At 42.7% G+C, this 72,089-nt stretch overlaps 1 protein-coding gene across 3 annotated transcripts; it reads left to right on the top strand.

Annotated features, from left to right (window-relative positions):
- Positions 1–25,016: 25,016 nt before the first annotated feature.
- LOC147615855 (phytolongin Phyl1.1-like) lies at positions 25,017–30,004 on the top strand. Of its 3 annotated transcripts, none has more exons than XM_086778456.1 (2): positions 25,017–25,103; positions 25,203–27,025. In XM_086778456.1, exon 2 carries the CDS (start codon positions 25,613–25,615, stop codon positions 26,525–26,527), a length of 915 nt encoding a protein of 304 aa, XP_086634582.1. In that variant the 5' UTR covers positions 25,017–25,103; positions 25,203–25,612; the 3' UTR covers positions 26,528–27,025. The 3 variants fall into 3 exon arrangements, 2 of the variants coding, with proteins under 2 accessions (XP_086634582.1, XP_086634583.1); XR_015262648.1 differs by adding an exon at positions 29,735–30,004 and having other exon boundaries at positions 25,037–26,830; XM_086778457.1 differs by having other exon boundaries at positions 25,037–26,554; positions 26,661–27,025.
- Positions 30,005–72,089: the final 42,085 nt, after the last annotated feature.

Below are 72,089 nucleotides of genomic sequence, written 5' to 3'. Positions count from 1 at the left end.
ATTCATGCCCCATTGTTAGTTTGACATCTGGCTCTTTCTTTTCCCTGCATATTTAATTATTAATGTACCTGTCTCTTTTGGGGTCCTTTCTTCTTTTGGGAGTTTACAAATTTGGAAGACATCCGAATTGGTGTTTTAGTCCTATTTGACTCTTTCTTTTCCCAGCATAGTCAATCATCAATGCACCCATATCTTGTGGGGTCCTTTCTTCTTAAGGGAGTTTACCAATTTGGGTGACATCCAAATTGGGGTTTCCAGTCCTCGTGTCTGGTGTAATACCATGGTATGTCTTGAGCCTATATCCATTAATTAGCTTGTTGAGAGTTACTCCATCTAATGTTTGTGTAGCAGCTCAAAAGTTCCAGCCCCTAATTTCCTCTGGATCATGTATGGTCCGGTCCACCTCATCTTGTGGCCCCATTCTTGAGTTACATAATCGGACTGCATCTCCTACTTTAAATATTCTAGACTTGATGTTCCTACTTGCAGCTTCCTCTTCTTTTACACTATTTCAGTGGACCAAACAGCCTTTCTTCATCCAGAATTCTATGGTTCTGTGAGTCTTTTGGACTCAACCTTTTCATGAAAGTTATCCTGAAACTAAGCACTAAGAATTCCATGGGTACCACTACCTCTAGACCATATTACACCATGCTAAATAGTGTGAGGCCAGTTGTGTTTTTGTAGGTTATCTAGAGGAAGGCCCACAATGTAGAGTGCAGTTTATTATCCTAGTCAGTTCGGTTCTTGCTTAATGTCTTCATCTGCACTCAACTTGCCATTCTGATTCAATGGCACTGAGATAGGCTTACAGCCTATCATACCATACTTGGACAACATGTACAAGCCATACTGTCTCTGCAGTAATCCAATACCATGTGGTGACCTAATCACCTCAATGCCCAAGAAATATCTGAGCTCCCCCAGATCCTTCATCTCGAACTTTTGTCTAAACAAGATCTTTACATCAAAGATCTCCACCCCCGTAATGATCAGGTCATCTACATGGAACAAGCACATCTATCACTGTGTCTCACATACATCGAGAAATCTGCATTGGCTACATGAAAGCCTGACAAGATATTCAGAAATCTTGTCAGACCATGCTCTTGGTGCTTGTTTTAAGCCATACAAGGCTTTCTTCAGCCTGCACACATGCTCGGGGTGACTCACATCCTCATAATCAAGTGGCTGCAACATCCTCATAACCAAGTGGCTGCAACATATACACCTCTTCCTGCAATTCCCCATGCAAGAATGCATTCTTTACATCCATCTGATGTAAAGACCATTGCTTTGACACAGCCATTGCATTCTTTACATCCATCTGATGTAAAGACCATTGCTTTGACACAGCCACTGCTATCACAACTCTCACTGTTGCCATCTTGGCACCTGGGCTGAAAGTTTTCTCATAATCAATGCCATATGTCTGCGCATATCCTTTGGCTACCAATCTAGCCCTGTACCTGCTTATGCTGCCATCACTGTTATGTTTTACTTTGTACACCCACTTGCATCCAATGGCTTTCTTGCCTTCAGGCAATTGCACTAAATCCCAAGTCTCATTTCCATATAGTGCATCCATCTCCTCATCCATAGCTTTCTCCCAACATACATTTCCAACAGCCTCATCAATGCATGTGGGCTCTACAACCTGTACAACTTTTGCCATGTATGCATATAGTGATGTGCCATATAACCATTATAGGTAAACCTTTGCACAGGATTCTTCACTCTCTCAGATCTTTGCAGCTTTGCATTCATGGCTTCCATAGCCTTCTATACACTAGGTGTTCTCATGGCTGGTATCCCAAGATCCTCATCAAGGCTCATCTCTGAGCCACTAGACTCTCCATCAACATGAGAATGCCCTGCAAAAATGTCAGGCATACTAAGGGGCTCAACCACTTTCTCTTTGCCTTTATGTGATGTACTAATCACATTTGCAAGACTGGTATTATGACGCATCCTGCCACTCCATGGTCTATCAACTGAACCACTAGATGAGGACTCTCCAGGTCCACTCATCAAAGACTGTGATTGCTGACTTGCATTCTGTGCAACCACATTTCCACTCACATCAGCCCTAACAGCTTCTTTTTCAGCAGCATACTAGCTGCTCATCTCATCAAAAACAACATCCCTGCTTACCCTCAACTCACGTGTAGCAGGGTTATAACACATGTATCCCTTTTGCTCAAGGGAATATCCAATAACCACACATTTTTCAGCTTTTGGATCCATCTTAGTTCTCACCTCATCTGGCACATGCACATTATGCAATGCATCCAAAGACTTTCAGATGAGACAAATCAGGTTTTCTACTAGTAAACCTCTCCTTTGGAGTTACATCGTGTATGGCTGCAGTTGTGGAGTCCTGTTCATGATTTAAACTGCTGTAGAAACAGCCTCAACCCAATAGTTATGCGGCATATTCTTCTCTCCCATCAATGCTCGCGCAATCTCAGCAATGTGCCTGTTTTTTTGCTCAGTAACTCCATTTTGCTGCGGAGTGCATCTGCATGTAAACTATCTTCGAATACCATTCTTCTTCAAAAATTCAGAGAACTCATTGGAGAAGTACTCTCCCCCTCCATCTGACCTTAGGCAATTTACATATTTCCTTGTTTGCTTTTCAACCAAAACTCTAAAATTTTGAAAATGAGTGAACACCTCACCCTTCTCCTTCATGAAGTATACCCACACTTTCCTTGTGTGGTCATCAATAAATGTCACATAATACCTGTAGCCTCCCATAGACATGGTCTTCGTAGGACCCCATACATCTGAATGCACAACATCTAGTGTATTTTTGCTCACATTTTTGTCACGTGAAAATATGTGCTTTGTTTGCTTTCCAAATTGGCATGCTTCACATATTTTCTGTATACCTTCAACTTTAAACTTTGGCAGCCCTGTCACAATTCCTTTAGTCTGCATAGACTTCATTCTCTGCACATTCACATGTCCAATTCTTTTATGCCAAATGTTTGTGTCTTCAACAATTCTTGAACCATTTGCAAACATCGCAGCACTCACTTCATGCATGCTTACATTCAATGTAAACATTCTACCCACTCTGTTGCCTTTTGCAACCAACCTGCACTTGTCTTTAAAGTCTTCAACATAACAACCATTAGGGTTAAACCGAACCTGCAAACCCTGCTCAATCATCTGGCCAACTAAAACCACATTCTTTGTTATGTTCGGAACATGAAGTACATCTACAAGGTACTTCACTTTGCCATCCTGCATAGACAATGGCACATCTCCAACATGGGCAATTGGATGAGCAGTGTCATCCACTGTTTCCACAAAACCTGGTCTTTCAAGGTTTTTCATCTCCTTGAACCACTCCCCATGACGTGTCATGTGGTTCGAAGCACCTGAATCAACATACCATACATCATCTTTATGTGCTGTTTCAACATTTTTAGACATGGCATTAACGACATGCTGCATAACAAACAACCTTTCATTATCCTCATTGTTTCTGCTCGAGGATGCATAGTTGTTTTGCTGCAATTTTTCATTTTGCATGTCAGCCTACTTCTTATAAATAACAATCTGCCCTGCACATGTCCAGGCCCACAATAAAAGCATCTACGTGTATCATTATACTGCATTTGCCAATTTCCACGACCTCTTTGACTCCCCCTGCCTCTGAATTGGCCTCTTCCACCTGCGTGTTGTTGTTGTGAATTCTGGGACTATTATTCGGCCACCTCCTTGGCCGCCTCCACGGCCTCCTCTACCTTGTCCTCTTCTTGAACTTGTGTAGAAGGCCTGTTGCTCTGAACTATTTTTGTTTTGTGAATACTATTGGTCTTCACCCAAGCTCTTCTCTTCTATAATCAACATAGGCACCAAATCTCTGAAATTGGGAATGTTTTCCTGAGTCTAAATAGACGTCTTGAACACCTTGTATTGTGGCCCGAGACCATGTAGACAGACTTCCACCTTATCATCATCATCTACTGAAATGCCAATAGATGCAAGGGATTCCACAATACCCTTGATCTTCAATGCATAGTCATTCACAGACATACTCTTTTTCTCCACTACTCTTTTTCTCCACAGTATGAAGTTCATTCTTCAACTGTATCTTTCATGCCTTGGTTTTCATTTCATAGAGTTTTACCAAGGTGTCCCACGCCTCCTTGGGGGACTTGGCACCCTGTATTGTGCCCAATCATGGTGTCCCACGCCTCCTTGGGGGACTTGGCACCCTGTATTGTGCCCAATCATGGTGTCCTGTATACTGATAGAGAGCCAATACATAATTTTATGGCTCCTTGGTTCCGATCCTTGAACTCTTTCACATCTGCAGAGCAGTTAGATTGATCTCCGGTATCTCTGGTGCCTAGGTCTTAAAGCTTACCTCAGAAAGAGGTTCTGTCTTCCGGGCTTCCTGGAAACCAAAATGAATGAGTTCCTGGAATTGAAGTAGGATAGCCGGACAATTGAAGAATACCATCAAGCATTTGCCCTTCTCCTCAAATATTCTCCACTTTTAGATGAAGAGCAGCTGATGGGGCCAGATTCATTCGAGGGATGAACAAGCCATTGGACACTTTAGTGAAAAATGCCAAACCAGTCTCAATGGCAGAAGTTATCAGAACGGCAAAGGACTTTGCCAAAGCATTTGTTGTTAAGGTCCCACCCAAAGCCTGCACCCTCAAACTTTAAAAGGTTCCAAACCTCGGGAAGTGCTTCAAACTTTCCACCCCCGAAGAGGCAGCAAGGCCCAAATCTGAATCAAGATGTTGGGAGATTCAAAAGTGAAGGAAGACCCTTCCCTCATAACACTTTCTCAGGAACCCCACCTTTTTCAAGGACTCAGAGGGATGAGCTTAGAAGTGAGAATAGGTGTTTTGAGTGTCAGGGTTTCGATCACCAGCTTAAAGACTGCCCGACTCCCGCCATGTCAAGAGGACAGGGAAGTCAAGGACCCAGAGTGCAGTGACCAGCCCCTTTGTATCAGTCAAATCACGGTCCATCTCGCCAAAATCAGGGCAATCCTAGGAGGACTCCAGCTCAGCCATCTGCTTCTGTTCAGAGTAATCTCAGAACTCCCTCCCAGAACTGGGGTAACCAAAGAGAAAGAGTTCCACCCCAGTCTGTAGATAGCAGCTAGAGCTATTATGATAGCAGAAGTAGTGGATGAGGAAAGAGGTCAGATTTATGCCGCAATTGAAAACCAAGGGCCAAATCGTCAATTCTCTATCATCCATACTCCAATTGAAAACCAAGGGCCAAATCGTCAATTCTCTATCATCCATACTCCAACTGAGTATAAGGGTAAGTCATTTAAGCTTTTGATTGATTCACGCAGTACTCATTCATTTATTTCCCCAGGATTCTTGCGTAAGCTAGTCTTAGAACAAAAATTAGGGAAACCTATGCAAGTTGAATTGGCCAGTGGGAAGATTCTTTTCACTCACCATGAGACAGATCGTATTCAGTTTAATCTAGATGGGAATGTGACTGACTGCCAGTTCAGAGTCTTACCTTTGGGAGTTTTTGACGGAATCCTTGGAATGGATTGGCTCCACAAAAATCAAGCTGACATTCACTGTTACAATGAAACCATTTCCTTCCGTGACCTTCACGGGAACAAAGTTCAAGGAATTGGAATTTCAGGATCCCCAGCAGATCTGCAATTAGTAAAAGCCTCTAGGTTACTAAAAGGACTTAGAAAGAAGTAGCTCATTTATGTTGTCAAAATGAATCCGGTAGACACAAAGTTAAAGGCTAAAGAACCAGAATGGTTAAGTGAGTATGATGATTTATTTCCAGTAGAGCTAACTGAGATGTCTCCGATTCAGGAAGTAGATCATGTGATAGAATAGGAACAGCTTAGGCAGCTGTTAGAACAAGGGTTTGTAAGACCCAGTGTTTCACCTTGGGGAGTGCCAGTTCTCTTTCAAAAAAAGAAGGATGGAACATTAAGACTCTGTGTGGATTATAGAGGTCTTAATCAACTGACTGTTAAGACTCTGTGTGGATTACAGAGGTCTCAATCAGCTGACAGTTAAGACTCTGTGTGGATTACAGAGGTCTCAATCAGTTGACAGTTAAGACTCTGTGTGGATTACAGAGGTCTCAATCAGCTGAAAGTTAAGAATAAGTATCCTATCCCTAGAATTGATGAGCTTCTGGATAGGCTAAATGGAGCCCAAATCTTCACAAAGATTGATCTCCTCAAATCAGGGTATTACCAGATCAGGATTAATGATCAAGATATCCCAAAGAGACAGCCATCAATACTTACTATGGGCACTATGAATTTACTGTCATGTTGTTTGGATTGACAAATGCCCCAGCTACATTTAATCGCCTGATGCAAGACATTCTCAGAGAATACTTGGATGATTTTGTTCGTGTTTTCTTTGATGATATTCTGATTTACTCAAAGAATGCAGCTGACCATGAAGCTCACGTCCGTAAAGTTCTTGAGATTCTAAGGAAGCACCAACTCTTTGCAAAAAAGAGCAAATGCACTTTCTTTGTCGACCATGTTGAATACTTGGGCTTTCTCGTATCCAAAGATGGAATTTCTCTAGATTCCGCAAAAGTCCAAGTAGTCGTAGATTAGCCTGAACCAAAGACAGTGAAAGAAGTAAGGGGATTCTTGGGATTAACTGGTTGGTATGGAATTTTTATACCTAAGTATGCTCTCATAGCTTCCCCCCTGACTAATCTTCTCAAGAGAAGAATACTCTATTTCAATGGTCTGCCAGGTGTTAGAGCACTTTTGATAAGTTGAAGACTGCCTTGGTATATAATCAATCCCATTCTGAAGTTGCTAGATGGTACAATGGCACACATGGTCCTCTGACTATTCTAACTAAGTTCTATTTGGAAACTTGTGTTTCTCCACAATCCTATTCTATGGAGCTCTTTATGCCTTAGTATAACTCATGTTGAGCCCTTAAAGATGCAAGTGCTGATGTTATGTTAGCTTCACCATGAGAGAAGAGCATTCCTCCAAATGAGGTTTCTGAGAGTGCATTAATTTCAATAGGGAATTCATCGAATTTCTCACGTGCTTTCTCAATCGCATAATTTGTGCAATCTGTCTAATGGCTCTTCTGTAGAGAGTATGTCTTCCTCTTGAAAGGGGAAGCGGTACTCCTCCGGATTTTGTATTTTGGTTGCTTTTTAGGATTAGCATTATGAGGCTCAATTACAACCGGAGATCCTGTAAGACACTCTACCATGATAAGCATGCTCTCTTGAGCCTGCTTTTAGCGTTCCACATATGTCATGTGATCATGATTTTCAATTTGGGTGGTTGGGCGGGTTCTAGTTTCTTGATTAGTCTATTAAGTAGTGACGAATTAGAACTTGTTTCATCCTCACTAAGTGACGTATTAGAACTTGTTCATCTTTTGACTTTCATTGGATCGTCATGTTTTCATTATGTTTGCCCATGCGACGAGAACAAATTTGCTTTTGGGCTTTTGTATTCTGTGTTGCACATATGGGTTTTGTGGTTTGTGGGTGGCCTTTGAGGTGGATGCTTCTGTATCATGTGTAGCTTTTGGGTTTATGTCTCCTTTTGGGTTTATGTCCTCCACAGGATCCTTTTCCCTATCCTTTAATTAAACCTTGCTTTCAATAGTTTGTTGTCCCTTGTTTTTCTTGGGTTTATAAGGTTTTGTTTTCTCTTTTGGTTTCTGTTTTAAGGCATGTTCTTCGACCCATTTTGAAATGTTATCTTTTGTATTCTTTTTTACACTCTCTCGTGCCTTGGCTTGTAAGAGTGTAAGCACATTCAAGGGTTTCGTGGGGACAATTGCCCGTGTTGTACACTGAAGATGTTTAGAGTTGTATTTTGTGAGACGAGTTGCATTGAAGCAACTCATCTTGGGCAATCTTGGAACATGTGGTCAATGCCACATCGTTCACACATGGGTTGCAAAGTGTCAGTGAGATGACTATGGGCATAGAAGTATTCCAAACTGTGTAGTCTGCCACTTTGTGAGGTACACGATAATAGAAACACTGAAGTGTTTGCTTAACTGCTTCCTGAGCAGTTTGTATCCTTTGGACTATTTCTGTTTAGTGCACGAGAGATGGAGGTTTTGATTCAATTGTTGATGAATTGGGACTCGTTGTAGTATCATGACCAAAGGATTTACAATATATGCAGTACAAAAAAATAGGTGCCTTATATGCATAATGGGGATTGGGATGGTCATAGTGATTGCACTGAACACAAGGCATTTTGCTCTCACTTGTAGAGGCATTAAGGATCTTTGGCTTTGAAGGATTTCATCCTCTCTTAGAGATGTCGATTGAAAGCTTTTAATCAAGGCTGTGTAGAATTTGGGGAATGACAATTCCGATATCGATCATTCTTTAGCCATTGCTTCACTTGGTTTAGATAAGGAACACCTCATATCGTGATCATCTTCTATCATGTTGTCATCTAAACATATTGGTTCTTTACAACATTGATCAAATCTTTGTAGATTGGATACAATGACCAAGTTGTGTAAGCTGTTTTTCTTTAAGCCCATCATGAAACATCTCCTCAATTGAGAATCGTTTAATTTTTCCCATGACTCACATCGTGAGTCCAAGAGTTTTATTTGAAAGGATAAAGTCTCTAATGGTTTCATTTGGTTTACGTTCAATTGAATAGAGTTCTTTCACCATACTCCATCGATCACCTTAGCTTGAAAGCCATGGATAAAGGCGGACTTTAAGGTTTTGAAGTTTGTCTTGATCGCCGACATCAATGTAATGAACCGTTGACTAGATTTTCCCTCTAAGCATAGGTTCAATGCATGTACCTTAGTGGGGCAGTTTAGATTTCCAAAGGCTTCACATCTCTGTTCAAATATTTGAATGAATTGAATAGGATCTCTTGTTCTGTCGTATTTGCCCATGATTTTAGAGATCTGTACAGCCGTATTTTTGTATGTCACTAAGGCCGTATGTGAGTGCTCTTATGGTTGGGGAGGGACTCACTGAGTCCTTGGGAAACCCCCCTTCCTAGACTAGTCCAGTATATCCAAGATGTGGGCATCCAGGGGTTGGAAAGGGTTGGTACCTATAAGATTGGTGGGAATGTTAGGTAAAGGACCAAATCTCGGTGTGGGATTGACGTGACAGGGGGTGTAAAACCTGATGACATGCTTGTTGTAGGCATGGCCAATGGTATTGGAAGGTGTATTTGGGCATTGATCTCAATGGCTCGAAGATGTTAGCCATTGGGTTCAATGAGAGTGTCGGCCCACGTAGTCCCTCTATCGTTGTTATGTTTGATTGCCTAATTGCTCCTTAATGAGTAGCAAGCACACGTGTGTGTTTTTTTTAATTTTTATATTTTCTCAGAGTTCGTTACAACCTCAAGAGGCCTGGCATACTCTTCATTGGGTCAAACGAGTGTTCATTTGTACTAAATAGCTTAGACGCTACACGCACATGAACGATCTTAGGGATATTTTTCTGAAAAAGATGCATACTAGTAACTTCCTAGATGGAAGAGGAGGTCTTAAAACCTATTTTCCATCACTGTCTCAAGATGAAAAAATTTTCCATGAATTTTTTCCCTATTTAGTAGCACATTTTTGAGGGTGTTCAAAAAGAATTTGGAAAAACTCTGTATGAGAGAGTTGTAGTATTTTTGGAGTATTGTAACTTTGTCTCTTTAAGTCGTGGGATTTTATCGTTTAGACCCTCGAAAAGTAGTCCGAATATGGTTCAAAGTTGTTTTTGCGCTATTTTTTACGATATTTAGTGCTTTTGGGTTGTTTTTTGTCTCGATTTTTGGGTCGAATTTTGAGACTACTGGTCAGAGCGGCCAAAACAATCGATTTTGACTTCGGACGGCCTAAACCAAATTTGAAGAGCTTGATATCGGCTTTTCGAGCACTAGAGCGTCTTCATCAGATTCACGATTTAGGGAGATATCAAGCCTCCAAACAAGGGTGTTTTTCAGAGTTTTTTTTGGACTGTTTCACACCGTGAGATGCCTAGTGCTTCACGCCGTGAAATGCTTAGTGTTTCACATCGTGAACCGAACTTCACGAAAAAATTAAATTTGATTTTTTAAATTGTTTCACGCCGTGAGATGCCTAGTGCTGCACACCGTGAAATGATGTGTTTCACGCGTGAACTAGACTTTACGAAAAAATTAAATTTGATTTTTTTTTGGGATTGTTTCACGTCATGAGACACCTAGTGCTTCACGCCGTGAACTGGACTTCACGAAAAAACTAAATTGATTTTTTTGGACTATTTCACCTCGTGAATCAAACTTCATGGAAAAATTAAATTTGATTTTTTTAAGGGATTGTTTCACGCCCTGAGATGCCTAGTGCTTCACGCCGTGAAATGTTTCTCGTCGTGAACCAGACTTCATGGAAAAATTAAATTTGATTTTTTTTTGGGATTCATGCCGTGAGATGCCTAGTGCTTAACGCCATGAAATGCTTAGTGTTTCATGCTGTGAAGTCTTCATAAAAAAAATTAAATTTGATTTTTTTTTGGATTGTTTCGCGCTGTGAGATGCCTAGTCTTCATGCTGTGAAATGCTCAGTGTCTCACGTTGTGAACTGGGACTTCATGGACTTTTTTGCACGTGGGGACTGTTTCACGATGTGAAACACTTACTGGTTCACGCCGTGAATCACTTAGGATGTGAACTGATTTTCATTTTTTTTTGAGTCTAGTGGGAAATTCGAGTTTCCTTGTTTGGGAGAGATATTTTTTGAATTTTAAATTAAAGAGATATGGGCATTTTCCCAAAAAGTAAGTGGGAATAAAAAAAGTCAACTTTTTTATGACACTCCTTACACCCTTCATAAATGACTCCCAAAATGGATAATTTGACAACTCATGGGCATCTACTCATTGAATGCTCATTAGCCTTAATGAGTTATGTAAAAAGGTGATTAAGAACTATTAATCATTTCACTAATCTTTCTCTCTTTTACACTAATCAAGGACTCTAATTAACCATCAATCCCTAATTAATTCATACAATTAAGCACATCATTGGATAGAGCAAGGGAATGCTAAGCTATGTGCTAAAATAGGAGATTAATTAGACTCTTAATTTTGGTCTCTTCTTTTAAGACAAAATTAAGCAAAAGAGAGTCAAATTCCTCCAAATTGATGAAGAAATTAATGTAATTAGGTATTTTGAAGCATGTAGATGCTCTCAAAACACTAATTTCAACTACTTACATGATCAATTTGGACCCTAATTAATATATTTTCTAAAATTTTCACCTCTTAAATAAGATTAATCACCCTTAATGATAAAAACCAGTCCATTAAGAGAAATTAGTCGAATTCAAGGATTTTTTATTGTTTGTTCTATGTTTAACACTAAAGAGAGCTAACATTCACTAAAAAATATATTTTATTGCATTGTTCGATGTAATGAATGCAAACTAAGCCTAATACAAACTATGTGCAAGCCCTAAGAACATTAAAAACCACATTAACAACAATAAAAACAACAAATAAAGCTAAAAATTAAGGAAAAAAACATTCCTTCCAAATAAAAAAAGAGAGCTATTTCTCACAAAATCACACACAAATCTCCATCAAATCCAAGTCTTTTTCATGGGAAACCTTTAATCAAGATAATGGGAAATGGGTAATGTGTAGATTAGAGGAAAAACGATGGAAAAAGCCAAGGGACAACTCCCCGGCAACGATGCCAAAAAATGTTATGGCTCACCCTAACCCCTCTTGAAACACATCCAACAAGAGATTACCTGGTGAACTGCAATTGTTGTGAAGTTCTTTCCAATGGCGGAGCTTGTAACTCTTGAGGTCTCCAAGCTCTACAACTCCTTGAGAAGAAATTCCACCGCATCTCTGTGTGCGAGCATTGTCACACCGCCACGTTGCACTACGAGTACTAGTCCCTCCTCTCATCTCACATCATTCACACACACTCACTAGCATGCATTAGAGAGAGATATTAGCAAGAGGATTAGCAAGACCAAGACTCAATTGCACAATGGGAGAGTGTGTTGTATTATGAGAGAAATTCACTTATATACATGGCCATAAGTATTCACACTCAAACTGTGGCCGGTCGGGCACTTTAGGCTCATAAGAGGCTAATGCTATCACAATGACTACTCTCATAATATATCCATGACGTACATCACTTGGGACTTCATCCTACATGCTACCACATGCTCTTAAAGCGAGAATTGCCATAAATACTCTGTCACACCATTACGGGCATTCGTCCAAGTTGTAGATTTGGACACCATTGCTTCATATCTTAAATGTATGCCTCTTGTTAACCCTAGGAATGGGTTAACAGGCATTTGACCATGTGAACTGGTCATGTTCTAGGGGGTTTCCATGCAATTTTCTAGGTAAGGTCCTAATTATTGCCATGTTTAGTGCAGGTGCTTGTCCTCCTTGGGCTACATCAACTTGTTATCTTGTGGCTTGAAGCTCCTATTGGTGTCTTTACCATGCCAGACAATCAGCCCTTTTATGTTTGGGTGCTTTATAGTAATAATAGGTTAATCTTACTCCTCTTGGTCCAAATCTACCACTTCCTCCTTATCCATAGTATTGTGCATTCTTAGGTGCTACTATCACTTAATTCACATTTTGCAAAGGCGATGCTTGTCTCTACTACCTTTCAGCTACCCTTAGATTCCTTTTTTGTGTGCTATAATAGCATATTCCATGGTGTGATGTGTCTTGTCACAAATGGCACACTAATGACACACTGCTGAGGAAGGGGCATCTTGCATTCTTCCTTGGTATGACCCTAGTTATTACACTTTGTGCCCAAAGATCCATCCGTACTCTAGAACTACAGATTCTTACATTTCCTTGGTCATCTTGTCCAAGGCAGCTTTTAGTTATTCTTAAACATCCACTACCTGCTTCTAGGGCTTCCATTCTTCATCAGTTTCTCAATCCAAGCTGGCGTCTTTGTTGAAGTGTCCTCTCTAGAATTAGACTTTGAGGAAGATTCCTCCCTTCCTCCTTTGGCTTTCTAGACTCTCTTCTTCTTCTTCTTCTTCTTCTTCTTTCAATACTCTATCTGCCCTAATAGTTGATGTCACTACTTGTTCAAGTGTGAGTGTTTCTAGATCCGTGGATGCCACTACTTGTCAGAGTGTGTGTTGACCTTAGTCCTCTCACAAATCAGTGATTCGGAGTGGCTGCTATTGGATGGTTAGGCTCATCTAACCTTATCACGGAAAGCCCTGAATTATGAGGCATAGTCCTCTATTGGTGGTTTTTTCTAGTTAGCCTCTCTGCAATTTATCCATCACTTAGGTGGTTTTGTTGTCCTTGAATTTCTTAAAAGAAGGCATCCTTTATAGTATTTTAAAGGTTTGGGAAATAATTCAAACCATAATGTACATACCAGCATGTGCCTTTTTCTCCCACTGTTGTGGCACAAAGGACTCTATCTTTTGTGGTAATGGAGCTCTGGTAGCCAAGAAAGTGGTTTCAAAGGAGAACACATGTGCATCCGGATCTTCATTGCTCTTGCCTCTAAATTTTGGGTACTTCAAAGCCATGGCATATCTTTTGGCTCCTCTCAAAGGACTAATTTCAACCCTGTTTGTCTTCGTTGTTGTCCTTCTAGTTCTTCTTCACCAACTTCTTGCCCAAGATTTATATTTTCATGCTATTGAGGTTGAGCTACCACTAAGCTACCCCTGTGACATCTCTTTTTGGTGTGACTGATGCAGAGGTATTCGCTCTCCTGGCACATTGTCTAAGTTGGAATTGTGCAGCTCCATCCCCATTTTAAACTTATTCTGGTTGTTTGTGCCCTTATTGCTGAGAGTCTACCATATTCCATGCAGCCACCACCAGGTTTTGAGATGCTCGGATCAGAAAACAAAGTTGATAGGCTGAAGAAGGCATTGTATGGGCTGAAACAGGCCCCAAGGGCATGGTATCATAAGATAGAGCAATTTTTCAAAAAGATTGGGTTTACTCTAGTAATGCTTCTGATGCTAACTTGTATGTTCTAAAAAAGCATAGTAAGATTACTTTGGCTATCCTGTATGTAGATGACTTAAACATTACATGTGATAATGAAGAAATGATCCAACAGACAATAGATATGCTGAGCTGTGTGTTTGAGATGACATATTTGGGTTTTATGCATTTTTTTTTGGGGATTGAGGTCTAGCAAGACACGGAAGAGCTATTAAAAACAAGGGACGTAGGTACTTAGGTACATTAGAGGTACTCTTGAGTATGGCATCACTTACAGTGCAGGTGACACTCTTATGGGTTACTATGATTCTGATTGGGTAGAAGATTATGGTTCCAAGAAATCAATTTCTAGATATCCTTGGTTCTAGTGCTTTCTCTTAGACCAGCAATAAGAAGTAGCCTATAATGGCACTTTCTTCTATAGAAGCTAAGTACAAGGTACCTTGTTTTATTGCTTCTGAAGTAGCATGGCTGAGGAGGATTTTAGTGGACATGGGAGTTCAAATTAGTGGGGCCATAGCATTGCAATGTGACAACCAAAGTTGCATGGTTATTGCCACCAAGAACCTTGTGTTTCATGCTCAAACGAAACACATTGAGATTCAGTATCATTATGTGCGAGAGAGCTAATTGAGGATAAGATAGTGGAGCTAGAGTATTGTTCTATTGACTAGAACTATGTCAACATCTTCACTAAGGCTCTTGGGAAGGATCAACTCACTTGGCATCTTCATCAACTTAGCATTGGGCTAAGAACATAATCTATCTTTGGGTAGACATTAAGGGGGGATGGTAGTATACACTCAATGTCTGCCTTTGAGCATATATCTTACATCTATGTTTGGTGCACATTTGTAAAGGCCCCCATTATGAGGAGAAGCCATTGGTGCACATGTCTTTGGTGGGAACTGTGACTTAGATGCCGATGGGGTGTTATTGTGACCATTGATGGTTAGGAGATGGTTAGGGGTTTAAGCGTTAGGGTCCGAGGGTGGGAGCCCTCAGACTTGATAATATGGGTCCATTATTAGTGGGCGGTGGTCGGTTGGGTGCATTTTGAGGGTAGTGATTGTGTCTATGCTGCATAACCACCCACTTGCATTGTATACACGTCTATTACCACACCACTTATAGCACTATATATGGACATAGTTATCACACAAATAAGGTATCCAATGCTTATGAGTATCCACACCCTCTACAGTTAGTACTTTATCCATCCAAAGTCTGTCTAGATCGTCATCTAAGCTCTACTTAATAGCACATGGGTTGAAAGCACCATCATATTGTACATGTCTTAGGATTTTAAGCTCTATGTCTATTGCATTGCCTATTGCACTTTGTTTGGCTATCGATTTTCCACTCTGCTATACTCTTATAAACTTGTTATACAATCACTTTATGGTATGAACAAATCCATCAAAATTCAAATCCATGGGATTCAGACTTTGAATCCATGATCCTTTAAATCCATTGACTTATCAAACCCATGAGCCCATTAGAAGCTTCTTCACCACAGAACCAAGTTCTAGGTCATGTATGCTAGAATAAGGAACAAGGAATAGAGGGAAGTGACAAGGAATACCTTAACCCAAGGACATTCGCATAACTTGTCCTCAGTCCTCGGCCACATAATACAAACATGTTGCCTCAAAGCTACTAGGCCAACGTAGAACAAGTTCCATTGAAAACCACATATCCAAACTCCATGGAGGAAGAATCCACCACCATATAAATATGTAAAACATATGCTTAGGATGGTGTTTGAAGGATGGCATGGAGTGGGATTTTTTTCTCAAGCCTTTCCTCTTTTTTCTCTTTCTACAATTTCATCCCTCTCTATCCTCCACTCCCCATCCACCTCCCCAACCACCTCCCCAACCCTTCGCGCTTAGCCCTACCCAATACCTCTCTCTCTCTCTCTCTCTCTCTCTCTCTCTCTCTCTCTCTCTCTCTCTCTCTCTCTCTCTCTCTCTCCTTCCACACACACACATAACACTCCTATGGTTTCTTAACTTAACCGACTTATGATTTTTTTATGCAAACGTTGCCAATGGATTTAATCTAGACGTATTATCTTTAGCGGTACCTCGATTATTGGGCATTACCACACTGGTCATGCCTGACAATACACGAAGGTGGGAGCTTTGCAAAAAATAGCAAAGGGATTCTCCTTAATCACACATGGCGGTGGTAGAGCTGGCATCCTTGGTGCGTCTAGGGGTATAAAAAGGCCACCTATCATGTTAATTTTATAAACGCACTTAGCCTGTTGTGTAGTACTGGTTTTTGGCTTTGTGCTGCTGGATTCGGCTGGGAGTTCTTCTTCTCAGGTAAATGTGATGCCATGGGTATTAGTCATGTTTTTTGCTGCCAATGGTAGTCTCTAAACTCATGGGATAATGATCTTGTGAATCCCTTATAAAGGACTTTCTGAATATTATTACTCTGTTTTAATGTCTGCATGTTGTATGTGCATGACTCATTTTAACTTTGATACTCTCTGACTTTTCTAAAAAACCAAATTTCAACCCTTAATAACATGCATGCATATATAAACTCTGTTAATCTCTTAAGATTTGCGATTATATCATGAGAATATATTTTAAGTCCTCTTTAAGAATATTATTTTCCCCTCTTGAGTAATTTGGGGACGCCTAGGTTACTCTTGCGTCATGCCGGCTAGGTTAATATCGTGGGTGACACCACTATAAATATTAATACGTGCGGTATATGACGTATGCTTGGGGCCGTCTATGATTATTTCAGTTAGGTTTGTATGGCAGGGTGATTCCTGGGGTACTTACTCCTGGTAGTCATCATGAGTTGGTGATGGTTTGTGCCTGTTTAATATTTGTGGGATTAATTTAATTATTAATTGAGCTTATATTTTCAGGTGATGAAGATTACGAGGATTGATGAATAATGTCGAGGAGAATGTTTCTTATGCGAATCATATTTATTTTTACAAGCGTAGCTTGTAACCTTAGTAGTTGATTTTTCCATTTTGATACATTGGAAAAAATACATTTATAATGTTGAATTTATTAAAGCTTATTTTTTAGGCTTTAATAAATTCAACATTATAAATGTATTTTTCTGATACATTGAAAAAAATACATTTATAATGTTGAATTTATTAAAGCTTATTTTTTAGGCTTTAATAAATTCAACATTATAAACGTATTTTTTAGGCTTTAATAAATTCAACATTATAAACGTATTTTTCCCAATGTATCAAAATGGAAAAATCAACTACTAAGGTTACAAGCTACGCTTGTAAAAATAAATATGATTCGCATAAGAAACATTCTCCTCGACATTATTCATCAATCCTCGTAATCTTCATCACCTAAAAATATAAGCTCAATTAATAATTAAATTAATCCCACAAATATTAAACAGGCACAAACCATCACCAACTCATGATGACTACCAGGCGTAAGTACCCCAGGAATCACCCTGCCATACAAACCTAACTGAAATAATCATAGACGGCCCCAAGCATATGTCATATACCGCACGTATTAATATTTATAGTGGTGTCACCCACGATAAGGGGCTAGTCATGCATAGGATCTGGCTAATAGCACTAATGATCTAACTATTATTGATAAGTAGTATTGGGTTAATCTCAAACTAGGCTATTCAAACCGTTTTACAGCCACATGTAATAGATATATATATATATATATATATCTCTATTTTTTTCTTTGCTATGTTTGAGGGAAACACCTCCCCACACAATAACAACACAACAAAACATCAAAAGAAAGGTCGCCTCCTATGCTTTCAACCTACCTCTTGCCAACTTGCAAAAATACAAAAATAGAAAGTACTTAAATACTGATTAATGGCGGGATTACTCAACCGCAATGGGGTTTAAATTTTTTTCTTGCTTCTCATCAAAAAAAAATGAAAACACACAAGGCGCCCTTGAGATCACACACTCAATGCCCTTGCAAACTCTACTCTAATCTACCCTAATCCACGATTTTGCAATCAATGGAGCACTTAGTAAGAAGTAATGGTTAACACCCTTCACTAACTTAGGTGTGCGTTCCCCGGCAGAGCGGGCGCCATTGTTTGGGACATCATAGCATAGCGGAGGCTACACTCCAACCCACACACTTGTCAATCCGTGAAAGCAACCCGGTTAGCGCATAGAGGCTATCCCGAATGGGAGAAGAAGAGTTAACCACACACTAATGACCTCTAGTCCTACTCAATCCTTCTCAACACTCAAGCAATCATTCTTACATAATCAAAGCATCAAGATTAGGCTACACTTAAGCACACAAATGCAACTTATGCAAGGAACCTAATATGCAAAGAGCTATCACACAAGCCTCAACTACACATTATTTCAAGCACAAGCTTCATCACAAGCACTCTATAACTCACAAATCTAAACATCATTAAGAAATCTAGATTAGCAAGAGTGTAGACCAAAACCTCATATCATTGAAAATGTAAAGAATAGAAAGTACATGATTGAAACAAGAATGGAGATGGAGAGCCTTGGGAGAGCACTTGAGAAGGAGCTATGGAGCAAGCTCTCTCTATGAGCCTCTCAACCAAATGACCAAAGAGTGTTCTAGCTCTCAAATGAGCTACCTTTTATACAAAAATTCTAGAACTCTCAAAAGTTCCCATGTGGGATTATTGTCAAGCCCCCTCCCACATTCATCTACAACTTTGAACTCTTTTCAAGAGCCCTAAGTGTCTTTTTTGTTGCATCCTTGTATTGATCTTCATTTGCATGCAACAATGGTTATAGAGGGGGAGAGAGAGAGAGAGAGAGAGAGAGAGAGAGAGAGAACATAAGAGAGAGGGAGAGGGAGGGAGAGGGAGGGAGGGATATATTTATATACATAGAGAGAGAGGGAAGGAGAGGGAGAGGGAGAGGGAGAGGGAAGAGGGAAGAGGAATAGATTTTAACAGAGCAAAGGGGGCATGAGAGAGAGAGAGAGAGAGAGAGAGAGAGAGAGAGAGAGAGAGAGGGGGGGGGGGAGGAGTTGGTTGTGGAGGGGAGACGATGGGGGAGGAGGTGGGGCCTGGGTTGAGGTGGGAGTAGGGAGGAGGGGAGAAGAGAGAGAAGACATGGGTATAGAGAGAGATTGGTGTCAAAAAAGTTCCACTCCAAAGCCCACTTGGATAAGCCTGTGCCCATCCCCACATTTGAAATGGAAAGGGGGGTTACCACAAACATAGCACCTAGAGACAAAGAGTTGGGTAAAGCAAAGCTAATCCATATCTCAAGGATGATGACAAAATTTGATAAAACTAGAGATCCTATTCAATATCTAGAGAATTATGATTAAATTTGCAAGGCCATGGTGGGAAGGATTGACGATCCCACCAAGATCTATTTATTTGAACTTTACCGTGAAGGTAAAGTAGGCCAGTGGTTTAGGTCACTCTAAACCCACTTGAAGAGGCCAACTATCTATAAGGTATTGAGACACACATTAACTGTGGGATTTTCACTGAGTGGAGCCCTATTGCACATATCTATAACCTCAAGCAAGAGAAGGAAGAGATAATGTGGGGCTACATTGCTAGAACTAAGTACCTCCTCACTAGATGCAGCCTTATGGGGAGAGACTAGATGACTTATCGCTCATTGATCAGTTTATGATGATCAGTCTCAAGAGTAAGAGGCTACATGACTATCCCTACATATCTAGACACTTCATCATTTAATGAGTGTTACTGTGAAATAATAGATCTAGTAGTAGACAATTTGTAAGACAAGGATGTAGAAGTCATCCACCTGAACTAAGAGATAAGGGATGCTTCATGTCAAGCCTCAACATAATGGAAAAGGGTGACCAACTAGCACCAACAAGAGTCCTAATTAAGGACATGAGCATTGACAAGTTGGCACAATATGTGCTTAATTGATTAGGCCAATAGTGGTGGCAGGGAGAACAGCATCAAGAGTAACCTCAAGGCTAACCTCAAGGCCACCCCTAGCTAGTTCCTCAAGTTGGACACCCACAAGTATTTCTACAAAGAGATATGGTTTGGTGTGCAATTTGAAGCTAAAACCACATAAGTAAAAGGTGTCTGCTTTGCTAAGGCCAAGACAAAAATAATTTTATGCTCTTTGCCAATGCCACAGGAAGAACCATGATATAACCCATTGTTAGTACAATAGGGTGGATTCCAGCACCACAACCCATGCTCCCATTGTTTCGAAGCAACTACCATCCATACCAAATGCACATAATCTCGTGCCCATTTATCAAAACCCTATATCGAGAGGAATAAACAGACCACCACCAATGATATACCCACCTCCAATATTACCACCCCAACATGCTCCTCTTGGAATTGCACCAGTATAATAGCACTTGGTGCCTTTTCCTTGTAGACTTCAAGATCCCATAATAGGAAATATATGAGTTATATGAGAAATATAATTCATAGAGAGCTATGAGTTATATGACCAGTATGATTCATATGAGTTATATGAGAAATATAATTCATAGAGAGCTATGAGTTATATGACCAGTATGATTCATATGGATATCTAGAATAGTACAATTCATGAGTTATATGACCAGTATGATTCATATGGATATCTAGAACAGTCCCTAGCCATTGACTATGAAATACAATTCATAGCGAGCTATGAGTTATATGACTAGTATGATTCAGATGGATATCTGGAACAGTCCCTAGCCATTGACTATGCCTCCTTGCTCGAAGCTGTAAGGCAATAAAGCGAGAGATACATCAATAACATGTCACACACATGCCACCTCTTTATTGCAAGGGCACACACCATGCTGTTGAGTGTCCTCGTCGTAGAGCCATCATCAGCACCAGATACCCCAACTCCATCCCCAAATCATCAAGTGCTAAACCCTAATATCATTCCATATGGAGACACATGTTACAAGTGTGGATTCGAACATACTTTCAAACAAGAATTATCCCAATAAAGTGACAATCACCCCAGTGGTTAGAGAATCAACCACTTTGATGATCTTTGACTTGCTAAGCATACAAGGGCAATCCCCCTTAATTCTGTCATAAGGCTAGGGCAATCACTATGGAAACATCTAAGAAAACAAAGAAGTATAAATCTTAAGCTTCAACCTTGAGTCAATGCCAAAGAGTCTAAGGCACAAGCCCCAAAGGCCACAGTAGCCCCTTGAAAGGTTAAAGGACCAAAATCAAAGTTCCAAAAGAAGAAAACATTGAACAGCTTTCCAAAATGTAATGCATGATCAATTGTCACATGGACATCATGACCAATCAAAAGTGGTTTGAATGAGAGCTCCGAAGCTACCTCCCTTACGGATACAACAAGCAATCTCTCACGCAAACCAAATCGAAGGCCATCGATTAAGAAAACCTTCTAAAGAAACTCAAAGAGTACTCTAACCCTATGTTGGAGAAAGAGAGAATGAGACAAGTCCAAGAGCTTGTAAAGGAAGGTTATAAGTCCTTGAGGAAATGGTTGAGTACAAACCATTGACCTCACCTAAATGTCTCCATTGACCCTATTCTAGAGCCACTCAACCCTAGAGCATGCTAAAGGCCTTGACCAAACTTGTAACCATTCTTAAAAGGCTACAGAAAGAACCAGTTTTGGAGCCTCTACCTTTGGAACCGATTCACCCACATGCACATTGCTAGATGTGGTAAAGGAGTACTCAGTGGAAGGAGAAAATTGGCCTTACATGGGTCATCATAGTCCTTGGAGATCTAAGTCCCTTATCCCTTATACATTGGCACGTCTAATCCCACCTTAGAGTGAGTACAAACCAAGTGAGTGTGAATATCCCTTGGGGACATAATAGGCCTCGTAGCCTTCTTGTCTTTGGAGGTTTGAGTCCCAATAAGTTCTCTTTTACACAAAAATTCTCAACTTTAGAGATAATTATCCCCGAGATGTGGAAATTTAAGAGTCTAGACACCCACACGTGAATAAGAGGAGGATGAGTTGTGCTACATTAAGTACCCTCCTTCCATATCCAAGACCAAAGGATAAGTGAAGGTGCCCATGAATAAGTTGGGAAACTACTTTGAAAGAGATGAAATGAATGTCATGTTACCTATCATATATAAAAGAACGATGGTCTCTACAATCTTGGATGGTTATGTTGGTGTCAGCATAATCACCAAAGATTGTTGGGAGGCCTAGGGAGGTCCATCACTAGTAGGCACCAACCTCATGGTCATGCTTGCCGATGGGAACATAGCCAAACCCTAAGGCACCCTACAAGATGCAAAGTTTAAGACCTTCATGCTAAGTTTCCACCACACACCTTCGTGATGGATTTTTGAAGAAGAAGGCCATACACCATGATCCTCAATAGGCATCCAACATTTTGTTGGGTCCCAACCAAGTTTGGGTTCAAAAGTCAAGAAATCCTGCACCAACAGCCTTTACAACCACGTCATAAAAAGCTAAACCAAAGATAAAGTGGAGACCAAATGACACCAACCCCAAATCTTAAACAAGAATGGAGAGTAGTGGCTTCCACTTCAGCTCGTGTGCCGACACTACCTTGAAGAGTTGGAGTGGACACCAAGCAACAAGAGTCATGCATGGTGACAAACCTATAAAAAAGTTGTGTGCATGCTTCCATAGCCCTATAGAGCAACCCCAAGCCTCAAAGGGATCACCATGACCCTAAAACACCCATGTACACCACGTGGCAACACCAACTCATGAGGTAAAAATGGGAGGATATAGCTCAATCAAGTGCACTAGCAAAACCGGTAGTGGGGTGACATAAAAGCTTTTATTGTATATAGGCAAGTGGATCTCCCCTTTGCTCAGTGAGCCCACACGATAAGTCCAAAACCTAAAACAACCGTTTTACATATGTAATGTAGCCCCTCTTACTAATTGTATAATAGACACATATAACCGGGAATGCTAAAATTTTAAAAACCAAAACAAAACTAAGCAATACACATTTATTCCTTTGTAATTAGAATACTTGTGAGCTCTTCTCTTCTCTACTCTTGCTTACTTGTGAGCTCTTCTCTTCTCTCCTCTTGCTTACTTGTTGTGAGCTCTTCTCTTCTTTACTCCTGCTTACTTGTGCTTTATTGGATTATTGCATGCTAGATGGATGCTTCCTTATGCTCTATTGGATTCTTGCATGCTAGATGGATGCTTAAATAGGTGTGTAGGTTTCCCTCTTTCATTATCTTTTTCCTTACCCACCTTTTATGAGAGACAACCACTGTTAAGGGCCATTCTATTTTTGCCTCCATTTAGGCATAGAGAGCTCTATCTTCACCCCCTTAGCAAAGGAGCACTCCTGTGTGAGCAAAATGAGGATGTGATTGACGAGCTGGCACATCCACATGGGGAGTTGCATTGTAGCGACTCAAAGGCAAGACCCAATGACACATGATTCGGCAAGGCTTCAATAAGGATAAGATAAGCTCTTGACTTGAAAAGAGGGTGAGGGAAATGTTGGTCAACTTCCACACTTTAGGAAAAGATAGGTTTGTTTTAACTTAGAGCTCCTTGAATTTTTTTTAAAACTTTATAAAAAATGGTAGAAGCAGCTTTGAAAAGTTTAAGTTTGAGACTACAAAGAAAATACTCATTCGAAATTCCCAATTCTTATTTAACCATAGTGAAGTAAGTATTGACGTAAGGTTCTAGAACAATAGTTTCCCTAACATTGTTTGCCCATACTTGACATGCAACCAAATAGGGAGCAGCATAGCAGGTAGACAATATTAGTAGCAACCAGTTGTAGACAACACTGGCTGCTGTTGCAAGGGGTTTGGAATAGCAGTACAACGATGTTGATTGTTGCAGATGATAGAGAGGCGGTGCACAGTACAACGATGTTGATTGTTGTAGATGATAGAGAGGCGGTGCACAGTACAACAGTAGGTGGTGGCCAGGTGGCTGGCAACAACAGGTGCAGCAGGCTGGTTAGGACGTGATTCAGATGGTGCTAGTAGGCACACGCAGGCAGGGAAAGAGCATAGATAACAGCCGAGCAGCACTGGTACTAGTATTGGGAGTGTAGCCAGCACTGGTACTAGTATTGGGAGCGTAGCCAACACAGTGCGGCTGTGGAACTTTTACACTTGGCAAACCAAGGTGAAGTTTAATCTCATGAAAAAGGGCTTGTGGAGCATTGTTCAAGGGAAAGAGGAAAGACTTAGTACTAGAGAGAGTAGTGCACAATGGGATTTAAAGAATGATAAGGCACTAGGCATTATAGGGGAACACTTGGATGACACTTTTGTACATCACATTTACACTTGTGATACATCTCAAGATGCATGGGAAACCCTAGACAAACTATTTGGTGCTACATACATGTAAACATTCCAAGATTAGTCTCCTAGTGAAGTTCTTTGGGCTTTAAAGGACCCCACAACTACTATGCCTGCCCACATTACTGATTTTAAAAGCCTCTTAACACAACTCATAGGATTCAAGAAGGAAATAGAAGATGATGATAAAATTGCAATGTTGATTAAGAGTGTGTCACATCTTGATGAATATTCAACCCTTGTAACAACTCTTTTAAATCTTCCAACTCCATCCCTCATTGACATTTGAAGCTTCTCTCTTGGAAGAAGAGAAGAGGATTCTAAAGAAGAGTGAGACGATTGACTTCTTATTGTGAACAATAACTACTTATACAATTAATTTACATAATTAATAAATGCATATCTTCACCATAATTAAAAAAAAACAAGAAAATTTTCCATGATTGACAGAAAACACTCTTATTGAACCATGCATCCACTCCTCACAATGTCTTGCGTAAGGCACGACCAACACGTTCCTTTTTGAGCATGTCGTTCTTTCCGCCTTGGATAGGAGCGAGTCTTGTATACGAGCGTTACGTTGGCACACGTCCCCTTACTAGTTTGTGTACTCTATGCTCACTCACGTCACCTTTAAGGGTGTGTTCGATGGACCTTCAAGCTCTTTAGTTCGCCATGTGAACCCACCCCAAACTTGCAAAGGGAAATCATGGCCACGGGGGAAAGTGGGACACTCAAATCAAGTGGCTGTCAGTTTTGGTTTGGTTTGTGCACGAAGACCCAGCCTCGTTACTCATCACCCATCCGATAGTAATATGCAAGAGCCAGTGAAACTCTGCGAAAGAGAGAAGATATGGAAGGTTAGATGTCCTTTCAAGATTCAAACCCCCTCTGTGTCACGCCGAAATCCCTGTCTTCCTGCGCTCGCATGCACTGAAATTTGTTTGTCTGCTGTGCAGATTATGCATTGTTTTTGAGTGCTCAAATGCGCGAAAATGTTGTTGTTAATCGTCCAATTCGTCTCCGCGTCTCTTTACCCTTCTGATTTCTAGCGCCCAATTCTTCTGGAGCCCTTAATCCTTCTGATTTCAAGCGCCCAATTGGTTCAATTTGCAGAGATCGTTGTCTTAGAACGCCCAATTGCTGTTTGAGTCGCCTTATCACTGTGCTTCATATATCCTTGTGTTCCGAGGCGCCCAAGTGACGTAATCATTGTCCTCTGCATAATCTCCTGTTCGTGAATGCATTGCACATGTGAAGGTTTTGGGCACCCACATCCCGTACAATCTCCGAAGTCTCTTTCCTGCCACCAGCCGTGGCTTGGAATTGGCTCCGGGCCCTTAGGGGCAGAGGCTACAAACGAGCACCCATGGGTCTTCTGCCCAACTTGATATACTACTCCTCTGTGGCAAAAAGAGGCACCAACATCATCGCTGAGTACATCGACGGGGATGGAGACCTGCCCCAGATTGCTGGAAAATGCCTTGAACTCTTGCCCCCACATCACAGCAGATTCAGTCACACCACCAACCGGCGCATGTTTGCCTGCATCATAGATGAACCTTTCCTATACTGTGCCATAGCAGATGAAGCCCTGAGCAGATCCAAAGTCATGTCATTCTTGGAACAAATCAGACATGAGTTTATATCTTATGCAAGGGTTCGTGGGCTGCCATTGGATCAAAGCAGGTTGGAGGCTAACTGCCTGGACAATGATTTCGATCCTATATTTAGACGCCTTGTAGGCCCGTTCGTTGGGATCCCTCAGAAAGAGAAGGACCGCATTGAGGAGGAGTTGCAAGCCCAAAGGGACGCCGAGGCTGAAGCTGATGTAGAAGGTGGCTTTGAGTCAGTCTATCCATCTGCAGAGACCACTGCATATGAAGATTACGATCAATCATCAAGCATAGACATGAGTTCAGGTTCTCGCTCCCCTTCCGCACCCTTGATAGGCAAAACCTGCAGTAACAAGCACAAGCAAAAGAAAGCCAAAGAGCAGGCAAGGGATTTGAGTGACAGTAGAATGGAGAACAAAGGGAAAGGTGGTGATAAAGTGCACAGATTGGAGATTATGTCAGAAGGGAGCAGTCAATCCTCACCAAGCACTCCGGTGCAGAGACTTGGGAGTATGAAGAGTAGAGGTCAACAGATGGCCCGGAGAATGTGGTGGAGGAAAGTGAAACTTGTTCTTCTGTTTGATGCCGTTTTTTGTTTGATCCTATTTGGCATCTGGCTTGGTGTCTGTGGAGGCTTTAAATGCATGCAGAAGGATAATGGCTCTTGAAAGAAGTTATTGAGGCATTTATGACAGGTAGAATTTGTATCCTGGAGCATATCAGGCCACAAACGTGTTTGTGCCCATCTTTCTTTTGTGTTGCTGAAGCCTGATGAATCTAAGATGGCTATACAATTTTCAGAAGGTGGCATTACTTTGACTGGGCTACATGGAGTACTATGTGGTGTTGAAGAAAAAGATGATGATCTCAAGCTCAAGGAATGCAAAGCATAGGAACAAATGTCATCATGTATGAAGCTGAAGGGTATAGCATATGTCTTTGGGGTCTTGGTATGTTTGGTGCCATCAAATGTAAGCTCTTTGGATTTCTTGCTTAAAGGTTTGGTAGGGGAAACACACGCCCAATGCGCTGAATCATTTGCCTATCTGCAGAATCACATGCCTATTGCTTAATCATGTGCCTTGGAGTAAAGGATTGTAGTCTTTACTTTCATAATTTTGGTTTGTTGATGTCGGTAACTAATGGAACAAATTTTCGTTCATGCAGCCACTTGCTTCTTTTAAAAATCTGTTCTCATTGCTTTTTAGTAGATAATAGCTTTTAGTGAGAGAGCTATGTAATTGCTCCACCTGACAAGGGTCTTGAAGCTTTGTCTTCTATTAGACAAGGCAATTCAGGTAAGGTTAATATGGCTTTCAAATTCATCGGGTATATCGGAGTTTTTTGCTTGGGCTGTTACCTGATGAGATACTCTACAAGGATTTTTTTTTAAAATTACCAATGTTGTGTGCATTGTTAGATATGCAGAGCATTCCTGGGAACTACTAACTTATACATGTAAACAGGTTCTTTTTAGCAGTAATTCGGGTTAGATTAGCTATTTGTGGAAGTGGAAGCCTAGGTTAGGTTAACCTGGGGCTAGGGGCGTTTACTAACCTAGATAGGGTTAGGGATTAGCAGGGCATAGGGACCTAGAGGCTTCACACATGGGCTAAGGGGGCTAGCGGGTTGAGAACTGGATTGGCTGTGGGTGAATAAATAATAGCCAGGGACTAATTATGGCTAGAAAGGTTATAAACTTATGAGTTATTGAGGTATTCACGTGATGGACAGGAGAGCTGCTAGGGTCGTGCAAGACCTCAAGGCCATGGAGTTGTGAGAGGGTAGCTTGGTATGGAACGTGGTCATCTGGGCTCGGCAGGCTCACAGTAATCAGACCTTAGGCTGGGGGGTAAGTAAAAGAGGGAAATCGGAAATAAGAAGGAATGATCAGGCTTGGACTTGAGCTTACGAATGAGAGTGTCGCGAGATGACCGTGATGCATATGACATTGGGTCTATGAAACCCTGTTAGGGTTTCTGAGGTATGTAGGTCCAACCCTAATCCTGAGTGGTTCGATATTATAATCCTTGATTGGGTCTATGGAGACCTTATAGTGGCATCAGAGCTGGATTTGAAAAAGATAGAACCCATGGATGTGGAGATTGATGGGCTGAAGCGGGAATTGCACAAGACAGTGCGATGCTTTTAGCATGAAAGGCATAGTTTCTCCTCATGGATGTGTGGGAGAAGTGGGGGAAGTAAATTTCTTACGCATGGATGTGCAAAGGGCAGGGGAAAGAAGAAACAGCACCATGTATATGCAGGCTGAAAACACCCCTCGTGCAGAAAAGCCATGATGGCCTAAGGCATCTCCTTGCTTGACCTGATTTTGCCCTTGTAATGGCAGATAGGAAAAGCAGGAGTGCTAGGCGTATGTGGGCTGTGGTGCGCACAGAAGAAGGGGCAGTCGTGATTGCCAAATTTGCGAACAGCAGGGGGTACATGGAAGGCAGCCAGCCATATGGGTGGCTAGACCAGCACCGAGGTGGCCATGATAGGCCAGCCAAGAGGAGGGCTAAGGTGGCCATGATAGGCCCTCCAAGGGGAGGGCTTAGGTGGCCAGACAAGGTGGCTAGGCCTACCCAAGCCAGCCTCATACGACTGAGCCTACGGGTGGCCAAGAGGGGGGCAGTCCCGGCTGTTTTCAGAGGTGCCTGGGGCAGATAGCTCTAAGTTTCTCTGCTCGAGTCTAATGACAAAAGCGTTTCTCTACTTGAGTCTCATGCTTGTCTTTGACCCCGGCTCGAAAAACAAAAACAAAAAATCTAGTACACAGGTGCCCTAGACCAGGCCCATGTAGGGCGGCCAGATGGCCTGCACGCAGGCCAGTTACATGGCCAGATACAGGCAAGCAGGTCGCACAGCCAGCAGCAACACGGACAGCAGCATGGCAGGACACTGGTCGATCTGCTCAAGATGCACCGCTGGGTGGCAGTAGGGGAAAGCTCACGTTGAAGAGAATGGGCAGTGTGAGATCGTGTAAGTGGTGGTTGGTGTGAAGTAGAAGGGGAGGGGAACGTGTTGGTGCGCTAAAAAAGAAGAAGCAAGCAATTGTTTTAAGAAAAGCAGGCAAGGACGTTTTGTTTTTAAGAGGGCCAAGGCTTAAAAAAGCCAAGGGAGGCATATTTTTGGACACAGATATGGGCTTTGGAGCTCAAGTGTCAAGTGGAAAGTATGTATGGCGAACACTTGAGGATTTGGGAGAGATCAATTAATGAAATAGGTTTTTACATGGTGCTTACATGTTTATGTGGTGGAACACAAAGAGATCATCTCCTAAATTTTAGGGGAAGTTGCTATTTTTGGCAATCTTTGATGGAATATCCCTTCGCGTCATTACCTCTGGAATTCGACGGAGATCGAGGATTGCCAAAGCACCATTGTGAAATTAGCTATCATCTAAGATATTTTTAGAGCTGAAGATTCTGGAATTTTTGGCCTTTGGATTTGGGACATGTGGTAGGTAGGAGGATTAAAAGTGAGACAAGTGTCCTTACACTTGTCAATTCAGCTCTACACATGGTATTGTAGCATTTTCTTACTTATTTGAACATGAGAGAGTCATCTCTTGGGCGAGTTTGAGCTTCAAGCAGGTTTTTCGAGGTTGAAAACTCTGATTTTTTTCCATTTCTCTTCATTTCTGAGTCCACCATAGCCATATCCAGCTTGGGAAAGACAATTTTCACTACTCTACACCATCTTGCACACCCTGGTGGCTGTTTTTCAGCAAAACAGTCCTAAAGCTTGCTAAAATTTCTGGTTTTATGTGATATACATGCTATTTTATAGGTTTTCTATGCCTATGGATGTGCCGTACAAGCTACCATACAGGTTTATGCACTCATGGAAGAGGCATATGTGTTGCCTTACAGGTTTATGCACTCAAGGAGTGGTATATGTGCTGCCGTACAGGTTTATGCACTCATGGAAGAGGCATATGTGTTACCCTACAGGCTTATTGACATATGGATGAAGCATATGGGCTGATGTATAGGTTCTATATGGCTATGGATGAACCATATGGCTATTTAGTAGGTTCACAGGTGTATGGATTATCCATATTGGATGGACAGGTTTATGGTTGTATATGGATAATCGGGCATCTCCCATGGGGAGAGTAAGGCCCTCAAAGCTTGTACATGTTATATTTCTCCTTGGATAATGAAATACACCAAAGGGAAGGGGAGGGGGGGGGGTGGGGGGTGGGGGGTGGAAGGGGGGGTCGGCTCATTCAGGCTTCAATGTGGTGTTAGATGTGCAACTTTTATTTTCAGCTTTGTGGAGGCCTCAATGTGGTGTTATATGTGCAACTTTTATTTTCAGCTTTGTGGATTGTTTAATGGTTGTGATTAAATGCTGAAATGTCTAATTGTGCTCATGGTGGTGAGTCGCTAGCCACAATTTATGTGGTCGTGCGATACGTACGTACATCGGTTCTATGAAACCCCTACTAGGGTTTCTCAGATATGTAGGTCCAAATCTAATCCTCTGTGGTTCTATGTAAGATAATCCTTCGGTAGGTCTATGGAGACTTTACACCCACCATCCCTTTCTCATCACGACCGCTGTTCTTCATCTTCTTCTTGTGGGGCATCTGTTTTGTGTTGATTTGCTGAGGGTTTATGAGCTGTGATTGCAGAGGTTTAAAAGTCCACTTATTTAGTGCTGAAAACTGGAGGATTGCTATAGGATTGTCAATTAACTGATTGAAAAGATGTTAGCTATTGAAGTGATGAACTAAAATATTGAACAAGCTGCTACATTATGTGCGAAACTCAGGTGGCCTGAGTTGTAATGCATACAAGTGTTCAGAGTTGTTTTAAAAAAGGCTATCTGGATTTGCCATGGCCAGGATATACAGATGTGGCCCCTTTTTAGGGTGCCGAATTTGCTGGGCTGCCCTAGCTTGACTGGGCACTCGAGTTGTCACTTTTATCTGCTATTTGTTGTCCTTTCTGCTCACACATAATGCACGTCTTCTGCTGATAATGCCATTTTGCAGTCCATTATTGTTCCGGTACAGAATCTGCTTTTTTGCACTTGCCTTGACACTAATGTCTGTTGACATGAGGTGGCACATCCCTCTGTCATTTTTCTTCCATGAAAAGTGGCATTCCTGCACCTAAGTACCTCAAGGGGGTACCAGAGAACCATGAGCTGGAGCAGAGTTGCAACATTTGGTGTCCATGGTAGTCAATGCTCTTGTGTGACAGAGACAAAGAATTGACGAGCTGGATTGCAGGCTGTTGTCGTTGCACAAGTTCTGCCAATGGAGGTAGAGAGGGCCTGGCATGTGATCCACGACGCCAATGTGGGTGTGGTGGCCACCATGCCCACCTGCATGGGGCACACATTAGAGTTCTACCCTCGACCCTACTATAAATAAATAGTTGTGGGCTCTTAACCACCAGGAGAATGCCTTGGGGGCATGCTCTTTTCCATGGCCAGCAAATCACTGTTTCTTGTGTGACTGTTTTTTTCTTCTCTTAGAGGGATCTCATCAGGCCCTGGAATGGAAGTCTTTAATGTGCTAGCTTTAGCCCTGGTTAGCCCATGCACCATTGGAGTATTGATGCAAGTAACATTTATTAAAAAAAAAGGTAGTTCAAAAAACCTTATGCAGAAAGCAGACTACAACCCTCAAAAGAGGTCGACAACAACCCTTTCAGGAGGTCAAGATACAAAGCAAAATATGAAGGGAGGCTCCCTCCTTGGCTAGTTGCTCTCGGAGAGAGACTGCATGAAGAGGGGGGGGGGTGGGGGGGGGTCTCTCTGGGGGCCAAAAACAAAGGGTGGCGCTGTCCCTACTGTTGGGGTAAAGGCGTTATGCCCACCCTTATAGTGTGTACAAGCCCATAAGTTATAGTACATAGTACACTTAGTACTTTTAATGTACTAAGTGCACTATGTGTACTAGTGCAATATACATGTGTGATAGGGGAGTCACACACTCACTTGGTGAGTTGACTTATCCCCACAACTCTCTCTCTCTCTCCCTTGCTTCTCTCTGTGTATGTCTCCCACACATGACCTAACCCTAATCCTGTTTCTCCCACACAACTGGTATCAGAGCCCTGGTTTTAGGGTTTTGTTCTCAAGTGCTGCATCGCTGGAATTCAACTGGAATTCATTTGCTGCGTGTGTTGAACTATTCGCTTCTCTGTGTGGGCGGAAAGAGAAGGAGTCGAGGGCAGCCTTTTCTCCTTCAGCAGAGAGGCGAAGTGACGTTGTGCTACAACAGACCAGTTAGCGACTGACTGTGAAGTAGTCGACTGGAGAAGAAAGCAAGAGCACGCACGGGGTGTAGAAGGCGCTAGGCGAAACTGAAGCGCCAGGCGTTGAGCGAAGGCTGCTGGGCATGTGGAGTCGGCCGGCCACCTAGGTGAGTAGCGCTAGGCGAAGACGTCAACGAACTGGCGACGTGTTGCTACCAGGCAGAAACACAAGGCGGATAGAGCTCGTAGCGCTACAAGGCAGCAATCAGGCGACCCGTAGCGTGGCTGAGGCAGCGAGGAGGCTAGCGCTCACGTTGACTCATATGCGAAGGCGAGCAAGCGAGCGAGGAGTACAATTCGTGCGTGCACCAGCGAATCTCTCCTCAGGCAAATTCGTTCGCTCCACGTATGTTGGGCAGCCATCGCCTTGCACCTTCTGGCCTCACCTTCTACAACAGTAACAGCAGCAGCAGCCCCGCAGGAGCTTCTTGGGCTCCGTTGTTTTCCAAAGCTTGATGTTGGGTGCTGGAGCTTCTCCGCCTTCTGTCTCTGCAAGGTCTAAGGTTTCCGAGGCTGAACAGAGCATCAGATTTCTGCAGCAGCACCAAATTCAGCACACCCCCCTTTTCCTGCAACAAAAAATCAGAAATTACAAGGTATTTTCCTCAATTTCTTTTTGGGATTTGCAATTGAGCAAGTACAATCATCAATTGAGCAGGTACAGGTGCCCAATTGCTCAATTTTGAGCAAAATTGGCAAAATTGGGTGACATTGGTCACAATCAGGGTCGATTTGCAGGAAATTGGTCACAATCAGGATCAATTTGCAGGAAATTGGATGTCGAAATTTGGGGCTTTTGATGTAATTGTGCAATTAAGCACTCATACATGCTGTATGATGTGAAAAATCGCACATTTGGGCAAAATTGCAGCAAATTGCAGTGCAAATCAAGGGGCTTTTGTGCCGATTTGGTTGATTTGCATGCAGGCAATCGCATTTGATGCTGTGGATAATGTGTTGATGCCTTACAAGCACTCAATGTGCCTGTAAATCAAGGGGCTTTCATGTATTTGATGTATATGTGGCCAGGGGGAAGCATCGTGAACACTCTGGATGCCTTCATGTGCGTCAATGTACCATGTATGATCAGAAATTGATCTCAAATCAAGGGGCTTTTCAAGTTTGTATGCTTGTTGAGCTTGGCAAAGCAGCAGGCAAGACATTTATGCCTTGAATCCTCAAAAATCAGCTTGCAGTCAAGGGGCTTTTGCCCAATTTCTGTTCGGGACTGTTGTATGCAGTGTACAGGACTGTAAAAGTCTGATTTTCACTCATTTGGACAGCCAGGAGAGCATTTATTGCTACTGTACCTGCTGGTACAAATTTGGCACAGCTTTGTGCAAGTTTTGGCATGGCTGTACACTGTTTTGAGTGACCAAAAGGTTCAATTTCAGCTGCTGTACTTGCCGGTACAGGTTTGGTGAGCACTTGGTACTGCTGTACAGTACTTTGGAAGAGCAACAGAGCACATTTAAGGTGCTGTCCAAAATCTGCAGCAACCAGATTTTGATGATTTCATCACATAAAGTGGGAGAAAAGTTGCATTTGTGCTTCCGCAGTGAGAGATAAACTTTGGGAGAAAAACTGTGAGCACTTTGTGTGCTTTTGGTGCAGTGTTTGCACACTTGCAGGGAGTCAGGCATTGACACGTTGCATTTTGCTATGGCAACCACAGGTGAGAGCTCTTCATTGCTTCACATCAAGAAGCTTGAAGGCTCGCATAATTATGATATTTGGCAAACCCAGTGCTACAATGTGTTGCTCCAGAAAAAGCAGCACAAGCCTATCAAAGAAAGGGGTGTGATGCCCGCTTCTCTTATTGCTGAAGAGTGGGAAGATATGGATGAGCTGGCAAGATCTACTATCATGTTGTCTGTGTCAGACTCATTACTTTTCAGCATTCGTGAAGAGAAGACAGCTTGGGGAATGTGGCAGAGATTGCAGGACTTGTATGCCCAACAAAGTGCCTCAAGCAAAGTGTATTGGTTGAAGAAACTCATAGGCCTTCAGATGAAGGAAGGGGCATCTATGACAGCCCATCTCAATGAGTTTAATGGTATTGTCAGCCAAGTTATAAATCAAAAGTTGGCAATGGACGATGAGTTCAAAGCCACTTTTCTGTTATGCACTTTGCTAGAGAGTTGGGACACATTCAGGACAGCCACTAGCAATTCGAATGCTATGCTGTCATATGCAGATGTTGAGGGTGCTCTTCTTCAAGAAGAGATGAACAGGAAGAACAACTCTGTTGGAAAGTCCAATGCAATGAATGCACGTGGGAGATCCCAGCAAAGGGGAAAAAGCCAAGAACGGGGAAGGAGCAAGTCTCGCTCCAAAAAGGATTTGGAATGTCATTATTGTGGCAAAAAGGGACACATTAAAAAGCAATGCTACAAATGGAAAAATGATCAAAAGGAAAAGGGAAAAGGCAAAGACAAAGAGAAAGATGAAGCCAAAGATGTAAAGCCAAAGGGCAAAAGTGGAGTCAAGATTGAAGAAATCAATGTGTCACATGCAGGTGGCAGTGAGGATGAGGTCCTATTTACTTCTTCACTTGATGCCCATTCACTTCTTACAGGTGGTCATGGTATGCACTCATGGATCATTGATTCAAGTGCCTCCTTTCATGTCACAGGTTGCAGAGACTTGTTTGTCGCTAAGCCAAGATACAAAGCCAGGTTAGTGGCTAAGGGCTTCAAGCAGGAATATGGTGTGGACTTTGATGAGATCTTCTCTCCAGTGGTCAAAATGACCACACTCAGAGCTGTGTTAGCTTTGGTTGCACATGATGATCTGGACTTGATTCAGATGGATGTGAAGACTGCTTTTCTTCACGGTGATCTCCATGAGGAGATATATATGCAGCAGCCAGAGGGTTATGCATTAAGTGGAGAGGAGAAGCTTGTATGCAAGCTGAAAAAGAGTCTTTATGGGCTCAAACAGGCACCAAGAGAATGGTATCATAAATTTGATACATTCATGAAATCACAGAAATTCAGGAGAAGTGACATAGATCACTGCTTGTACACCAAGAAAGCTTTGGATGGCAGTCTATTGATCCTCATCTTGTATGTTGATGATATGTTGATTGCCGGGAAATCTCGTAAAGAGATGGATGCCTTGAAGCAGAGGCTGCATCAAACCTTTGATATGAAGGATTTGGGTGATGCAAATCACATCTTGGGTATGCGGATACTTCGGGACAGAAATCAGCATGTGTTGTATTTGTCTCAGAAGGAATACATTGGCAAAGTCTTGCAGAGGTTCAATATGGACGGGGGGAAGAAGACTAGTCCTCCTTTGCCTCCATATGTGAAACTCAGTGCTATGGACAGCCCACAGTCAGATAGAGACAGGGCTGATATGGCCAAGATTCCGTATGCTTCAGCTTGTGGCAGTCTCATGTATGCCATGGTTGCTACTAGGCCGGACATTGCATTTGCAGTGGGAGTGGTTTCTAGATACATGGCCAACCCTGGCAAGAAGCATTGGGAAGCAGTGAACGGTGTCATGAGATGTCTGAAGGGCACACAGGATATGTGCATTTGCTTTGGCAAACAGGATGCATTAGTGCATGGTTACACGGATTCGGATTATGCCGGTCATCCAGATAATCGGAAGTCTACTACCGGTTATGTATTTACATTCACAGGAGGTGCTGTGTCATGGATATCCAGGATGCAGAAGTGCACTGCCTTATCTACTACAGAGGCCGAGTATATTGCAGCCACAGAGGCTTGCAAGGAGGCATTATGGCTATCTCGGTTAGTGGTTGATTTGGGTTATACAGGGGATATTCCATTGTTGCATTGTGACAGTCAGAGTGCCATCCAGTTGGCAAAGAACCCTGTTTTTCATGCAAAGTCGAAGCATGTGGATGTGAAGTATCACTTCATCAGAGAGGTGATAGAGAACAAGCAAATTCAGCTTGTTAAGATTCATACGGATGACAACCCGGCTGATCTGTTGACGAAGAGTTTGCCTCCGGAGCGGTTTGCTCATTGCAGACACTTGATGGGCATTGGATGAGGCCAGTTTCAGCCTTGATATGGCCTTGTATATTATCATGTACATGCTGATTTTTTTTTTCCTTCATTTAAGGGCACTTTGCCTTTAAGTGGGAGGTTGTTGGGGTAAAGGCGTTATGCCCACCCTTATAGTGTGTACAAGCCCATAAGTTATAGTACATAGTACACTTAGTACTTTTAATGTACTAAGTGCACTATGTGTACTAGTGCAATATACATGTGTGATAGGGGAGTCACACACTCACTTGGTGAGTTGACTTATCCCCACAACTCTCTCTCTCTCCCTTGCTTCTCTCTGTGTATGTCTCCCACACATGACCTAACCCTAATCCTGTTTCTCCCACACACCTACTGGTGGGAAGGAGAGGCTGTGGTGGACAGTACCAGCTAGGCATCAAAAGGTGCGAAGATGGATCTGCATGCCTAGGGGAAAAGGTTGTGGGCTCTATGCGGCACACAAGGTTTTCAGAGCTGGTTTGGACGAGTAGTAGTGGCAGTCCAACTTGATGTGAAGATGCTCCAAGTGTGGGAGTGAATTCACGTCTCTATTCAAGACAACTCTGCACTGACCATCCTTGGGTGATGGCACGATCATCATCCTTGTAGTGTGGGTACCTGAAGCCCCCCTGTGTTCTGCTGCAAAACTAATGTGGAAGAAGACAAAGAAGTGGGCGACTCATGCCTTTACATTGACTGAGCCATCATGCTCTCTATAACCTCCAGCCTCATTACTGGCCAGGCTTGGCTGATGGTGGCTGTTGAGGTAAAGCTCGCCAACCAACTAGGAGAAGCTGATGACCTGTGTTCCTGAGTAGTGGTAGCAATCGACAAATTGTCCTACTCCCTATTGGGAGCCACACTTTGTTGGAAGGTAAGACGATGGTTTGCCATCATGCTCGGTGGGTTGGGAGTGATGCATTACCACAAGAAACCTGAAGAATCTGTAACAGGTGTCCTATAATCTGAGGGGGGCCACTGGGGGACTTCAAGGAGAGATCTGATGTCAGGGAGGAGGCGATAATCATCTCCATGGGATTTGAAAATCGCTGAATTGATTGATGCCTGATGGGTCTCACTGGGATAGGAGCAACCATTGGTCTAGAGATGTGAAGAGTCTGGTTAGCAGACGAAAGATCTGCAGGAGCGGGTGGTGAAGGAGCAAGGAGGACCTGCTGCTTTAGGGTTTCATGGGAGAGACATACACAGAGAGGGAGAGTAAGAGAGAGAGAGAGGGAGAGAGAGCACACCAATGTTTGGTGGGTGTGAATAGTTGGCTTGTTGTAGTTAGGGGCACACCACAACCCCTTTATAAGAAGAGTGACCTTTACAATGACTTGGAGTGCACTCCAAGTCATATACTTGGAGTGCACTCCACACATATGACTTGGAGTGCACTCCACACTTATTAATAAGTGAATGTGAAACGGACCAAATAATGGGCATACACTTATACACATGTACACACTTGTACATACTTGGGGCCTTTACCCCAACAACCTCCCACTTAAAGGCCAGTGTGTGCCTAAAAGAGGAGAGAGATCAGCAGATGTCTGATCATCCAATGCCCATCAAGTGCCTGCAGTGAGCAAACCTCTCTGGAGGTAAACTCTTGGTCAACAGATCCGCTGGGTTGTCATCCGTATGAATCTTGACAAGCTGAATCAGCTTGTCCTCTATCACCTCTCTGATGAAGTGATACTTCACATCCACATGCTTCGTCTTTGCATGAAAGACAGGGTTCTTTGCCAACTGGATGGCACTCTGACTGTCACAATGCAACAATGGAATATCCCCTGTATAGCCCAAATCTGCCACTAACCGAGATAGCCATAATGCTTCCTTGCAAGCCTCTGTGGCTGCAATATACTCGGCCTCTGTAGTAGATAAGGCAATGCACTTCTGCATCCTGGATATCCATGATACTGCACCTCCTGTGAATGTAAACACATAACCGGTAGTAGACTTCCGGTTATCTGGATGACCGGCATAATCCGAATCCGTGTAACCATGCACTAATGCATCCTGTTTGCCAAAGCAAATGCACATATCCTGTGTGCCTTTTAGGTATCTCATGATACCCTTCACTGCTTCCCAATGCTTCTTGCCAGGGTTGGCCATATATCTGCTAACCACACCAACTGCAAATGCAATGTCTGGTCTGGTAGCAACCATGGCATACATGAGACTGCCACAAGCTGAGGCATACGGAATCTTGGCCATATCAGCCCTGTCTCTATCTGACTGTGGGCTGTCCATAGCACTGAGTTTCACATATGGAGGCAACGGAGTACTAGTCTTCTTCCCCCCATCCATATTGAACCTCTGCAAGACTTTGCCAATGTATTCCTTCTGAGACAAATACAACACATGCTGATTTCTGTCCCGAAGAATCCGCATACCCAAGATGTGATTTGCATCACCCAAATCCTTCATATCAAAGGTCTGATGCAGCCTCTGCTTCAAGGCATCCATCTCCTTACGAGATTTCCCGGCAATCAACATATCATCAACATACAAGATGAGGATCAATAGACTGCCATCCAAAGCTTTCTTGGTGTACAAGCAGTGATCTATGTCACTTCTCCTGAAATCTTGGGATTTCATGAATGTATCAAATTTATGATACCATTCCCTTGGTGCCTGTTTGAGCCCATAAAGACTCTTTTTCAGCTTGCATACAAGCTTCTCTTTCCCTTTCACTGCATAACCCTCTGGCTGCTTCATATATATCTCCTCATGGAGATCTCCGTGAAGAAAGGCTGTCTTCACATCCATCTGAACCAATTCCAGATCCTCATGTGCAACCAAAGCTAACACAGCTCTAAGTGTAGTCATTTTGACCACTGGAGAGAAGATCTCATCAAAGTCCACACCATATTCCTGCTTAAAGCCCTTTGCCACTAATCTGGCTTTGTACCTTGGCTTAGTCCCAGGTGTAACTTTGAGCCTGTAAACCCACTTGCATGGCAATGTCTTTTTGCCAGTAGGTAGCTGCACCAAATCCCATGTGCTATTCTTATGCAAAGAATCCATCTCTGACTGCATAGCACGCTCCCATAGAGCCTTATCTGCCCTCTGTAAAGCCTCTTTGTAACATGAGGGCTCCCCACAGTCAGTGAGCATCAAGTAGTCAACCCCTGGAACAAACCTGTCAGGGACTCTGGAGGGTCTAGTGGACCTCCGTACCCAATGACCATCATTTGCAGGTTGCTGTCCAGCCTGCATATCACCCATCGGTGGCTCCTGTTCCATGCCATAAGGCTGAAAAATCATGCCCGGTATCTCCTCTAACTGTGGTATATCCATAGGGATATCTTCTGCCATATCTGGCTGTCCATTTGGACCATTTTCAGCACCATTTAAGGGCTGGTTTTCCTGCTGTAATGGCTGATTTACAGCCCTTTGTTGTTGTCCATGATGTCCATCATCATCAAAGATGACTCTGCCAGGCTCCTGTTGCCTTGCAGGCTCCTTATACATGCATGTTTCATCAAAAATGACATCATTGCTGCGTATGATCTTTCTATTCATGGGATCCCAAAGTCTATACCCCATTTCACCTTTGTCACCATATCCTAGGAATATGCATTTATGAGACTTAGGATCAAGTTTGGTGCGCATTTCCCTGCGTATGTGCACGTACGCAACGCAACCAAACACTCTCAAGTGCTTGTATGACGGAGGCTTCCCTGTCCATACTTCTTCTGGCACTTTCCCACCAAGCCTCGTGTTAGGTGACCTGTTTATAAGGTGAACGGCTGTCATAACAGCTTCAGCCCAAAAACCATGAGGTAATGCAGCATGTGACAACATAGAACGGACCTTCTCCTGAATGGTCCTGTTCATCCTCTCTGCTGTCCCGTTTTGTGGAGGATCATAAGGAGTAGAGAGCTCCCTCTTGATGCCTTTAGCATCACAAAAGTCCTGAAACTGTTTGGACATATACTCTCCACCATTATCGGAACGCAAAGCCTTCAGTGTTTTGCCAGTTTGATTCTCAACATGAGCAACAAACTTCTCAAACACTGAAAATGTATCACTCTTCAGACGAAGAGGATATGCCCACACCTTACGTGTGGCATCATCAATAAATGACACAAAATACTTTGCCCCACCCAATGAAAGCTGAGGCATCTCACATACATCTGTATGCACAAGCTCTAACTGAGCATCTTTCTGTCCAAGAGCTTTCTTGTGAGGGCACTGTAGTTGCCTACCATAGATGCAATGCTCACAAAACTGAAAACCTGAGAACTTAAGAGAAGGCAAATAACCATAACGAGATAAGAGCTCCATTCCTTTGACACTCATGTGTCCCAACCGGTTATGCCACAAAGAGATTTGCGGCAACTCGGTTGCATTCACATCGGCATGGTGACAAACACCAGCATACATGAAGTATAGAGTATCAACCTTAGAGCCTCTGGCAACAACCAGTGAGCCCTTACTAATCTTCCACTTTCCACTACCAAATGTGGTAACATAATCAGCATCATCAAGCTGTCCAGTAGAAAGCAGATTCTTCTTGATCTCAGGCACATGCCTGACATCATGGAGCATAAGCTGTGAGCCATCTGAAAATACAAGCCTCACATCACCTCTGCCAAGTATCTTGCATGCATGGTTATCACCCAAATAAACAACTCCTTCATTGCCAGCAGTGTACCTGACAAACAAGTCTCTGCAACCTGTGACATGAAAGGAGGCACCTGAATCAATGATCCATGAGTGCATACCATGACCACCTGTAAGAAGTGAATGGGCATCAAGTGAAGACGTAAATAGGACTTCATCCACACTGTCACCTGCATGTGACACATTGACTTCTTCAATCTTGACTCCACTTTTACCCTTTGGCTTTGCATCTTTGGCTTCACTTGCTTCATCCTTGTCTTTGCCTTTTCCCTTTTCCTTTTGATCATTTTTCCACTTGTAGCATTGCTTTTTGAAGTGTCCCTTCTTGCCACAATAATGGCATTCCAAGTCCTTTTTGGAGCGAGACTTGCTCCTTCCCCTTTCTTGGCTTTTCCCCCTTTGCTGGGATCTCCCACGTGCATTCATTGCATTGGACTTTCCAACAGAGTTGTTTTTCCTGTTCATCTCTTCTTGAAGAAGAGCACCCTCAACATCTGCATATGACAGCATAGCATGCGAATTGCTAGTGGCTGTCCTGAATGTGTCCCAACTCTCTGGCAAAGTGCATAACAAAAAGGTGGCTTTGAACTCATCGTCCATTGCCAACTTTTGATTTATAACCTGGCTGACAATACCATTAAACTCATTGAGATGGGCTGTCATAGAAGCCCCTTCCTTCATCTGAAGGCCTATGAGTTTCTTCAACCAATACACTTTGCTTGAGGCACTTTGTTGGGCATACAAGTCCTGCAATCTCTGCCACATTCCCCAAGCAGTCTTCTCTTCACGAATGCTGAAAAGTAATGAGTCTGACACAGACAACATGATAGTGGATCTCGCAAGCTCATCCACATCTTCCCACTCTTCAGCAGTAAGAGAAGCAGGCATTACACCCTTTTCTTTGATAGGCTTGTGCTGCTTCTTCTGGAGCAACACATTGTAGCACTGAGTTTGCCAAATGTCATAATTATGAGAGCCTTCAAGCTTCTTGATGTGAAGCAAAGAAGAACTTTCACCTGTGGTTGCCATAGCAAAGTACAACCAAAGTCAATACTTGACTCTCTACAAACCTGTGCAAACACTACACCCAAATGCACACAAAGTGCTCAACCCTGTGCAAACACTGCACCCAAATGTTCTCCCAAGGTATATCTCCCACTGCGGAATCTGTGCAAAACACTGCACCCAAATGTTCTCCCAAGGTATATCTCCCACTGCGGAATCTGTGCAAAACACTGCACCCAAATGTTCTCCCAAGGTATATCTCCCACTGCGGAATACTCCCACTGTCAATGATCAAACTGACACAATGACATAAAATACATCTCCCAAAACTGTCATAAACAGTGCAGCCACATACATTTGCCAAAAGCCCCAAATTTTGACAGTCAAACTTGGTCAAAATTGACCCAAAATTGTCAAATATGCATGGACAGTGTTACCACAAGACATATGCATCACCAATTGTCCAATTACATGAGAAGCCCCAAATTGCCACTGCAATGAGCTTCGATTGACGGTCAATTACCCAAAATTGGACTCAATTGATGCAATAATGCTTCAATTAACACCTTAATGCCTGCAATTGTGACTGTCCGGTGCCAATACATGAAAAGCCCCAAAATTTCGGCTTCAATGTCTGCAAATTGGCTTTAATTGACAAAAGCCCCAATTGTTTTCCACCATTACCTGCGTAATCTGCACAATTGCATGGAAAACAAGAAAAAGCCCCAGAAAATGAAGCAAAATACCTCTTGAAATTTGCTGGCTGTGTGTCTGCAGATCTGATAAAGGGAGGCACTCCAGGAGCCCGTGGGCCTGCTGGGCAGCCACGTGGGCTGGGTGGCTGGCTGGCTGGGCAGCCCCGTTGGCTGGCTGCGTGGGCTGGCTGGGCAGCCCTGTGGGCTGCGTGGGCAGCCTGGGCAGCCCCCTTGAGCTGCCTGGGCAGCCTTCTTGGCTGCAACAGCAGGGCGACCAGCAAAAGGAAGGCGGCCAGCTGCAAAAGTGAGGCGACCAGCAGAAAGGGGGGCGACCAGCAGAGGAGAAGAGGGAGGGGAGCACCGGCGACCAAGCTCTTGCAGTTCTTCGCGACAGAGTTGAAGTTCTTCGCGACAGAAGTCGTCCCCAAGCTTTCTTCGCTACAGAATTGGAGTTCTTCGCGACAAAAGTAGTCCCCAAGGTCGAGGGAGATGAGAGGAGAACAGAAGAGCACCGCAGCCAAAACCCTAAGCAAGAGAACCAGGCTCTGATACCAGTTGAAGGAGCAAGGAGGACCTGCGGCTTTAGGGTTTCATGGGAGAGACATACACAGAGAGGGAGAGTAAGAGAGAGAGAGAGGGAGAGAGAGCACACCAATGTTTGGTGGGTGTGAATAGTTGGCTTGTTGTAGTTAGGGGCACACCACAACCCCTTTATAAGAAGAGTGACCTTTACAATGACTTGGAGTGCACTCCACACATATGACTTGGAGTGCACTCCACACTTATTAATAAGTGAATGTGAAACGGACCAAATAATGGGCATACACTTATACACATGTACACACTTGTACATACTTGGGGCCTTTACCCCAACAGGTGGCAGGACCTCCCCCACCAGAGAGCCAAACGAGGGAGGCCCCACAGTTTAGTTAACCTCTGACTGTGGGATGGGGTGGCTACCTGGTCCGCTAAATCCAGTGCCTCTAGTTGCTTGGCAAGAGTATTCTATGATAAATGCGAGTAACAGTTTGTTGCAAGAACTGTTGCCCCGGGCTCTGTGCCAGGTGATGCTTCCCCTGCCTAGCTTGTCTTTGTCCTGGGCACCAGCCAGGAGTTTGTCACTTCTTGTGATACACCTGGACATGGAGTGCATGCAAGACACAGCAGTACAAGCAGCATCATGGGCAGATGCATGTGCCATGTGGTACTGATGATGTGGCAGGTTGTGAACGCCTAGTCTGACATCCTTTTAACAGGCCGACCAGCACCTAGGGTGCATATGTACGTGCCTGGGAAAATCATCATAATCATCTGCATTTCCTGGTGTTGGACTTCGCAAAGCGTCTCTGTAGGTGAAGTGTTAGCCAGGAGTACTCGGTAGGTCACAGGGCTGCAGTTGATGTTTTCATTTAGCCATATCTCCTATATTTGCAGGAATTCAGTTGTAAACTATTCCTATTTGCAGGAAAGGACACTAGTCATTCAAGAGGCACACCCTTTCGTTAGGGATGTGCCTCTTCATTTGTACCTATTTAGGCCCTATTTAATAAAGCCTTGTGTCTCAATGCAACACAACACAACTTTCCGCTCTTTGCCTCATATTTACTCAAGTATTGAAGTATTAATCTCTTTAATTATGTTTAAGAATATTTCATTAAGCTAAAAACTTAATAGTGGTATCAGAGCAAACAAGCTCCAACATGTAGAATGCCCACATCCAGAAAACCTTAACCCTAGTCCTAAAAATCAAGAACCCTAAATCAGTAAACTAACCCTAAAATTGGCCTTAGACCGAGTTGTATGGAAGAGCTAGAAAGAATGGAAACCCCAATTTTATTGCCCTTACCTAGTGTTGCCTAATTTTTGAATTTTTTTCCAATTATGCAGAAAGCCCTTATATACAAAAAAAGGAAAAAACGATGGTGAGATCTAGCCTCACCAAGGGTTCTTGGCTTGACACACATGCTTGATTTGGCTCCCTCTCCATTTCCTTCTAGGCCTCGAATGCTACTCGTGTGTCCCTTCCGGTTGCATCACGGTGTGAGAGGAGTCTAGAGCTCAAAACAAACATGAAATGTGAGAATATCTAATGTATATAAGGAAGATGACATGGATGCTAAGTGAAACATCCAATGTATATAAGGAGGATGACATGGATCCTAATTGGGATGCCATCTTGTGTTGAGAGAATACAGTCTGATAGGGTCAGAAGAGTGTCAGCTACATGCAGTTGTGTGTCTAGGGGGTCAGGTGATGAGGTAAAAGGGTTGTTTTGATCCTTTGGGACTCAAGGGAAGCTGTTTTGAGTTGAGTTTGACAGTCAGAAGCCTGATAGAAGTCAAACGGGATTGTGGACAAATTGGTCATTCTGGATTAGCTATGAGTTCACTGTGATCAGTTGGATGCTATAGAGTTGTATCTTTGTGTGGTTTGAGTGTTTAGAGGGTTTAGAGGTGTTAGAGGACTCAGAGCTAAGAAAGTTTGCTCCAGGTTTAGAGGGTTTGAGTGTTTAGAGGTGTTAGAGGACTCAGAGCTAAGAAAGTTTGCTCCAGTTGAGTCAGTCATCAGCAATTGACGGTCAGATGAGTTAATAGCAAGTTAGCTGTGGGCTGCAGAGAGTCTTTGAAGTCATATCTTCATAAAATAAGGGTAGCCTTAGGGCTAGGAGGATTCAATGGGCATTAAAGAGAATGTTCTTGATCTAGGTAAGGTTTTTGAGTTGGTTGGTTCTGCCTTCGAAGGCAGAATCCGTATCAGTCAAGGCCATTTGGATTAATGTTGGCAGAAGGTCCGTAGAGCTTAAGGGGATGTTCAGCATAGTTTACAGGCAGCCAGGGCAGACTAGTGTCAGCAGGGTGTCACCAGAGGAGAGCTGCCAGGTTCTAAGAAGTTCAGGGTCAAATATTTCTAGTTGGCTGACGCTGGAGGACATTTTGGAGGTCAGGCGGACGTGTTTCTGTTTGGAATTTGCTGCAGGCATCTGTTCTAGACTACGCTCAGAATTCTATCACTTCTGCGTTAGTTGGGAGAGATTTAGGTGAGCTACTTGTGAGCTGAAGTCGGCTAAGACATTTAGGCTAAAGATCAAAGGTCATGATAGCTTGGCCTGACTTGAGAGGACAGTTGGGGGTAACAGCCCAGTGGGATTGAAGGGGGTAGAGGTGTCCATTTGTGTTGGTCAGAGGTCGGAGGATAGAGTCTAAGTTGATTGGTGTCTTTAGAGCTGGGATCCTAGTGTCCCCATGTTCTAATCCTTATACATTTTCTTCTTGTGTGTATGCTGGTGGTGTTATAGAGGCCATCACCCAGCCGCCACACATGCTTTGGTGCCTCCACTGAGGAACATAAAGCTCTTGCTTAAGGCTTTGATTTGGAAGTTGGAGATCACTTGTAGATCAACTTAGGACTTATGGCTAATCTTGCATATGATGTTTTTAGAGGTGAGAGAAGGGAAGATGTTACCCAATTCCCGAGGAGGGTTGAGTTGACAACACTAAGAAACAACAAGGATGATGATGCGTATAAGGCTCAGATGATGGGATTGCTTCTGGAAGGAGCAACTAGAGAATGGTATGAAGATGTGTTGATAGAGGAATAGAGGGGTAATTGGGATTATTTGAGCAATGCATTAAGGAGAACATATGGGAAGACTAAAAGTCCAGAGGAACTTTGGAAGGAGCTCAGTAGGCTATACCAAGGGGAGGAAGAGAAAATTGCTGCTTTTGTAAATAGATTTGAAGGAGTTTGGATGAAAATTGTAAGGGTATTAGGGGAAAATCCGATACCTCATGATTTCTTGAAGAAGGATAGATTCATATGACTACTACTTACACGGGGTTATCAAGGATAAAGTTGAACTGAAAGACCTTGATACCTATGGTGATGCAGTCAAGCTTGCATCAGAACAATGGAAGAAGAGGGTGCAAAGGCAGGAGCTGGCTCGTAAAGAAAGAGAGCCAGGTCTGCTAGCCAGATATGAACGTGGTACTTGTGGACATGTTGAGCCGTTGCTGGTTAAAGTTCATGTAGAAAGAGACCGTCATGCTAAGATTCCCAAGGCAACAGAGGTCGGAGAGACAAAGGTGAGTTTGCATTAGGAAATCCAGAGGCTGACTGAGCAGATTGGTGTTGTGCAGGGCATTCAAAATCAGGCCAAAAGACCACATGGAGGAGACCACTAAGAAATAGAATGGACAACTTCCAGTGTTTTCACTGTGGGGAGGGGACATATTGCTCCAAAGTGTACCCAACGAAGGAGGGAGCCAAGAGGAGTATACCCAATAATTCAAAGGCCTGAAGGAAACAGAGTAGGAAATAGGAGATGAATAATGGAAATCAGGGGCCTGTACAAGGGCAGGTACCACCTCCTCAAGGCCCTTTGAGAAATGTACACATGCTTGAGATCATTGAAGAAGAAGAGGAGGAAGATGAGGTTGACGTCTTAGCTAACAAGAGAACAAGGTTGCATAGATCTGAGTCAAAGTTGGTAAGGAAACAAGGGCAAAAAAGAAAAGAGAAAGGGAAGGCACCCATGGAGAAGCCAGAGTCCACTAAGTAGGGGAGAGTTAGAGCCAGAAGGAGGAAAATTGGGATGGATGACTTTCAGCTGGGAGAGGGGGAACCCCCTTATAGTCTCCTGTCAGATGTGAAGAATAAGAAGGCAGACATCACTTATGGTCAGCTTTTGCAACTGAACTCCAGCATAAGAAGACAGTGGCATAAGCTGGCCAATGTCAGAAGGGTCAAGGTTAAGACACCTCAAGCTAATCTAGTTCAGCTGAGTAGTGTCTGACACTCTACCTATAGTAGATGTCTGGATTCAAGGAAAAAAAGTAAGCAAGGTGTATATAGATGGTGGACCCCAAGTGTGTTATGACAGAGGAAGCAGTTCATGACTTGGGTTTGAAAGTAATAGGAAAATCCATATTCAGTGTTAAGATGGCCAACAGTTCTAAAGTCAAATGCTTGGGTGCTATTGAGGCCATGGAGATGAATGTATTAGGGCAGAAGGTAGTGATTGACATGCATGTAATGCCAGCCGGGGTGGGGCATATCCCATCATACTTGGAAGGCCCTAGCTTATTGCAATGAGATCTAGACCTAGGATTGGTACAGAGGGTGTATAGACTTGTTTATTGAGACAGACCCAAGGGAAAAAGAGTAAGGTATGATCTGAAAACAGGTAAAATTTTGGAGATTGGAGAGAAGCTGGAAATAGAGAGGATTTGATTTAACTTCAGTTGATAGTTATGAAGATTATTCTACTGGTTCATCTGAAACAGATGGGGAGTTATAATTGGACCATAGTGTTAGAATTAGAGGTAGACATTTGTAGTGTATAGATGACTGACCCTTCAACAGAGTCAGCTTGTGCTCAAGCTGTGAAGCCAAATGTTCCAAAGGATGAGTTGTTGCAGATGTTAGCAAAAGATTTGACCAAGGAGGAAAAAGAGCAATATGAGGAACTGCTGGACAGGTATCCCAAGATGTTTGCTAAGGATTATGCTTAGATGAGGGGTACCACTAGTGTTGTTCGTGAAATCAAGTTGAAAGAAGATGCTAAGCCAATAGTTTAAAAACTAAGGAGATTAGGAATAATACATAGAGATTTTGGAGACAGAGGTTACCAAGTTACTACAGGTTGGTTTTATCTATCCAGTTTGATGATACTAAGTGGGTGTCTCCTATTGTAATTGTTCCTAAAAAGGAGAATAAATGGAGAATCTGTGTGGATTATAAACCACTGAATGCTACTACCAAGAGGCATCACTATCCTCTTCCCTTTCAAGATGAAATTCTTGATTAGGTAACAGGGCATGAAAGGTACTTAGTATGTGATGGTTTTAGTGGATACTATCATATTAGAATAGCTCTTGAGGACCAGAAGAAGACCAGTTTCACTATTCCATGGGGAGTGTTCTGCTACAGAGTGATGCCTTTTGGATTGTTTAATGCATATGCCAGTTTTCAAAGTTGGGTGGACAAGATCCTTGCCCCATTTCTGGGAACTTCTGTGAGAATATTCATGGATGATTTATGTGTATATAGTGACAGGCTGCTGCATGTAGAGAGGCTTGATGTTGTCTTTAAACATCTTGATGATGATGGAGCTCAATTGAACCCAACCAAATGCAAAATAACAAGGGCTAGAGTACTGCTTGTGGGACATGAAGTGAGTGAGAATGGAATAGCCCTAGACCCATCAAAGGTAGAGAATTTCACGCAGATGGAAAGCCCCAAGTCAACTAAAGAATTGATGAGATTTGTTCAAAAGCTTAGATATCTATCCAGATGTTTTCATATGCTGGTTGAGTTTGTTTACTCTTTGCAAAAGGCTAGTTATAGGATCCATTCTAGTGGAGTCAGGTAGAAGAGGATGCTTTTGAAAGCCTTAAGGATAAGTTGTCTACCCTGCCAACAATAATGCCCCCAGATTGGGGCCAACCCTTTTATCTAAGTCTCAGTGTTGGGAAACATGCAGTAGGGGCAGTGTTGATACAGAAAGGAACCAAGCAATCATATCTGAGGCTAGTTTTTTATATTAGCAGGGAAAAGGGTGAGATTGAGAAGGCCTGGCATGGAGCTGCTGGTCTGGACACGTGTATGCTACAAAGAGGCTAAAGTCCTCCTTGATTTATAGACCTTTTGTTGTGCTTACTTCATGTAATCTTTTACTCATGTGGTGAAGTATCCTGGGGTTAACCCAAAGGTACATAAGTGGATCATGGCATTGCAGGAGTTCGATATGAGCTTTATTAAGGAAGACAGTGTGAGGGTCCATATGGTAGACATGTTAACCTACAAAGAGGTACATGTGAAGCCCAAACCTATTAAGGATATTGAAAGGTAGGTGGTTCTTGATCATAGGTTGCATGAAGAATTGCAGGATGTAGATGGGACTCTAAACTTTGATGGGGCTTTTAAAAGAAGTCTGGGTAAAGGGGGTGCTAAGTTTGTTTTGTGAGTAAACAAGGTAACGAGCTGCGATCTGGTAGCCAGGAGATTCACGTTAAAAGCAACAATGAGGGTGAATATTCTAGCCTCAATTTGGGTCTTGAGGACTGCAAACACATGAAGGTTAGAAGACTGGTTTTAAAGGGGGACTCTCTACTTGTTATAAGGCAAGTACAAGGTACTTGGAAAGTGAACAAAGATGAGATGAAGACCTAAATTGTGAGGAAGCTCCTAAATTGTTTCCAGGCCTTTCAGATATGGCATGTATCTAGGGAAGACAACATGAGAGCCCATGAGTTAACAGAGCAGGTGTCTCTAAAGATTTGCATGTTGTGACAGTCCAAGAACCATTATATCAAGGTAGAGAAACCCTTTATGAGGAAGAGCATGTCCTTTCGACAAGTTTTGCCAGAAGAGAGTCGGATGCTTCAAAGAGGAGGGCAGTTTGTTAGAAGAGCTTTGAAAAATGTTTTGATTGGAGACACATTGTATCATAAAGGAGGTGATGGTATTTTGAGAAGGGTTTTATATCAGGAGGAAATTCAAGATTGTCTGAAAGCTTGTCATGATGAAGAGGGATGTGGTGGCCACTATGGGGTTGACATTACAAAGAGGAAGGTATTGGCATCAAAGCTTATGTGGCCAAGCATGAATAGAGTGTTGAGATATCGAGCTCATCTAGTGAGGTGGTGGACACTGACTGGGGGATAGGCCCCACACTTACACCACTGGCATGGTTGGTGAGATCATGGGTGATATGCGGCCAGTGGGATGATAGGCTGTATGACAGCCATTCTAGAGACTGGCATAGTTATAGCGCCAGCTCATTTAGTTGGGTTCACACTATAGAGAACCCGTGTATGTATTGGTTGAGTACCTTTCATATTATTGTGTACTCTTATCTTGTATATGGTGTGTTGAGTGTTGAGTGAAGAAGAAGAAGATTTTCAGCCTCTCACCTTGTGTGTTTTCTATTAGGGTTTTGTGAGTGTGTGTGTGTGCTTGCAAGAGCTCAAGCTCTCTTCCCCCTTGCATCTTTTCATGGTATCAGAGCCTGGTTTGTACTAAGGATTGAGTTGCAAGCAAGGGAATCATAGGAAGCGGTACCAGGGTAAGAGCTTCAACTACTCTTCCCTATTTGTGTTGGTGACTACACCCTTGTCGGGAGCTCTACGGGAGGCACCGGCAACGATCTCTGATTGAGGAGCTTTCTTCGCGGGAGTAAAGCTATAGGGCAACTATAATGTCCTATCAGACAAATAGGATAGCATTTTCTGGGCCGAAAACGCGTTTCGAGCACGTCTGGACCTCCGTTTTTCAGAAAGCAGGCGATTTTGAGCACTGCGGGTAAGTCATCGATTCTCTGCAGAACTCTATTTTAAGAACTGCAGGAAGACAGATTGACTGTGCAGACACTGTGGGTGCTGCAAAGAGGTCTACAGTTGCCATTGGGTGTATGTATGCACATTGAGGTCACTGGTTGTGACATTTGAGAGTACTACAGTACCGCTGCAGAAAATACAGCAGTTTGTGCAGGACAAACCAGAGTGCTGTTTCTGGTAAAATTGTGTGTTTAGTAAAATGTCAAATGATGGGATAACCCAGATTGTGGCTGAGAAGCTTGATAAGAATAACTTCCATGCTTGGAGGTTCAGGTTGACAAATTTCCTGATGGGAAAGTGCTATTGGGACTACATAGAAGGTGAGCATGAAGAGGCACCAGAGATACCGGCCGACTGTTGCAGATGTGAAAGAGTTTAAAGACTGGAACCAAGGAGCTAGGAAGGTTATGTATTGGCTATCCATTAGTATACAAGACACCATGATTGGGCACATTCAGGATGCCAAGTCCCCCAAGGAGGCGTGGGATACCTTGGTAAAGCTTTATGAAACAAATACCAAGGCACGCAAGATACAGTTGAAGAATGAACTTCATACTATGGAGAAAAAGAGCATGTCTGTGAATGACTATGCGTTGAAGATAAAGGGTATTGTGGAATCCCTTACATCTATTGGTGTGTCAATAGATGATGATGATAAGGTGGAGGTCTGTCTACGTGGTCTCGGGCCACAATACAAGGCGTTCAAGACGTCTATTCAGACTCGAGAAAACATTCCCAACTTTACAGATTTGGTGTCTATGCTGATTATCGACGAGAAGAGCTTGGGTGAAGACCAACAGTCTTCACAAAGCAAAAACAGTTCAGAGCAACAGGCCTTCTACACGAGTTCAGGAAGAGGACGAGGTAGAGGAGGCCGTGGACGCGGTCAAGGAGGTGGCCGAACAGGTAATCAGAATTATGGCCCAATAGCAGCAGCAGCAACAACAGTCCCAGAATCAACAACAACAGTCCCAGAATCAACAACAACAACAACAACACGCAGGTGTGGAAGAGGCAAATTCAGAGGCAGGGGGAGTCAAAGAGGCCGTGGAAATTGGCAAAGGCAATATGATGAAGCACATGAATGCTATTATTGTGGTAAGCCTGGACATGTGCAGGCAGAATGTTATAAGAAGCAGGCTGACATGCAAAATGGGAAAGTGCAGCAAAACAACTATGCATCCTCAAGCAGAAATAATGAGGATAATGAAAGGTTGTTTGTTATGCAGCATGTCATGAATGCCATGTCTGAAAATGTTGACGCAGCACAAAAAGATGATGTATGGTATGTGGATTCAGGTGCTTCAAACCACATGACAAGTCATGGGGAGTGGTTCAAGGAGATGAAAAACCTGGAAAGACCAGGTTTTGTGGAAACAGGGGATGACAAACCTTGAACCACTCCCCATGACAAGTCATGGGGAGTGGTTCAAGGAGATGAAAAACCTGGAAAGACCAGGTTTTGTGGAAACAGGGGATGACACTACTCATCCAATTGCCCATGTTGGAGATGTGCCATTGTCTATGCAGGATAGCAAAGTGAAGTACCTTCCAGATATACTTCACGTTCCGAACATAACAAAGAATCTGGTTTCAGTTGGCCAGATGATTGAGCAGGGTTTGCAAGTTCGGTTTAACCCTGATGGTTATTATGTTGAAGGTTTTAAAGACAAAGCCTGGTTGCAAAAGGCAACAGAGTGGGCAGAATGTTTACATTGAATGTAGACGTGCCTGAAATGAGTGCTGCGATGTTTGCAAACGGTTCAGGAATTGTTGCAGACACAGATATTTGGCATAAAAGAATTGGACATGTGAATGTGCAGCGAATGAAGTCTATGCAGACAAAAGGAATTGTGACGGGCTGCCAAAGTTTAAAGTGGAAGGTATGCAGAGAATATGTGAAGCATGCCAATTTGGAAAACAAACAAAGCATGTATTTCCACGTAATAGATATGTGAGCAAAAATGTACTAGATATTGTGCATTCAGATGTATGGGGTCCTACGAAGACCATGTCTATGGGAGGCTACAGATACTATGTGACATTCATCGATGACCACACAAGGAAAGTGTGGGTATATTTCATGAAGGAGAAGAGTGAGGTGTTCACTCACTTTCAGAATTTCAGAGTTTTGGTTGAAAAGCAAACAGGGAAATATGTAAAGTGCCTAAGGTCAGATGGAGGGGGAGAGTACTTCTCCAATGAGTTCTCTGAATTTTTGAAGCAGAATGGTATTTAGAGACAGTTCACATGCAGATACACTCCGCAACAAAATGGAGTTGCTGAGCGAAAAAACAGGCACATTGCTGAGATTGCGTGAGAATTGATGGAAGAGAAGAATATGCCGCATAGCTATTGGGCTCTGAGGCTGTTTCTACAGCAGTATACATCATGAATAGGACTCCAACTGCAGCCATACATGATGTAACTCCAGAGGAGAGGTTTACTGACAGAAAACCTGATTTGTCTCATATGAAAGTCTTTGGATGCATTGCATATGTGCATGTGCCAGATGAGCTGAGAACTAAGCTGGATCCAAAAGCAGAAAAATGTGTGTTTATTGGATATTCCCTTGAGCAAAAGGGATACAGGTGTTATAACCCTGCTACACGTGAGTTGAGGGTAAGCAGGGATGTTGTTTTTGATGAGATGAGCAGCTGGTATGCTGCTGAAAAAGAAGCTGTTGGGGCTGATGTGAGTGGAAGTGTGGTTACAGAGAATGCAGGTCAGCAATCACAGTCTTTGAGTGGACCAGGAGAGTCCTCATCTAGTGGGTCTGTTGATAGACCATGGAGTGGCAGGCTGTGTCATAATACCAGCCCTGCAAATGTGATTACTACATCACGTAAAGGAAAAGAGAAAGTGGTTGAGCCCCTTGCTATGCCTGACATTTCTGCAGGGAATTCTCATGTTGATGTAGAGTCTAGTGGCTCAGATATGAGCCTTGATGAGGAGCTTGGGATCCCAGCTATGAGAACACCTGGTGTAAAGAAGGCTATGGAAGCCATGAATGAGAAGCTGCGAAGATCTGGGAGAGTGAAAAATCCTATGTGCAGAGATTTACCTATGATGGTTATGTGGCACATCACTATGCATATATGGCAAAGGTTGTGCAGGTTGTTGAGCCCACATGCATTGATGAGGCAATGTGTATTGGGAGAAAGCTATGGATGAGGAGATGGATGCACTATATGGAAATGAAACTTGGGATCTAGTGCGATTGCCTGAAGGCAAGAAAGCCATTGGATGCAAGTGGGTGTACAAAGTAAAACATAACAGTGATGGAAGCATAAACAGGTACAAGGCTAGATTGGTAGCCAAAGGATATGCGCAGACATATGGCATTGATTATGAGGAAACTTTCAGCCCAGTTGCCAAGATGGCAACAGTGAGAGTTGTGATAGCAGTGGCTGCGTCAAAGCAATGGTCTTTACATCAAATGGACGTAAAGAATGCATTCTTGCATGGGTATTTGCAAGAAGAGGTGTATATGTTGGAGCCACCTGGTTATGAGGATGTGAGTCACCCCGAGCATGTTTGCAGGATGTGAGTCACCCCGAGCATGTTTGCAGGTTGAAGAAAGCCTTGTATGGCTTAAAGCAAGCACCAAGAGCATGGTCTGACAAGATTTCTGAATATCTTGTCACTATTGGCTTTCATGTAGCCAATGCATATCTCTCGCTATATGTGAGACATGGTGATAGAGGGGTTGTGCTTGTTGTCATCTATGTAGATGACTTGATCATTACGGGGGACCATGATGCAGAGATCTTTGATGTAAAGATCTTGCTTAGACAGAAGTTCGAGATGAAGGATCTGGGGGAGCTCAGATGTTTCTTGGGCATTGAGGTGATTAGGTCACCACATGGTATTGGATTACTGCAGAGACAGTATGGCTTGGACATGCTGTCCAAGTATGGTATGACAGGCTGTAAGCCTATTTCCGTGCCATTAGATCAGAATGGCAAGTTGAGTGCAGATTCAGGAGAGATCTTGGAGGATCCTACTATGTATAGGCGCATAGTAGGAAGTTTGATCTACATGACGATCACCAGACCAGATTTGAGCTATGCTGTTGGGTTGCTGAGTTAGTTTATGCAGGTTCCACGGAAACCGCATTTGGATGCAGTGAGACGCATACTGAGGTATGTGAAGTCTATTTTGCATTGTGGACTATTCTATGAGACTGGGACAGAGATATGTGTACATGGGTACACAGATGCTGATTGGGCTGGTAGTATCTCAGATAGAAGATCTACCAGTGGATTCATGTTTTCTTTGGGGAGTGCTACTGTGACTTGGAGCAACAAGAAGCAGCCTACGGTTGCTCTATCCAGTACAGAGGCCGAGTACAGAGGAGCTGCTATGGCAGCATGTGAGGTAGCTTGGTTGAGAAAGCTACTTGCAGATTTGGGTCTATCAGTGGAAAGACAAGTTGTCATTTTCTGTGACAACATTAGCAGTATACAGTTGGCCAGGAACCCAGTCTTTCATGCTCGCACGAAGCATATAGAGGTCCACTACCACTTCGTAAGAGAGAAGGTCTTAGTAGCAAGAGAACTTGACCTTGTTTATGTCAGCACAGAGGATCAGGTAGCTGACATCTTCACCAAAGCATTGGGTACAGAGAAGCTCCGTAGATTCAGGGATTCGCTTGGTGTACATGAGATGGAGTTGAGCTCGAGGGGGAGTGTTGAGATATCAAGCTCATCTAGTGAGGCGGTGGACACTGACGACCCGCCTGGGGGATAGGCCCCACACTTACACCACTGGCATGGTTGGTGAGATCATGGGTGATATGCGGCCAGTGGGATAACAGGCTGTATGACAGCCATTCTAGAGACTGACATAGTTATAGCGCCAGCTCATTTAGTTGGGTTCACACTATAGAGAACCCGTGTATGTATTGATTGAGTACCTTTCATATTATTGTGTACTCTTATCTTGTATATGGTGTGTTGAGTGTTGAGTGAAGAAGAAGAAGATTTCCAGCCTCTCACCTTGTGTGTTTTCTATTAGGGTTTTGTGAGTGTGTGTGTGTGCTTGCAAGAGCTCAAGCTCTCTTCCCCCTTGCATCTTTTCATAGAGACATCCACCATTGGTGTAGGAGCTATCATGAATGTCAAGCTTTTCAAAAGAAGATTCTAATTCTTGAGTCCATGCATCACATTATGAGCTATGGGGCTTTTGACAAGTGGGGAGTAGATGTAATAGGGCCTCTTCCAGGAACTAGAAGTAGAAAGTTTTGACAAGGTGGCCAGAGGCTAGGGCAACCAGCAGTGCTACTACACAACAGGTTTGCAGGTTTGTGTATGAAATGATTTGCTGTAGATTTGGAGTTTCTTCAGAACTAGTCACTGATCAAGGGAGGGAGTTTAGAGCTGATTTAGTCAAAGATCTGACCAAGAAATTGGGAATTAAGCATAGGTTTACCACACCATACCATCCCCAATGTAATGGGTTGGTAGAAAGCTTTAATGGAGTTTTGCAGAGATTGTTATTCAAACTTGTAGAAGATCATCCGAGTGATTGGGACATGTACTTGGACATAGTAGTTTGGGCATTTAGGGTGTCTGAAAAGAATGCTACTGGGTATACCCCATACCACTTGGTGTATGGAGAAGAGTGTGTTGCTAGCAGTGAATGTGATGCTACCATCACTTGATTTTTTGTTACAACATAACATGAACCAAGAAGAGCAAGAGAAAAAGAGGTTGACCAGTTTATATTCTTTACTGTTGGACAGAGAGGAAGCAACTAAATGGTTAGTCACATAAGAGAATTAAAACTTTTAATGATAAGTTGGGAAGAAAAGACCTGAAGAAGGGAATGTTGGTCCTCATATACAATAATGCTCAAGATACTACATTTCAGACTAAGTTTTGAATCAGGTGGGAAGCACCTTTTGTTATACATGAAGTTTTTCCTAATGGGACTTACCAGTTGCAGGACCTGGGAGGTCAAATGCATGTCAGGAAAGTGAATGGCCTAAGATTGAGGCCATATCATATCAGGGTTATGTGAAAGTAGAAAACAGAGTGTGAAACACTTGAAAGTATTTCACTACAGGGTTGGGGCAATATGTGAGAGGAACCTAGAGCTCAAAACAAACATGAAATGTGGGAACATCTAATGTATATAAGGAGGATGACATGGATCCTAAGTGGAAAAAAAACAACGTGGTGATATGAGTGGATAAGAGTAGGTGTAAAAAACCAAAATAGAAGGAGCATGGAAGAACAAGAGCCGGCACAGTTGTTCAAGAAGGTGGCGACGGGACAAAAGGGGAAAGTGAGATAATTTATGGGGGGCAGACAAGTAGACAGAGAAGAGGAACAAGAGAGGAGAGTGAGTGAAGCGTGTGAAGGATCTACAGTGGAGAGACTAACAGCAGACGGAGGTTATTCCAGTTTTTGAAAGTTGCAAAATTGGAGTGGAGTGCAATTGAGGTGGAATTGGGGAAATCAGAGCAGAGAAGGTGCAAAGGTCTAGAGAATTAGATAGGAGATGTGTCCCTGGTGATTTTTGAGAGGCGACTCTGTTAGAGACATGGTTTAGTTCAATTCATATTCAATTGCTATTGCTACGGTCAATCAGCTGTGTGCTGATTTGTATCTGTTTGGGAAGGACCTAATTCATGTGCACTATGTTAGAGGAGTGCAAGGTAGCTCACCTCCCAACCATAGGTTCTAATGCTTCTAACCACCCCTGATCGTAGAATTACATCACCCCTTAATATTCTCATTACCAATATAGGTGCAATGTCCCTCTCCGTATTCTGTTGTATGAGGGTTAAATCTCCTAAACTGAGGTCTTCTGTTAGATTAATTTCATACTAAAGAAGAGAGAGTGTTAGTGTAGATAAAAACAAAGTAAGAGTTTGAGGAGGGGCCCGAGGAGTCACCGGCAAAGAACCTATCTCCGAAGCACACTCGATGAGTTGACGTAGCTTGTGGGTTTGGTCACTCCTTTGAGGACATTCTTGGAGCACTAGCTTTCGCTCTAGTTCCTAGATTCTGGTATCTTTGTCATTGAGGAGTGTGGAGAGTGCCACCTCATGTACACCCCAAGCAGCTAGCTCTGTGTATCTTCTTTCGGCTTCTTCTTTGGCAATCTTGTGGGTGGTGGCTTGAGCTTGAGTCTCCTCTAATTGCTGTAGGCGCTCCTGTGCTAAGGTTTGGCTGTTGTTGAGTTGCTAGTTAACATGCTCGTGAACTTGTTGTTGGCTTACCAACATTTGATCCATTTCCTTTGTCTTGGCAGTGATAGCCTCATTGAGGTCTCTTGGCTTTTTTGCATGTGCTTTGTTCAGCTGTTCTCGTTCTGTTTGGAGGCTAGCCACCTTTTGTTCCAAGGAGCAATTTCTTTCTTGAGCTCGTTGATTTATCTGGTGTACCCCTCTTCTTTGACTTGGAATATGGCATGTGCATCCCTTAGCTATTGTGTGTGCTCCACCTCTTTCTCTTTGGTGTGTGCCACCTCCTTCCGAATCTGTTCCTTTGTTTGATCTAATTGAGCTTTGAATTCCTCATTCTCCTTGGTTCTTCTGACTATAGTCTTGCTCAATAGCCAATTATGCCCTTCCATGGTTGTTAGCCTTGCTTCTTGTTCTTTGGTAGTCTTTAAACTTTTAATGATAACCTCCTTGTGTGTGTGGCATCAGTTGCAACTAATCGGTCTTTGAGAGCTTGCACTTGGTCTGTTGTGTCTTTGATCTTCTTCCATAATTCCACGTTTTTGTCATGTTGTAAATGAGTGGTCATGAGGTGATAGTGCCACACTCGTTGTTCTTGTGACCATATAGTTGAGTTGGTAGAGGCTGAGCTGTCTGCTTCATGAAATTGGAGCTGTAGCAGCTTGTCAAGATCTTCCATGCTCTCTTCGAGGAATTTACATGCATCCTTGGGCATATCCAAATAGTCTATGAAGGACCTTGCACCGTGGATGTTTTCGGAGTCTAGTCTTCTTTGCTTTGCTGGGGCTGGTACTTTCTTTGTTCCTTTGCGCTTGTCAGCTTCTTGTTCTTGTGGATGTGCTGATGTGGCTTCTTTGTTCTTCTTTCCTACAACCGCTCCTGGTAATTGCTGCTACTCTTGTTCTTGTGGTGCACCTATTTTGAGATTACTGGATCATGTAACAGTGATAGGTTTTTGAACACCAAAGTGGCTGGGCTACTGGAAGGGGGTGTTTGGAGTATTAATTCTGAAACTTCTGTTTCCGAGGGTAACTTTTCTGTTAAGCTTATTCTCTCAATTCCCAATTTCGGGTCAAGGGTGGTGGTTACCTTTAGTGGTGCTTGCTGTTCTTCCAGAGCTGCTGTGCCTGATATGATGAAATATCCTTTGCGACCTCTTCTTCCAGGCGCTTGGTTTCCACTTCCACCTGTTGTATCTCGCCTCTGATATTTTTTGGTTTTTGTGGCTTCTCACCTTCCTTGACTCCTTTGGCTATTTCCTTTACAAGCTCTTTGGTATCTTTAAGGATAGCTTTTCCTTGCTACAGTTCTGCTATTAGGTTTGCAAGAACCTCCATGACCCCTTGTTGCATAGTTGGGCATGCGATATATCCTATTCTTGAGGGCCTTGGGGTATCAAGATGTTGTCGGCATGGCTAAGAATCTTGGTTAGGAGGTAGGCGTTGCACACCTTTGATTGGTGGGACTTGAGGTAGTGCTCCATTTCATTGTGGATGGATGATGCCCAATCCCCTTCCTTCTCCTCATGCACCTTGGCTATTCAGTGAAGAGGTATTCGGTTGTACCTATCCACCGATTTTAATTGCATGATCATTAACATGGCATGACAAGCTTTTTCATCGACTTCTTCCCTGAAGTTATCATATTCACCCCCATTAGAATTGTAATTTTCTTTAACATATCCTCCATTGGCATTTGATCGATGTGGTGGGATGGAAGGTGGCAATTGAAGTGCCGCTGGTATCATAGTCTTAGTGATATGTACCTGCTTCGTGGATCCATTTGGCTTTGTGATTGTCCCTCTTTTGGTATTCTTGTTGTAGGATTTGAGAAACTCTGCACATAGTGATTGATTGAATGTGCGGGGGAGTACCTTAGCCATCGTGCCTAGCCCCACCTTCTCCAGCTTCTACTGTTTATCTGTGTCTTCCGGAATTTTGAGGCACTCGGGGTTGTGGTACTAGAAGAGAATCTTTCTTGGAGCATTGTCCCCTTCAAATCCTTAGCATAAGGGCCAAGATAGGTCAGCTTTGTGCCCTGTTGCCCTCTCTTCTTTTTTGTGGCCGGTGATCCGGTGGCGCTAGCTTGCGTTACTGTGCCGGGGTCCCTTCAACCTTCCGGTCGGAGTCTTCTGTGGAAGCCATCTAGAACAATAGCAAGAGAGCATCAGTCTTTGTGGAATGGTAAGAGCTCTCGCTACATGTGTTGTATGCTGGCATTTTGTTTAAAAAATGTTAGTGATGCTCTAAGTGGTGATGTATGATGGAAAGAGTGTTAGTATGGTGAGCAGCACAACAATAGTGTAGTGTTGTGGTGAATTAGCAGCTTAGAGATTGGCAACATGAATTAGTATTATGCCATGAAACAACAGAGTGGATTTCACGACGTGAAAGTGTAGAGTGCATTTCATGACGTGAAAGTGCTAGTCCGTGAAAGTGTTCTTATTTCCATAGAAACCAAGTTGGTACTTTGGAGCTTATGGGTATGTGTTGTTGTAGATGCTTTAGTTCTGAGTGAGAACTTCTTAGTTTTCCTTCCATCTAGTGGAGGAGTACATCCACCAAATCTTTGTGAACCTGTTGTGTTTCCTGTACATGTGGGTTCACTTCAGTGTTTCCATTGTCTAGAACTTGGCTCTGCTTGATCTTTTTTTGGAGTGACGTTGGAGGTGTTGCACTCCATTGTTTACTTGGGTGAATGGCTTTCTTCCTCAAGACCAATTTTGGTGCTCTCTTGACACTTGATATATCTAGGCTTTGATTCTTCTTGTGCCTATGGCTCTCTTGTGTTCTTTTGGAGATAAACACCACACTACATCTTGTGTTGTCTTTTGGTACCCATACTTTTGCAGTTCTTTGATAGTAGCCCTATGCTTCTAGTAAGTTTTTCCTACCACCCCTTTTGAATACCAAGCGGTGTTTGGGTGTGCTTGGGTTGCTGCTTTCTCTCCTTGGTTTGATTCCCTTTGGCTCTTGCATGGAGCTTTGTTTCTCTGCCCTGACACCCATGAGGTTTTGTCATTATCATAGTATCCTTGGGCTTGAATCTAGGATTTGAGAACCCATTGTTGTCTTACTGGATACATATAGTACTTTTTCTGTGGTACTTTTGAGTGGTGATGCTGGTTTGAGGTGGACACTTGTTCTGTGGATTCTTCCACTTTTCTTGGCATTGGCGGCTCCATGTGGCATGTAATTGTATTCAAGGGAATCTATAATGGGATGGTCATGGTGTCATTGCCATCATTGAGTTGTACTATTCGTTTTTCCCATTGGATGTTACAGTTGTTGGGGAAAATACAGAATCATCCTAGAATCATCTTCTCGTCCATTGTTCTTGTAGGCATAACAAATACCTTCCCAACCAAGGGATTATTTCTGATGGAGATGTTAACATTCAAAAATCCCATTGTTTGCGTAAGTGATAGATGCACACTGTAAACTTGTGCATTAGTTGCCTCTAGGTGGGGTTTGTTTAGAGCTACCCATGTTTCGTAGGAAATCAAGTTATGACTTGATCCCGTATCAAAGCAATGCTCTTTGTTTGACTACCATTTGTAGAGACATGTACACTGAGGCGTGTAGGCTCAATATCCAGGTCATCTTCTTCAAGCAAGGTGAGTGAAGCCATGTTTACATGTAGCGTTCTCCCTTGGAGTCTCTATTTTGTTTTGGCTTCCTCTTGAGCTTGTCTGATTTTTTCTTTTGGTAGCTCTTTCTTTTGTTTAGGAAGATGCTCTTGTGCGAGCATTTCTTGGGTCAAGGGTCCATGATATTTTTTTAGCTTACTTTCGTTGAACCCCTCCATTTCTACCCCATTGATGTTTTCGATTCGGACTAACCCTTAAGGGGTGATCTCGGACACTCTAAAAGGTCCTAACCCTCTGTATTTCTTTTTCTTTTTCTTGGTGCTTCCAATACCATACATGAGGAAAAGGTCCCTCTTTTCTAGTTCTTTGTGTTTTAGGTTATGGTTAAACCAATGTTTTCTCCATAGTTTCTTGACCATAAGCCCATGCGATGCAATAAGTCGGGTTTCATTGAGTTTTTCTAAGTCAATCAATGTCTCGTTTTAATGCATTTTCTGTAAGCCTTTCTTGTACCGTAATATGTAGGCTTGGAACTAAGAACCATAAGTTAAATGAAAACGAGTGTATCCCGTTGCTACCTTATATGATGTACGATAGGCCTATAGTGCTGCAATTAGCTTGTGTTCCCAATCCATTCGACTAGCTTCTAAGGTCTTGGTCAAGAGAGCACATAAAATCTTGTTAGTGCTCTCAACTTGGCCATTTGCCTATGGATAATAAGTGATGATTTTTGATGGATTACAAGGAATCCCATGAGTAACTGTTCAATCACCTCATTGATGAAATGTGAACCCTGATCACTGACTATTTCTAGTGGGCAACCAAATCTGGAAATGATTTGTTCACACAAGAACTTGGCCGTAGTTCGAGCATCAGCTTTTTTAGAGACTCTCGCCTCTTACCTGCTTGGTGAAATAATCTATGGCCACGATCACATAACGAGCTTGTGAGACGGATGTGTTGCTGGACTAATGGGTCCAACAAAATTAATACCCCATTTCTCAAAGGGTTGTCTCACAATTATAGGGGTAAGTGGCATCATGTCCTTTGTTTGCGAAATAGCAAATTGTTGACATTCTTCGCATCTCTTCAAAAATTCTATGGCATCTCCGAATAACGTAGGCCACATAGTCCTGCTTGAAGTACTTTGCGAGCTATAACTTCTCGAGCAAAATGTTCTCTAGCTATTCCAGAATGTGCTTCTAATAATATGACGAACTCATCTTCTCACACACATCTCTTGAGGATATCATCTTTGCCTAGCTTATATAGTTCTCCCACAATCAATTGATATGGTGAAGCCAGCTTAATAAGCCAACGCATCTTATCCTTGTTCAAGGGTAGATCTTGTGGGAAACCATGAGCTAGGTACTCAGATATTTCCTCGCTCCACTTAGGCACCATATCAATTTTGAACAGACATGCATTTGGGAGGTCATTGGTCAATACCAGTTTGCAGGTTCTCTGTTTGGAATTCTAGACATATGGTTTGCCAAAACATGTTGTAATCCTTTTCTCACCATGAGCGTAAAGTCAAATTCTAGGAGTAAAAGGAACCATCGTGTGTGATCCTCCCTGTGCTGCATAGCTTGTTCAGTAGATATAATAAGGCCTAATGATCCACAAAGAATACAAACTTGTTGGCCCTAACAAGTAATGTCTGTATTTCTTAACAGCATAAGCCATGGCCAGCCCTTCATGCTCAATTGTGGTGTAGTTTATTTCTGCATCATTTAGTTATCGACTTGCAAAGCAAACTGGGTAATCTAATTTGAATTCCCCAGGTTGTGCCAATATGCATCCAATAGCAAAACTCGATGCATCAATGTGTACGTGGAATATGAGGTCCCAGTTGGGTGGTTGTTTCTCATGGATTTTTCTCTGAGAGCAGCAGAATGGCAAGACAACAGTCTGAGGTAACAGACTAGTCAGGCAATGCCATGGGAGATGTGTAGCCACCCGCTAGATCTTCTAGATTTAAACACCAACTCTAGAGTGGTCAAGGGGACTGTCAGTACACCGCTCAGCTTTAGAACTTCACACATTCTCACTTTGATCTCACACCACTACATAACTCTCTCACTCTCTTTCACGTGCACAACATGTTTATTAAAATAGAGACACAACACTCTTAATCAACTCACAACAGAGTGTACATAGAGATAAAGTGAATGGCAACACTGCTCTTGTTTAATGTATTACTTTCAGAAAAGGTACAAGTTCACTACAAAGCAACCACTCGACATAAGGCTACAACCTCCTAAGAACTATGACTATGGTAACCTTCACATCACTGGCTGTCCACTAACTGTGAGCTAACTGTAGCATGCAACTTTTGCAACCTTCACCCTCATGCCTCCGCTAACCTTGTTGTAGTGACCAACCATCCTTTTAAGCTCATTCTTCTTGATCTTGGCAATGGCTACTCTGGTGGTTACAGCTTGCCACCTTTGCACATGCAGTACTGAGGTGGTGCTATGACGTGGAAGGTGGCCAGACTGAGCGTTATGTGGCCACTGAGCCACTGGGTGCAACACCTGGCACGCCCGGTGTTGGAGCTTTTGCTCCGAAACCCATTCCCTTGACAATTTTTTCTTTAAACTTCATAAACATCTCTTAAGGAGTGCAATCTAGAATGTACACATTATTGGAATATGTGGTATACTTCTACATCCTCTTTAGTTTTGTTGCGTGCTCTTCTGAACACCCAAGACCCCTTTTGTTGGTCTGCGAAGTCTACAGGTCGAACACTCTTACCACTGGTCCGAGCGGGGTTTGCTTTAGGATTTCCTTTTCTTACATTGGGATTGGCCTTCACTTGACCTGTGCGGCTTTTTTGTACTCTACTGGATGTTCTAGAAGCGAGCTTTGTGTCTTTTCCGCATCTGGGTCTCGTGCCCCACTTCCAGACATCCCCGCTGCTTGGTGGTTGCATCCTCGGTGGGAGCATCTTCCTTCCCTCCGGAGTTTGAGAGAACAAGAATTGAGAGCATGGATGTTCCGGAGGGAGGGATTTCCTGGTCAGTATGGACCTTATTCTATCTGCATTTTGAAAGTATTGTGGTAGATCTTTGTTATCCTTCAATAGCTCTGAGAACATCACATGAGAGGCTTCAAAAAATGGGTTATCTGTGTTGGCCCATGGAGCAGGTGAGCTCTTGGCTAATCTGTCTTTCAGGTGCTCATTTTCTTTGTTTAGGGCTTGATTGGCGTCCTGCAACTTCCGGACCTCAATCAGTTGCTCTCCTTGCTCTTTCCTTGGCACACTGGCCGACAGCATCTTTGTGCTTTCTGTGGCTAATTCCGCATCATCCTTCACCTTGGCGATTTCTTCTTGTAGTGTGTCGACCTCTTCTTTTGCTTCACGCAGCTCCAGTTTCAACTGCAATCTTGTTTTCTGGGTCTATTGTACCTTTTCTACCATTGGTCATGCCTCCTCTATCTGCTTCTAGAGGGCTATCTTGTATTCTTCCCAGTCTCCGTTTCTTTCTCTTTTGAGTTGATCTTCATTTCCAAATAGTGTTGCATGCCTAATTCAAGGGCGTTTAGCTCACTAATTATGTCCATTTCAAATTTTGTGCTCTTCTCTAGTTTTTCCTTGTATTCTTCTGCCTTTGTTTTGGCCTTGTCTCTTTCTTCATAGGCTTCTCTCAAAATTTTTTGCATATTCCTAGAAGGGTGTGTCATCCTGCAGTTCCTGATGTAATTCCTTATTTTTCTCTACTAGCTTCTTAGCCTCCTTCTCCCAATGAGCTGCTTTCCAAGCTGTGGCCTTCAGGGCTTGCACCAGGCTCTGCTCCTCATTTTTTGCTTATTTCTCCTTTTCAGAAGTACTTGGCTTGGGGGACCCCTAGCTTGCAGGCTGCTACTTTGTTGCTATTGCTGTTTGTTGTTGTTGTTGCTCCTGTGGTTGCTCCTCCTTGTCTTCATCATCATCTTCATCTAGGTCATGGATGACCTTTTGAGCTTTACAAGCCATTTTTTCCTGTATGTCAACTAGGGCTTCCAAGGCTTGATCCCAAACTTTGTTGAGTCTGGCCTTTGCTGTTTTAATGATTGCCGCTTTAGCATTTAAAAGCAAAAGGTACAGAATCTCTTCTTCTTCTTCGGTCTTCAGAGCTTGGACCTCCGTCTATGCGATCACCAATGCTATTGTGCTCTCCAACACTTCTTCCTTTAGCCCCTGGATGGTGTCACCCCTAGACTTTGGCTGGCTTTGAAGCTTCCACTAATTCTACCGTGAGCCTTTTCACCTGAGCTTGGAGCATGTTTTTTTTTGCTAGTAACGGTTCTGATCTTCCCTTCACTCAGCTCCTTCTACTAGACTAAGGCCTTTCTGCCACATAGTGAGCTTGTTTTGTATCTCCACATTATGCTGAGCCATAATTTGTGCCTTTCTCTCCAAGTCCCTAGCTTTGGCTACAACATTTTTGAGCAGCCCGTGTTGTTACTTATTCAGGGCACACATCCGACTGATGGTGCTCCATGCCTTCAACTTGTATTCCTCCATTGAAGCGAGGGCCTGAGAGAGAATGTGCTGGGCCACGGACATCAGCCCTTTGTTCATATGCAGCTACTGTGGTGGGTGGGGAGTTGTGCCTCCAGTTCTCTGGGGATAACTTGGGGCTGTGGGCTGGGTACTTCCTGCATTTTCTGTATTAGAGTTGCCACCCAAGGCCGAAGTTCTGGTGGTATGAAGAGCTCAGCCCCCCTGCAGACATCTTGCCCTTTTGGGCTTCCTCTTCTCTCTTTTTTTTAATGTTCCCCTTCTTTACTCTTTCTATCTTTCTCCTCCTTCATTCTATTTTCTTCTTCCTTTTTTCTTTTCTCTTCTTCCAACTTTTCCTTCTTTTTTGCTCTGCAGCAGCTTCTTGCTTTTGTCTCTCCTTGAGTTTCCTTTTTCTTTCTTCTTCCGCTTTTTGCTTCTTTACCTCTTTCGGGTTCGGCAGTATCTCTTCATCCACTCTGAGCTTTCTCTTCTTGCTGGCCTTCTGAGCAATTTTTTGCCATTCCTCCTCATCATCTACATCATCTTCAAAAGAACTGAAGGTCACTCTAGTGGACTTTGAGAATCCTCTAGCTTCACGGTGTTATCGTTCTACGTAGGAGTCTTCTAAGATCTACAGACTTGGCAGCATGTGCGATTGCTCTTAGGTGTGCATGCACCACCGTTCCCGATTACTTATGCCGACATCGTGGCCATTTGTATTGTTGATGTGGATCTGGTTGGCGTACACTTGGTTGCTTGCTTCTTTGCTGACCTGGCCTTGTTTGGTTGTGGCCATTTGTATTGTTGATGTGGATCTGGTTGGCGTACACTTGGTTGCTTGCTTTCTTTGCTGACCTGGCCTTGTTTGGTTGTGGAATTTTGATCTTTTGCGGACTAGCCACACTTGCGGAATTCCTCTGCAACTTTGCTGCTTCTTGGATTTTCCACGTCAATCTCTACTACTGAGATCATGCCATAGTAGATTCTCCAGACCAGCTCCTTGTCCTCCGCTTGTTTTTCTTTTGGTGCCAAGCTTTCTAATGTAAAGGCATTTTGACTGACCGAGTTTTTCACCACCATGAATGGCCCTATCCATTGGATCTTGAATTTTTTGGGGTGTGATCCCAACTAGAGTTGTAGACCAATACTAGGTCTTCTTACTTGAAAATTTTATGCTTGAGATGCCTGTCAATCCAGGCTTTCCTTGTCCATTGCACTATCTCCACCCTTGTAGAGAGCTGAGTTGTCTTTCTTCCTCTAAAGCTAGGAGCTAGGAGCTCCTATTTTCCTATGCTCCCAGGATTCTGCCATTGGTAGCTTCTCTTGGATGGCCACTCTCAGACTGGGCACCACAAATTCCATGGGCATTACTGCCTCCAGCCCATAAACTAGTTTGAATGCTGTTTGCCCCATTGAGACTTTGTAAGATGTGCGGAATGCCCATAGGGCAGCATCTAGCTTCTTGTCCCAATCATTTTTGTTGGCATTTATGCTCTTCTTTAGAATTTTGGTCAGAACCTTGTTAGTAGATTCCGCGTAGCCATTACACTGGGGGTAATAGATTGAGAACTTCTTGTGATTGATAAGGTACCTTTCTATCAACCCTTTCATCACCTTGTTCATGCCCTGGCCACTAACTATTTCCACCGATAATCAACGGCTAGCAATAATATCCTTGAAGAGGAACTTCACCACCTCTTCTGTGGAATTGTTCTAGCTTTAGCTTTCGACCATTTGGTGAAATAATCAGTTTGCCACAATGATGTATTCACACTTGCTGCCTTTCGTGGGCTTCTTGAAAATCTAGTCCCCACTTCATGAATGGAAACATCGACAGTATGAGCGAGATGGAAAATCTATCAAAATCACCAGGTTGACCCATCCGTTTTGATAGACATCACATTGCTTTGCTTCATTGTTGGCATCCCTCATGACTGTTGGCCACCATAGGCCTGCTTGCAAAATTTTTTGGGCTGTGATTTCTCCACCCATGTGTCCTGCGGTAATGTCACAGCGTGCTTCCCTTAATACTGCTTGTTGCTCATGGTCCGGGACACACCTTCGTAGGATCTGGTCTATGCCTCTTTTGTAGAGCTGCCTAGCAATCTTTGTGAAGTTTTTGCTCCTTAAGGCAATCCTTTTCTTTTTTGTCAGGAGTGTAACCTTCTAAGAATGTTCCATCCTCTAGAAACTGCATCATATCATAATACCAATTCTCTCATTCTTCTGCAGAGCTGCTACTGTGAATAGGTTGGTATCCAGGAGTTGGTCATCCACTCCCTCTAGATTAGGTTCTCCAATATCCAGTGTGGACAAAAAGTCCGCCATCGCATTCTCTTTTTCGGGTGTGTGCTGGATAGTGAACTCAAACTCTTGCAGTAGAAGCATCCACCTTTCCATCTTCCCCACCAGATAGGCTTTGTTCACTAGATAAATGAGAGCTTGATGGTCTATGTGGAAAACAAATTTGTTTCCCAAGAGGTAATGTCGGAACTTGTTCACACCATAAATCATTGAGAGAGCTTCTTGCTCTGTTGTGTTATAGTTCATTTTTGCCTTTGTGAGGGCTTTTCTAGCATAATAAATGGGTTGCATATACCCCTCTTGCTTCTCTTGTATTAGTGCACTACTCACTACTTTGTTCGAAGTATATACATATACATGGAATATTTTATTCTAGTTTGGGGGGTGGTTACCACTAGTGCAGTTGACACCATTCTCTTTAGCCATTGGAATGCTTTTTGACACTCCAGATTCCATTCATACTTTGTATCTTTCTTGGTAAGTACATACAATGGGTTAGCCACATGTGCTAAATATCTTTCTTGAAGTACATACAATGGGTTAGCCATATGTGCTAAATATCTCAAAAATGTAGCATGCCACTTAACCTTACCAAGAAACCTCTCTAGTTGCTTGATGTTCTCTAGAGCAAACATTCTGGATATGGCTTCCGCTTTAGCAGGATCTATGGCCAATCCTTGGGCTGACACTATGTGTCCTAACAGTGTTCCTGATCTTATTGCAAATGCACACTCGGTTGGATTTAGCTTAAGCCTTGTATATTTGCATCTCTGTAGACATAGCCTCAGATGATAGATGTTCTTTGCCTTATCACCGGACATGCTGAAGTCATCTACAAATGCTTTCATGAAGTCTGTCAGGTAATGATAGAAAATCTCTTGCACCACTCTTTAAAAAGTAGCTGGTGCATTTTTTAGGCATCATGATAGTCGCCCCCACGAAGACACCCTATTCAGTGATGAAGGCTGTTTTCTCCCTGTCTTCTGATGCCATTTTTACCTGGTTGTATCCATCCAAAAATGAGTACATTTCCTTCCTAGCTACCTCATCCAGCAAAGAGTTCGTAAACAGAAGTGGAAAGGGATTCGAGGTAGTTGTGGCATTCAGCTATGGTAGTCCACATAGATTCTGATCTTCATACTCTTTTGGGGCACTACCACAATTGGGGATATCCAAGCAGCTTTCTCTACTGGCACAATGAAATCTACTTTTAGCAGTCTATCAATTTCTTCTTTGACTTGTTTGGCGTAGTTAGGGTTTATTCTGTACCTCTGATGTCTAATTGGTATGGCTCCTTCTCTTAAATTGATGTTGTGCTGGAAGAATTTAGGGTTAATGCTCCCCATGTCCTCATACGACCAAGCAAAGACATCTTGGTATTCTTTTAGTAAGGACATCAACTCTTGCTTGAATTCTTCTTCCAGTTCCAAACTAATCTTCACCACCGGCTTTTCTTCTTTTTCATTTCCCAGATTCACCATTTGTAGTTTGTCTGAGCTTACTTTTGCAAGCATTTCCCTTCTGGTTCTCTTTTTGCTTCTACATCTAATCACATATCTCTTGCATTTCTTCCTCTTGTTCTGGGCCCATTCAACCTCTTCTGAGGTTTTCTCTTGCATGATTTTTCTCCGTTTTGTTCTCCTTGAGCCCTTTGGTTTTACAAAATTTGATTCTTTTTTCTTTATTTCTTTGGCTGCTTCTTCCTCTTTTCCATCTTTTGCTTTCACACATATATAGTGTCACATCACTTCATCTACATGTAACATGTACAAAGGCATCAGGTCGGGATGTTCATAGAGTATTCTATCTTCTTCTTCATCATCAAAGCCTTCTGACATATTGAATGTGTCCGCACATGAACTGGCCTTTGAGCAGGTGTTATTGATCCCTTTACATGGGAAAGGTCAACATGGACTTTCTACTTTCCCTTTTTGATAGAGATTCTGTTTCTGCCGCCCTAGTCTTGCTTTAATTTGCTGTGTCTCAACAAGGGCCTTCCGAATAACACCTGGTAAGACTCGGTGTGGTTTTCAGTGGTTATGACCACCAAGTTGACCTTGAAGTCTACTTGTTTGATTTTCATTTGGACATTTTTGACAATTCCTTTACCATCCTATTATCTGCCATTCTTATGTTGTGTAAGATTCCTCCCCAGACTCTCAAGATATCTAGCATCTTTCCCTGTAATCAATCCCCTCTTCAGAAATATAAAAGATCTTGTCTCTACCTGTTTTGACATAGAGAGAGAAAATATTCTAGAGAGAGAATATTCAGATTTTGAATATTTTTAGATAGAAAAATTTCTCATATTATTAAAATGAATTCCCCTAAAATAGAAATTCAAAAAGAACTTTCCAATGTGCAATTGGAATTAATTGGAAATGGGTATAAAGGACCTTAGCCTAAGGGTCTAGATTTTCAGAAATTTTTGGATTATGGTCCAATTAAGGTTCCTATGGGCCAATAAGATCAATCCATGTGTGGGGAGGAGATAAATCCAATTTGTAAAAGAAATTACCAAAAATGAGTAAATGCTCACATAAGATGAAGAGTTGACTATGTACAATGTTTATTAGTAAGAAACTATGAGTAATATAAAAAATATGAGATATTTTGGGTATCCAAAGAATGAGTAAATGCTCACATAAGATGAAGAGTTGACTATGCACAAGGTTTATTAGTAAGAAACTATGAGTAATATAAAAAATATGAGATATTTTGGGTATAATGATTCCATTTTGACACATATGTAAGGAAGGGGAGTCCCTTCAATGAGGCGCCTACTTCACATGCTTGAATGAGTTTTAAACTCAAAAATAATGTGATATTTTTATCTCTCCTCTCTCTTGAACCAAACCAAATAAAAAAGGAACCAAACTAGGTCCAAATCTAGTCCAAATTCAACCAAACTGAAATCTAGAAAATTCTAGAAATCAGTTAGCTTTGGTTAGAGCCTCCCTCTCCTATAAATAGAACATGAGTCCTTTGGAAAAAATAGGAGAATTTTACTATATTAGAATTATGTTGAAATAATGCTAATTTTTACTATTCTCTAAAATTCACTCCAAATTGAAGAAATTGGAGCTTCCCTCTTTCTTCAATCCCCATTGGTGGCTCCATCAACATACTAAACCAATTGATTGGTTGGGGGACAAAGAATCAAGCAATTTCTAAGGTAAATGGTGAATTTTGATCTTTTCTATAATTTCTCAATGTTTCTATAGGATAAGATGTATATGGGTTGTGATAAGATGTGTATGGGATGAGGTAAGAAGTGTATCTGATGGGATAAGATGTATATGGGTTGTGATAAGGAAAGAATGGATGTGATGTGGATGTATGGATGTAGATACGGATGTAGATATATGTATGTGGATGTGGATGTATGAATGTGGATGTGTATGTATGCATGTAGATGTGGATGTATGGATGTGCATGTGGATGTGGATGTGGATGTATGCATGTAGATGTGGATGTATGGATGTGAATGTGGATGTATGCATGAAGATGTGGATGGATGTGAATGTGGATGTGAATGTGGATGTATGCATGTAGATGTGGATGTATGGATGTGAATGTGGATGTGGATGTGGATGTGGATGTATACATATAGATGTGGATGTATAGATGTGAATGTGGATGTGGATGTGGATATATGCATGTAGATGTGGATGTG

The sequence above is a fragment of the Cibotium barometz genome, chromosome 39, assembly GCF_041138505.1.
Source record: "Cibotium barometz isolate CiBa-2024 chromosome 39, ASM4113850v1, whole genome shotgun sequence".
In the NCBI taxonomy this organism is placed as follows: domain Eukaryota; kingdom Viridiplantae; phylum Streptophyta; class Polypodiopsida; order Cyatheales; family Cibotiaceae; genus Cibotium; species Cibotium barometz.
This window is presented reverse-complemented; position numbering and strand designations above follow the sequence as displayed.

Bases quoted from the DNA above. Each gene is read 5' to 3' on its own strand.
- LOC147615855 (XM_086778456.1), top strand. From the start codon at position 25,613: ATGGGTCTTCTGCCCAACTTGATATACTACTCCTCTGTGGCAAAAAGA.